Genomic DNA, 60,948 nt, shown 5'->3' on the forward strand with positions numbered 1-60,948 from the left:
GAACATACAGATTCAATACTGGTTTCTACGGACTCACAGATATGCCGGCAGAATTCCAAAAGGCGATAGACAAAACATTATTTAACTTGAAAAACACATTTAGCTTCCTAGACGACATCATCATCGTTACAGGCGGAGTTTTAGAGAACCACAAGAAACACCTATTTAACTGCCTCGACAGATTGAACAACAAAAACTTGGCAATAAACTTAGACAAATGTCACTTTGCCAAAAGCAAAATAACATGATTGGAACACGAGATAACAGAAAAAGGAATAAAACCCGTCATTTCCAAGACACAGGCAATAATAAGCCTAAAGCCACCAACAACTCACAAACAAATTAAGTCATGTCTCGGCAGCGTACACCACCTCACTAAATTCATACCCAACCTAGCAACACTATGCCGCGGCTTCAGAGACCTACTACAGAAAAATACAAAATCCGTATGGACGGAAAACCGCCAATCAGATTTCGAAACAATAAAAAACAATATCAAAAACTTAACAGAAAAGAATCACTATTACGTCAAAAGAAATACAAGAGTCAAAACCGATGCCTCACGATCATTTCTAGAAGCAGTACTAGAGCAAGAAACATGCAACGGATGGGAGACAATATCATACGCATCACGATTCCTAAACAAAGCAGAAAAAAAATACAGTATCAACGAGCTAGAATTACTAGGTGTCGTGTGGGCACTAGAACACTTCAAACACTGTTTACTGGGACACCACTTCTTAGTACAAACCGACCACCGAGCACTATTATCCATACTTAAAGAACGAACTAGTAAAATACATCAGAGCCGCCTAACACGATGGTACGATAGACTAATACCATTCAACTTTAACATCGAACACATACCGGGCACAAAAATGGGTCTAGCTGATTACATGTCACGAAACCCATCAGAACCCGCAAAACCACCGAACGAATACGACGAAAATTTCATAATAGCACCAATAGATATTATACGCGAAACGTTAAACATATTGAGAAAAAGGGGTAGACCCAGAAAACAACAAATTCAACACGCAATGAACAACCAAACGGAAACGTCCAACGATTCCACACTAAACAAAAACAATAGAATGAAAACGCCCAACGATTCCATATTAAATAAAAACAACAACACGGAATCACTCAACGATTCCACGCAAACTAACATAAACAATAAACACACACGACAAAGAGGCAGGCCAAGAAAAGCCAGAAAGGAATTACAGAACAGCCACAAGAAATCACAAGACCCAAGTCAAAATACGTCACAAAGACAATTAAACCGTATACGGTAAGTAGTTACAACTTACGCTGTGCACAAAACTTAAATAACACGGATTTCAACACAGCAAATCATGACGTCAGAACAAACCAACAATTCGCTCACAACACAATATCACAAGCGCATTTGCCATTTATCTCGCCTAACACACAGCAGCCCCATTTAAAAACACTCAAAAACTCTGTTCAACAAATGGACAACCCAGCCAACGAACAAACAAATCAAACCACGGGATCACACTCTCCTAAAAAGGCCTTCTCAATGACTAGTTTCCTAAGCCCACCCCGTAAACAACCAACAATAGGCACAACATCAGAAAAAAAGGAGCAGCTACCAAAACCCCCCGACGACATCTTCAACACCAAACTTATAGCCGCCATGACCAAACGTGATACCGTACTTCGTGAAGTACGCGACTGCATCCAAACTGGGGACGAACAACGATGCAAGAAGCTCAGCAAACAAATCCACGCCAAGTGGAGGAGTCTAAGCGTACACAACGGCTGCGTACTATTACACAACAAACTCGCTATCCCCAACAGCCTCAAAGAATCGGTCATAGATGTATTACACTCCACACATCCGGGAGCCTGGGCATGACCGAGTTAGGACAACGTATATGGCGGCCCTTCATTAACAGAGATTTGATAAATAAATCCAAAACATATCGACCCTGCACAGAATTCGGTAAGAATTTAAAATACATAAACCCCAAAAGCCACTGGGCACCTTAACCACAATGCTCAGAACCAAACGAAGAAATTCAATTAGACTTCGGGGGACCAATATTTGACGGACAGGGGAGAGAAGTATACTTCCTCGCATGCATAGACCGCTTCTCAAAATTCCCCACTCTGAAACTAGTAACACATGCAAACGGCCCAAACATAGAAAAATTCTTAAAGAAATACATCGCACAACACGGTGTACCACGGAACATCAGACTCGACCAAGCCCGCTGCTAAAGGGTAATAAAGTAAAACTCCTTTGTGCAAAACACAATATTAACCTAATTTACGCACCGGCCAACGACCATCGCCCCATCGGTCTTGCAGAACGCCTTATACAAACCGTCAAACGACGACTAGGATGTATTAAATTTGACCCCAACCAACGACCATTCCATATTAAAAACGCACTAAGAGACGTATCTTTCGAACTTCGAATTTGTAGGAAGAAATATTCTAAACTATCACCCTTCGAAGCTTACTACGGTAGAAAACCAAATACAACCTTATCGAACATAACAACAAAACCAAGCAAAAATAATCTAAGTTGGACAAACACATTTAAATATTTAGACGACAACATCATAGGCGACGAGGAGCTGATATCAGAGGAAAGATGGTACGACGAAGATCTAGACAGCGAGGCAGAAGTACAAGAGGCCAAGAGGCAGAAACTCGAAGACGCTAAGAGCGACAACAGTGAGATACCACGAATCTTCACGCTACCATCTACTAACATCCAACAACCACTCGCCCGACAAAGTCCTCGCCTCCAACTCGCCCGTCGAACACTAGTTGCCCAGAGAAACAAAAAACAACTGCAAGGCATATATGAAGCCATACCGGAAGGAGCCGCCCTAGTAAAGACGACCGATACAACTCTCACCATAAAAGTACCAGGACAACAGGACACTGTACTCAACAAAAAATCAGACGTTGCCAGATTCGGGACAGCAGACCAACGAAAGATACCCCTCATTAATTTTGCCGCACGCAAAACAGTCTGCAACCCCCACAAAAAACTCATCGACAACATGGAACAACACGCAAAGGAACAAAGACAAAAGATACTGGCACAACGTAACATCAGAAAGAGAGACACTCAAGCTACTAAAGCAGACAGATATATTAAGTCAAACCTATCAAAAGTCAATAGAATCAAGATCCCGAAAAAGAAGTCATACCCACCTTCACCACGAAAAAGCTCCCCAAGAAACGAAAAGATTCAACAGCCTCCTCACAAGACTCCAACCAGGAGGACAACATGTACCAAGAAACGGACGACAGCCAAGACATGTACATGGCCAAAAACATAGGTCAACCCCCATCACCCTCGGACCCCAACGTCAACATCGTTGCTGATCAGCAAACACGCGACTCTAAATCAGGCAAGGACAAGACCCGCAGAAGCACTAGACCAAAGGTAGAAACAAAACGCTACGGAGACACTACAAATCTCGAATTCCTTGACTCGTCCGACGAAGAGCAGCCACCGCATAAGAGGCACGCGGCAAGCGTCGCATCATACTCACCACCGAAAACAACAATGGGGGACCCGCCAACATCACCAGCCAATAGCACAGTTCCAGTAACCTCAACCAGCCGCAACAACATAACAACCGGATCAGCCCTCCAATCGCAGGACGAAATAAACATGGTGTACACCGGCGATAACGAGGCCGAACAAAGTAGTGACGTCAACGAACGACACCTCCAACCCCACGAGTTCTAATTCATTATGATTATCTAAGAAAGTACATCTCAGAAAACTCAACACAAACTTAAAGAACTTTGCATTCACAAAAAACTTTAGTATAAACTTGATGATCCATATATATATATATATATTATACTGCCATTTATTCACTTCCATTGTTAACATATGTGCCCTAATTAACCAACCTTTCTGTTAATCTTTCGAAATTTTCTCTCTACAGGGGGAAATGTGGTACCCGTATCACACCCCATCATTTATCGGTGCAGTGAATTAATACTACTTATATCGCAGTAAATATTTAGGATCATTGTTACCCATACTCTCAATCGTCCGACGATTGACTATTACTTCAGTGACAGGTAGTTTGTGACCTTGGTCACAACTAATACACTAACTGCGAATTGGCTAAGCGCAGTTCTGCCTTAACGTTTGAATTGAATAGTTGTCACTGACTCTCTTTCATTTAACGACTTTCTTGAAAATAGCTATAGGCTTTGTCGATACGTCTATCATCATTATCATCGTACTAACGCTACGCCCCTTAATAGTACGACAAGACAATAAGTCATCGTCAGGGGACAACAATCTCAGCAATGTTTCAATCAAAACTTCTGTTTCGGTAACAGCAGAATACTAAGAATACCTAATTAATCTTTCATTCAGTACAGGCGTTTTCCCGATGCACTATCGAACGCTAAGTTTTTCCCTCTTCATGATGAAGGCTCCAAATTTGATGAAATTTAATTTACGCCATTCTCCCTTTTAAATGTATGGAGCAAAATTTTTGAAAGCGTCATGTACAGACGACTACTTTCATTCATTTAATGTTTTAATCTATTGCATATTAACCAGTTTGGTAATAGAACAAAAAACAGCACTATTGATGCATTGGTTCAATTAACAGAAGCAATACTCCGAAATCAGAACTAAAACATTATCAGTTTTTTCCTAGATCTCAAAAAAGCTTTTGATACAATAAAACAAGACATCTTGATATTTATATTGGAATTGTCTGGGATACGAGGAACGTATCTGTTTTGTTTCAGATGGTATCTTGGGAACAGAAAGCAAAGCGTAGAGTTAAATTTAAAAAACTCATCTTGAAAAAGAGTAAAATGTGGTGTTTCACAAGGCACAACATTATGGCCTCTACTCGTCATAATTTACATAAATGACGTTGCAAATATTTTATTTGCAGAATGTACTAATGTTGAAGCAATTGGTTGTTCACTTAACGATATAGCATTTGTTCTTAAAAACATAAATGATTGCTTAATTGAAAACTTGCTTGTTTTAAAACCATTCAATTGAACATTAAAACCGATAATTTGAACACCCGCATTGATTTAAAAAACTAATATGTAATATATGACAATACAAGTAACTATCCTGTCATACGTTTGGATTCAAAACTAACAATTAAAACTCACATCTCCCATGTAGTACAAAAGATTAGCAAGCAGTGTGGAATTTTTTCGAATCTCAGTCAGTATGTTCCCAGAAGTAAATTACTAAATTATTGTAATACAAAAGTAAATTGGGTAATCAATATGGCATACTTGCCTACGGATGTTGCAGCAATTCTTCACTCTTTCCCGTTTTTCGATTATAAAAGACAATTTTGAAATTAATATATTTCCGAAAAAAGCGAGACAGTTGCAATGACATGTTTATAAACAGTACCATACTTTCTTTTTATGAAATACATCAAAATGAATTGCTCAAGTTTGTTCTCGAAGCTCTAAATGGACATCATTGTATTATTTTTTGTAACGATATGGTTCGAAAACAAAAAGAAGGTTTTAGTACACAAAATAGCACACTGTTTTTGCTTAATATTCCGTTCAGCAAAAGTAAAGTTGTGAGAAACTCAGTTCAATTTAGAGGTTTTATCCTTAAGATTCAGCTTAGATTAATTGAAGTGTTACCTGATGATATAGAAAAAGTCACCAGCAACAATGTTTTTGAACTTTGTAACAAATTGAAATATTCTTATATCTCTAAAAATTCTGAACTTGTTGAGTAGTTTCATGGCAACCGCTGCTAATAATCACTCTTCCATAATTTTTCCTTTTGTTCTGTCATGTGTATTACTGTCTTGTGTTCTGCAAAGTATATTATTGTGCTGTGCTACCATCAATAGAGGGTGATCTGAAAAGAGGAAATTGATGTCCCCGGTGATCATCCTTAGTTTATTGTATTCATACAAAAAAACTAAATAAATCTCTTTTTACTCATAAGTGCATTGGTTGAACCAAGTCAAGCCCGTGGAAGCGTTGAATGAATAGGAGTGTCAAAACATTTCGCGCAAATTTGTGATGTATTCTAAAACAGCAGCTTGTTAAAGTCCGACGAAAATTGTTGACGATGGTCGAACAAAATCGAGTCTTCTTTTACTCAGACAGTAGCCTCTTCCATTCAAATATTTATTAAGCAAAATCTGTCAAACATAATTTCCAAAAGTTTAAAAACCAAGATTTCCGCAAATGTTCAACTCTTTTTAGACGCAATTACTGCCAACGGTAGTGCTGATAGTGACGTTGTGTCCTCTTGCAATTCAAAAAAAAAGATTATTTACAAATAATTAAAATTGGAGTTCAAGAGACTGGCGGATCTATTCTGTTTGCTGAAAAAGATGATATTTCAATTGCTCATAGGCTGTCATCTAATAACGGAACACCTAAACCAGTAATTCCTAAGTTTACCCGTAGAGTAACCGGAACTGAACTAATTTATAAAGGTGCCACAAAACCTCTCGTAAACTCCATGAGTTGGCTAAGAAACGATGAACGGATAAACAAGGCTTGAATAAGAGGGGACAGTACTGTTTGAGTCCAAAGATAATGAGAGCATATAAACTAAACGTCGTTTTTATGAAGGAGCTGAATCGATAAAATACAGTTATGAAACGGTTATACAGCGCTTTGAAACAAAACTGACCCACAGAACAAACCAGGCATATGAAAGTAAAAATGGAAGTAAAAAATTGCAAAACAAAAGGCGTGACCGACAAAACTCAAATTTTGAAAAAAAAACAATTTCAAAAAAAAACATCAAAGATACAAAAACAAGTTACCAACCACCGATGCAATTTCACCCAGACTTTCAATATCCTTACTATCCAACAAATATCGTTGGCTTCTAATATCCTCGATTTCAGCAATATTTTAAATATTCTTCAAGTGAGCGTACGGTCTCTCAAAAAGCATTTCTCAGACCTAGAGGCTTTAATTTTTAGGTCTTGAATTGAAACCAGATATTCAACAATATCTCCGCGATACAACAAAATAACCTTCATGGAAAACCTTGATAACATTTTATAAAATGAAAACAACCCGGATACCCCAAAATTAATTTTTGGTGACTTCAGTATATATGTTGAGAGCAAAAACTTAATGTGGAGACCTATTAACATAGCATCGCTGCTAACGGTTTTGAATTATTTTGCGATTATCGAACAGGGATAACAAAAATGTCAATAAATTCATTAGATCATTTTCTATTCCAAAACATTAAAAGAGAACAACAAGTCCTTCAACGCCAATTTTCAAGTTTAAAATTCACAAAAAAAGCACAAATAATGAAAAAGTGTAGAGAAATACCAAAATTTTTAATTCGCCAGAACGAGTGAAAATACTGTCAATGACTTGAATCAACATCTGAAAAAACGAACAATTTAAATTTATTCGAAGCAATGGAAAGTTAGCCTTTGAATTTTTTATTAGTCTTTTTTCAGAGGTGACAAATGTCTATGCACCAAGGACAATCAGTAAAACAAAAAAATAAATGTCCACAATGGATTTGTAACAAACTGAAAAAATTTAAAAACAAAACCGAAACAAAGCTCACAGAAAATTGACAGAGAATCAGTGTAAACCAATGCTTGCTGCGTTCAGGAAAGCGGGGGATAATCTGAAAAAGAAATCATAGCAACCAAAAAAACAACTTATCATAATAAATTTGACATATGTATTGGCAATTCAAGACAAACACACAAAATTACTAATGAACCTCAAAGGGAAAACAAGTGCATTCGAAACTTTTTCTATTCTAGCCAGTTGTCAAAAAAATATCGAGCCCAATCAGATATATAATGCAAACTCTTTTAATGACTTCTTTATCAAAATTGATTCAAACTTAACAAAACACTTGAAAAAGAATTTAAGACCCAGATTAAAGAGCAATGCGCATTCTCTGTTTTTATATAAGACAATTTTGTCTGAAATTCAGAAAATCTTTCAAGGTTTAGACAACAAGTCATCGTCAGGGGACGACAATCTCATCAATGTTTTATTCAAAACCTCAGTTTCCGTAACAGCTGTATACTTAGAATACATAATTAACTTTTCATTCAGTACAATCGTTTTCCCCAATGCACTATCGAACGCTAATGTTGTCCCTCTTCATGAAGAATGCTCCAAACTTGACGAAAATAACCTTAGGCAATTATCCCCTTTAAATGTATGGAGCAAAATTTTCGAAAGCGTCATATAGAGCCGACTAGATTCATTCATTGAATAATTTAATCTATTGCATATTAACCAGTTTGGTTTTAGAACAAAAAACAGCACTAATGATGCATTGGTTCAATTAACAGAAGCAATACTCATAAACCAGAACCAAAACATCATCACTTTTTTCCTAGATCTCAAAAAAGCGTTTGATGCAATAAATCATGACATCTGAATATTTATATTGGAACCGTCTTGGATACGGGGAACGTGTCTGTCTTGGTTCACATCGTATCTTGGGAACAGAATCCAAAGAGTAGAATTGAATGTAATAAGCTCCTCTTGGAAAAGAGTAAAATGTGGTGTTTCACAGGGCACAATATTAGGGCCTCTACTCTTCATGAATTACAGAAGTGACCTGCCAAACGTCCTCAAAGACGTTTCAATTTTTTTAACTTGGAGATGATACTACTATTGAGGCAATTGGATTTTCCATTAACGATGAAGCATCATTTCTTGAAAACACGATTGATTGGTTAAATGAAAACTTGCTTGTTTTAAACCTTGAAAAAACCATTCAATTGAACATTATTACGGATAATCTGAACACACGCTTCGATTTAAAAAACTAATAAGTAAAAGTTGACAATACATGTAATTATCTTGGCATACATCTGAACTCAAAACTAACATTTAAAACTCACTTTTCCCATGTAGTAAAAAAGATTAGCAAGCAGTGTGGAATTTTTTCGAATATCAGATAGCATGTTCCCCGAAGTAAATTACTAAGCTATTGTAATACAAAAGTAAATTAGGTAATCAATATGGCATACTTGCCTACGGATGTTGCAGCAATTCTGCACTCTTTCCCATGTTTTGATTATAAAAGACAATTTTGAAATTAATACAGTTCCAAAAAAAGCGAGACAGTTGCAATGACCTGTTTATAAACAGTACAATACTTTCTTTTTTCGAAATGCATCAATATGAATTGCTCAAGTATCTTCTCGGAGCTCTAAATGGACTTCCTTGTATTAATTTTTGTAACGATCGATATGTTTCAAAAACAAAAATAGGATATTAATACACGAAATAGTGAGAAACTCTGTACAATTTAGAGGTTTTGTTCCTAAAAATCAGCTTAGATTAATTGAAGTGTTACCTGATGATATAGAAAAAGTCACCAGCAACAATGTTTTTGAACTTTGTAACAAATTGAAATATTCTTATATCTCTAAAAATTCTGAACTTGTTGAGTAGTTTCATGGCAACCGCTGCTAATAATCACTCTTCCATAATTTTTCCTTTTGTTCTGTCATGTGTATTACTGTCTTGTGTTCTGCAAAGTATATTATTGTGCTGTGCTACCATCAATAGAGGGTGATCTGAAAAGAAGAAATTGATGTCCCCGGTGATCATCCTTAGTTTATTGTATTCATACAAAAAAACTAAATAAATCTCTTTTTACTCATAAGTGCATTGGTTGAACCAAGTCAAGCCCGTGGAAGCGTTGAATGAATAGGAGTGTCAAAACATTTCGCGCAAATTTGTGATGTATTCTAAAACAGCAGCTTGTTAAAGTCCGACGAAAATTGTTGACGATGGTCGAACAAAATCGAGTCTTCTTTTACTCAGACAGTAGCCTCTTCCATTCAAATATTTATTAAGCAAAATCTGTCAAACATAATTTCCAAAAGTTTAAAAACCAAGATTTCCGCAAATGTTCAACTCTTTTTAGACGCAATTACTGCCAACGGTAGTGCTGATAGTGACGTTGTGTCCTCTTGCAATTCAAAAAAAAAGATTATTTACAAATAAATAAAATTGGAGTTCATGAGACTGGCGGATCTATTCTGTTTGCTCCCCCCCCCCAGCTTAGTAACCATAAATCTCTGCGCATGAGCTATTTTCTTACAAAGCAACGTGATATATAACAACATATAATTTGTAACTGGGGGTCAAAAAAACACGCGAGTAGCCTGAAACAGAGTAGAACCAGAATGCCAACTCGTTTTATACCATTGTTGGGGAGGGGTGTCTCACTGGAGTGGACAAAAATCATAGATCTTAGGGATCTGAAATCTGAAATCAGAGGGACAGATTATCAATGTCGAAAACCTAAGAAAACATTTGCAGAGACAACAAAGAGCATCATAAATCTTGCTTTCTGCTCATTACCAGCAGCAGTTTGCAATTGATGATTTGTGAGGAATAATTATTTGCTAAGTTAGATTTTTCCTGTCTGAATTGAAAAATGTCTTTTTAACGCGGAACGCAAAACTTTGAAAAAAATTTAGCAAAGAGTTAACAAATGCTTCAGGACGCAGAAACACAAAAGAAGAGTGCTATATAAAAAATCTTTTTTCCGGTTACGCCCCAAGCTTAGTGGGTGCATATTATTTGCATCCCTCAGAGGCATGTTCCATAATTTTGCATAAAGAATTACTGTGTACTGGCCAGTGTTCTCTAACTTAGGATTCAAAATTTACTGGTGGGAACAAGCGGAAAAGATCAAAAATCCTTAAGTTTTTCTATGAAGGTCAACCCGTACCACTCATGGATGTAACTACATTACTAAAAACTGTGAGCTGCCTCCTACTGAAGTTTGATTCTACTCATAATCTTGGCAGCCGACAAGTGCTATTCAAAGATTATTAAACGTATTTGACTGCTCCTTGAACTTCGTGATTGAATTTAGGCACATGAGCGAAATAGGTGAATTAGCGTGTGCATAAAATTTGGCGTTGTCAAGAGGTGACTGACGATATGACAAGCATTATAGCTTTTTAATAGGTAAGGTTGAAGTTTGTTCTTTTAATAGGCTCCCCGAACTCTAAGGGAAGTTCCATTTTCTTCCCGTTTTCTTGAGCTACTTGCAAAATTTAGTCCTAGTGTCAGGAAGTATGTTTGTCTTTCTTTCAACTTGCATATGCATATTGAAGCTGACTATAGTGCACTGAGTCAATTTGAATTGATTAGTATGAATTAATTCAGGCCTCGTAGACAATAATGAGCGAGATAGTTTCATCAGATGCCATAGAAAATATCACCGAGAAGCTTAAAGATGAAACACAGGAAATAAACAATCAATTTGAGACCATGTAAAAAAGTATAACCAATTTTGTGAACAAAAAATTGAAACAGAGCCTAAAACCACATGAGAAACAAGGGACAAAATACACGCTGCAGCAATGGTCTCAACGTTTCAACACGACAAGCACAGAAGATAACGAGGAATCTGCGATGATTCAGATCAAAGCAGTTCTGAAAACCTAGTCCTAACAACGGAAGCTGTGAAAAACACGCTGGGTGATATTGGCGTTAATATGGAAATCCAAGAACTGAAACGACTGGGCAAATTCACCACACTTAGAATGAAACCCAGGGAGCAACTGTTGAAACCTTCTACGGAGTACCAAGCAAGGCTAATTATTGCAAGAGCACAAGAAAATGGAAAAGGTTGCTATGAATATAAGGTGCTTATACTCCTCATTCACAAGAGAATACCTCAAGAAATATTAAACTCTACAATGAAGGAGTTAGTGTAAGCCCAATTAATTCTGGGTTGTGACTAGTATTCATCCCTATTATACAGTTGAACACCATAAACTTAAAAAATTGGGAAATAAGATCAAAATTAGCTGAAGCATGAACCTCTCAGGTTATAATGTAATCTGTGTCTGCAAGAAATAATTAAATGCAAAAATCGAATCCGAAGAACTTCTTCTGAATAATATTTCTATCTTCAGATCTGATAGGTGTAGAGAAAATATAACGAATTCCTATGGAGAAGTTCTAATTGCTGTGAGTAGAAAAGTATTCCATCTGATTAAATCGAAACTCCAGAGCCTAATTGCTGCGCAACATGCGTAGCGCTCGCATTCAATCAAAAAACGGCTGAAAATATTTTTAAAAGCGGCCAAAGCAGGCTGTCAAAACTACCAGGAAAATGCGATGTTGAGTCAAAATAAAAACGAAACTTTCAAACAACTCAAAACTGAGCCAGTCCTCCCATGATGCTCATTATGGACGAAAAACTTTGTCAAATATACACAAAACATTTTGAATGGTTTCGTTTTTTCAGTGTACACACAAAAACCAAAGTTTACTATAGATGATATGAAATGTGAAAACCCTTTGTTGACAAACTTCTCCGTGAGTTGAAGCGATGTCTACGATTTTCTCGTTAATTTAATCGTTAATTGATCGAGGGTACCAAATGGTTACCCTTCGATATTCTTTAAGAAACTGCCAGTCATGAGAAAAATTATCCGCAAGCACGTTCAGAATATTAAATGCGTTCTAAGATTTCCAAAAATATGAGAAATTACCGTCAATACACCTATCTACGAAAAAGGAGACGCCGTTTTGTAGAAAACTACAGAACAGTGTCACTTGTGAATATAGAAAGCAATGTTCTCAAAAAAATTGTTTGCGAACACCTATTTTTCTTCTTCATGAACTAATTAAACAAATAAAGAACTGTTCGTCATATTGTTAAAAACGGTTCGTCATAGCGAATGTGGCAGGGTTTTTGAAAAAGAAATATGATTTTTTGATCATAAATTTTCTTTACGGTCGATTGAATCGTTTTTGTCATCTTGTTCTACAACGACTTCTCACAAGCATTTTACCGGGTATAACACAAAGAGTTACACGAGATGATTGGCAAAATGAGGATGGCTGGGTGTTTCCAGAAAATTTTGCTCATTATATCTACAAAAGACAAAAGTATGTCAGATTTGACAATAAAAGCTTAGAAGTGAAATCACTAGCTGCGTACCCCTAAAACTCAATGCTAGCGCTTCTGTTGTTCTGCATGTACATAGACGATCTACACAAAGTCGTGACGCTAAGCAGCCATTTCCTTTTTGCAAATCACGTTAAAATGCTGGCAACGGGTAAAAGTAATAACTAAATCCAATAAGATATTGCTGCAATCGAAAGAGAATTAAACGAATACAAAATAAGCCTGGTAATTGACAAGGGCGCGCAGGTCATTTGAGAGGGGCAAAAGCGAATTTCAATTTGCCTGGAGAATTTCTTAGTAGTCCGAATTAAAAGAAAGGCCTCGGAATAACTGTCTGAACCAATCTCTCATGGTCAGCGCACGTTGATCATCCATCGCCTGAGCAACAGAAACAGGGTACTGTAAGGTGTAACGAGAAAAAAAGCTCACTCCGCGGAGGTCCCGATCAAACTTCGGCTATCCAAGTCACTATTTTTTCCCATTCTACTGTAGGGGAAGATTTTCAAGCTTGTCGAGGGGAGAACTATTAAAAGATGAGCATTTTTGTGGAAAGCATTGAGTTGGATAACCGGAAACAAAAGAGGAAGCTATCTCAGCAGCCTGAGACTGTTAAATCTGTTGCTTCTTCAGCAGTACCTGCAAATGAATGACATACTGGTACTGTCAAAACTGTTGCACGACAAAAACGAGCACTTTGAAATATTAAAACTGGTTGACCAAGAAGGCCGGAAGATTGAAATCTTTGGTCTGAGGTAAAAGCAAAAAAATGTGCGAAGTGAATTTGTTTATCGAATCTGTGCAATCGCGAACAGAATGAAGTGAAAAATTGACGTTGGTAATGGAAAAAGACTGAGAAGAGAATTCTCTCAATCATGTGGATCTATATCAGCAGAAAACTTTGCGACGGTAACATCAGAACATGGCAAATTTGCTGCGACCTCCAGAACTGTAGAACTGTGTGGAGGATATTTTAAATAGACTCAAGAGAACTGGTCTCCTCAGCATCCTGCTGAATTGCCAACACAACATCAACAATGGCATCTGGCAAGTAAGGTAACCGCAAACTAAAATTTTACGACCTTTTCTAGAAGCAACCTATGTATTCTTGTTATTATATCATTGTCAATCCTTTTAACCTACTGTTTTGAAAACTAATTTGACTCTTTGAAAGGAAAACTAAAGACTGAAACCTCATGCCTTACAATGATTTTAGAGGATAATAAAATGCTTGGCATTGACCGAAAAAACCTTCTTTACAACAATTTGAAATCAATTTGCCTGATTCAAATTATATTTATGGACTCAATAAATTTATTGATCATGCGACGAACAACAGAAATTTTTTGATTAGAATCAGAATACCGAACGTTGAAAGGCCATCTTTTGAAATTTTTGCTTGATTCTTAGACCATAAAGTTAAAATGTCTCAATTTTGATTCTCAAAATCAGCCAAACGTAGAGTCTATTATTCACTTATTCTCCCCAATACTTTAACTTGTAATCCGAACTGTGAATCCAACAGAACGAACTGAGTGAACATATGTCTTCTAGTTGAAAGTTCTCACTTTGTAAATAGTCAACATGCCTTTGAAATCTGCCAACCTTTCAAAAATCAAACAGCTACCCGCAAATCGGTGCACTGTAGTGAATGATCAATGGACAACATCCAAAATGCCCCACGTTTAAGAAACAGCTCATTAAAGATGACAAATCCGACGTTGTTTGTGATAAATGACACGCATGTACTCTATGAGGCCCATGTTAAATGGTCGGAGAGTCAATGAAGTGCGTTTGATTTTGTGATGTATGCTTAGACAACAGCAGCTTGTTAAAGTCCGCAATGAATTAGATGTCGACGGTTAACAAATTAGATATCCTCAATTGCTCAGACAGTTGCTACTACCCTTCCAAAATCTGTCCAAACTTATTTCCAAAAGTTTTGAGAACAAGAGAAAATGTTCAAAAACTATAGAGACGCAATTACAGCGAACAGTAGCGCTGGCAGTGAGGATATGTCTTCTCGTAGTTTCAACAAAGATATATTCAAATTCATTATAACTGGAGTTCATTAGAATCGCTACTCGTTTAATAATCGTGGTGAGGCGGCTCTCCCTTACGTAGACAAAATGGTAGAGCACAAGGGTGTTAAATCTGAAGAACATTGTCAAAGTCAGGCGCCTAGTGGCGTAATTGCTGAGAGGCGCCAACGGGCGCACTAAATCACAAAATCACAAAATTACTGAATGATGAATGGACGACAGGGCGATATCCGAAAAAGCCCCAGGCGCATAAAAATGTTGAAATGATCACATAATTGCCATTGGTTCTCATAAATTCAATACTTGGACCATCTCACGCGCTTTTTACATTATTGGGAGCGTCTATAAGTACGCGCATATTTTTTATAAAAGTAGCTTAAAATCCAAAAAGAAAATTTGTTGTCAATTTTTTCCAATTTCGTGTCCTCTATTACTGAAACAGTTGCTACTTCATTCCAATCATCCCAAAAATGGAGCGAGGCGCCAATCTTTAAACTGAAAAACTGAGACATTATTTTTGAATAATTTCATAGTGACAACAAAAGAAAGAGAAATTGTATTGATGAGCTTCAAATTTAACTGAAAATTGTCGTGCCCTTAATATAATGTCAAAATTGTCTCTAGTATTTGAGAAGATACTGTGAACTTTTATTAAATCAGGGTTAAAAGATCAAATCCAAAGAGAACAAAATACTTTGATGAGACGCAGAAGAACCGTAAATTAGATGTTGCACTATTATAAGAAACTTTACGACGCATACGAGAGCAAAAATGACTTCATGGCAGTTTATTTTGATGAGAATAGGGAGTTCAATTCTGATCCCCATTTGTTATCGCCCAGGAAATAGGAATCCTTCAAAAAGGAATGGTATATGTAAATAATGTTATTTCTACTCAGTCAAGCGTTACCTCTGGTGTGTCAAAAAGAATATCATCGAATTTTTGGTTTTCATTCAGTTTCTAAACGATATACCAGAATCTAACAATTATAGCGACTTCTATCTTTATTCTTAAAGTTTGAAAATAGCAATAACGAACGGTGTCTCAATTGCTCAGAATGATATTGATAATCTGCTATTCTCGGCTAAAAAAGACACTTGATTTTCACTCCTGAAAATCCTTCTCAATTCTATGTTTTTGAACTGCCCTGAGTCAACTGATTTCTTCTTAATTAGCTATAATTGAATACCATTACAAATATTTGTGACTTAGATGTTGAAGGTGCTGGCAAAAATACAAACGTTTAAAACGTATAAAGTCAAATATACTAGTTAGCGTTTTTGCGGCCGTAAGAATGAATTTTTTTCTCTGTTGTTATCAGCGCTCTACTAAGAATCTATTTTGTGGTGTCCCTTGCTAGTACTGGAAAACATCTGACAACGGGCTGTCTGCCGGATTCTAAACTACTAAAAAGAACTTATGTTGACTCTGAAAAGTTGCTGAGAATGTTGCCCATAGCGTACCAGAGAATAATTTCAGACCTCTTTTACTTTTCAAAATAGATCTTAAATTTACACTGGAAATTGGCAAAAATTCAACCTACTCGAGAGAGATGACATTTTTTTATCAGAAGAAACATGCAAGTCAAATCCTTCAAACAGTTTCTTGTAGGATTTCAAAATAGCTGCATTTTTTTGCCTACGGAACATGAAAGTGTTTTGAATTGAAACTGATCAAGTTTGTATATGTCCCCGACCGTTACCTTTTAGAAAAATTTGAGTTTAAATACTTTAATTTGAGCAATCGATACATAATTCTGTTTTTATTTTTTCATCAATTTTTTATTGTGACTATTTTTTTTCTTTAAACCAGGAAATGTTACTGCTAGTACTATTACTACTTTACTACAATAAAACTGCTACTACTGTTGCTACTACTACTACTACTACTACTACTACTACTACTACTACTACTACTACTACTACTACTACTACTACTACTACTACTACTACTACTACTACCACCACCACTACTACTACTACTACTACTACTACTACTACTACTACTTCTACTACTACTACTACTACTACCGCCGCTACTGCTGCTGCTGCTACCATTACCGCTACTTCTGAAACATACTGTGCTTGCATGCTCCTCCTGAGAATTTCTTTCAATTGATCTTTTTTTTTGTATAAAAATAGGGAATAGCAAGGAAATATTCTAGTTTCTGGAAGATTGCTTTTTGATTCTCAGTGTGCGAGGTTGAAAACTCTATCTGAGGCAAACAGCATGCTCTGATGAGACGCAGAAGTACCGTAACCCAGTTGATGAAGTTTTTAAGAAGTTTTACAAAACATATGTAATATATGGACTTCCTGTCAGTTTGTTTTGATGACAAGAAGGCGTTCAATTCTGTTTTCAATTTGTTACTGCCCAGATATAAGAACTTTTTCCCTTTTGGACGACTATTTGTCAGTGTTATTGCGTTTTTCCACAAGTAATCGAACGTAGATGATCAACGAAATTAATGTTTTTGTCTCAATCAAGCCTAACTTCTTGTGTGTCAAAAAAGCGTCTTCGGAACTTTGATTTCCGCTCACTGAGAATCAAAAAGCAATCTTCCAGAAACTAGAATATTTCCCTGCTATTCCCTATTTTAATACAAAAAAAATGATCAATTGAAAGAAATTCTCAGGAGAATCATGCAAGAACAGTATGTCTAAGAAGTAGTGGTTTTCTTTCACCGACAGTTGCGCTTTTCTTTCACAGACAGTTGAGCTTTTCTATTGAACAGTTGATCTCTTCAAAAATAAAATGACTTTCTAATTTCATTGTTTTTCTGCATTCATACTCTGACTTAAACATAGCTTCTCTTTGGTTTATTCTCAGTTTGATTTATTCTTTATGATTTATTCTCAAATTCTACCATCGTTTGTTCTGTCCATAATCAAATTCAAATCCCATCAAGAATGAAACTCCCTCAGGAAGCCTTCATGAAGCTTAATCGAGAGCAAATGTATGGTTTATAAACGCAAGTCTATGAAAAATTAGAACAGAAAGAAAAGTTTATAGAAGATTACATTACTGCTGTCCACCAAAAATTATCCAGCCTCGGGAGTAACGAGGCAAGCTCTAATAGCACCAAGCAAGTATCAAAAGAGGAACAAATGGTTAGAACGTTCCCAATAATAGAAACCCCCCACCCCGGAGGCAAAAAAATATTATTTTGGGGAGTAGCAGTATCGGAAAATTAGAAACTGACAAAATTATGCCAACCGATATAACAGTTCATGCATACAGGGGCTCGACGACAATAGAAAAATTGGAATTACTGAAAAAATACCCAGACACAAAAATGAAAACAATAATTTTGCAAGATGGTACAAACAGCTTTCTCAAATTCGAACGCAAACCCAAAGATGTATTTGAACAATACAAACAGCTGGTCAAATTATGTTTGGAAAAATTCAATCCAGACAAATTTTACCTGATGACAGTAATCCGGATGAAAATTACAAGCTCGAGTATGGCAAAAAATAGGATGTATGATGAATTCAATGGCTTAATCAAAACTTACTACGAAAATGATCCTGATATCAATATTTTGGATTTCAGAAAATTGATTAAAGAGATCGGGGCAAAAACAGATAACATTGGTCGTGAAATTGATTTAACGGACTACTTGAACAGCGAGTACAATAAAATGTATCACGACAATGTTTACCTAAATTATCGAACTGGGATTCCTTTTCTATAAAACCATCTAATGCGAATTCTAATTGACAGTTTGGATGGTTAATCTCGAAAACCCGTGAGACACATCCTACTTATGCCAATACGACAAACACATTCATCTCTCACACTTCAAGTTATAAAAAAATGTCGTCGAGAAAACCTCTTGCAAACAGACAGAACTCTAACACCTCATATGCATCTCCATACAACAACAATGCTTTCTATAGATATTCACCTTACTAACGTGAGCTATGTTGAGGTCGGAAATGAGTAAAAAGACGTGAAACCCTCCTTATTATCAACAATAAACAATATTTGTTCATTCTGGTTTCTTTGCTGCTGTTTGAGGCCTTTCTTCGTCCCGCGTCTCTGACAGCAGTGGGGTGGTCACTATGGGTATATCTGACTTCTAAAAAGTTTTTCTATTCATTAAAAACTAAATGCCTTGCTCTACGACGTAGCGCTTTGATTATGTTTAAGAAACTTTTAAGTAGTTATGTTCTATTTGGATTCCTCATTTACCTGTTAAATTGTGGTGATGTTGAACTTAATCTTGGGCCACCACTAACCTATGGAATTTTCCATTCCAAAAATAAAAAAACTTAAGGATCTATTATGCTTCTTTCAATCAAATTGCCGGAGTTTAGTCAATAAAAGGGAACAACTGAAAAAGATGTTAAAAGAATGCTCAAACAATACTGTATTTGCTTTTACGAAAACGTAGTTGACAAGTGAAGATGATATCAACCTATGTTGCATAGACAGCAATTACTATTCTTGCTTCAGATGTGACCGAATATCTGAAAAGTCAAAAGGGGTGGCGTAATGCTGCTAATCCCCAAAATTTTCAATCAAAAAAACCGTAATGATTTTCCAAAAACGAGCAAAGACTTCAAAACACTTTGGGTTGAGCTCACTCTACCCTACAAAAAAAATTTCGTCACTGGTTTGAATGTTGCATATAATCCTGAAAAATCTCAAACTGATATTTTTCTCAAAGAATTAGCATTGCAAATAGATTATGGAATAACAAAAAAGCAAAAATACCTTCACCCCAATATAAATTATCTTCACCCCAACAAAAGAAACAAAATGGACACAATTCTTGTACCTTATGGTCTATCAGTGGTCAACAAAACACCAACAAGAGGAAAAATCCTGATTGATTTTGTAATCAAAGATGATGAGCTGCCACATTCCAATGTGTTTACTTTTGAATCGCCCATTACATCGTATCACAAAGCTATTGCAACGATAACGATTGTAACTATGAAAAACAGCAGCCTCCAAGAAGAAAAACAATCTTCGACAAACTAAAATATTGAAAAAATCATACCTACAAGACCTGAAACAAATTGATTGGGATGTTCTTTACACGGCATCTCACGCTGAAGACATGTATCGTATCTTTAACAAAATTTTGACTAAGGTAATCCGCTATCACGCCCCTCTAAAAACGGAATTCATACGGACTGAAAGGCCAAAATTAAACTAGAGAGCAATGATTTCATAAAGAGCAACTTTAAAAAAGCAGATTCGGAAAAGACAAAATGGAATATTATGAACGACTCAAGAAACTCTACTAAGTTCTCCCAAAATTTATTCCAGCTCAAAAACTGTTTTGAAGATGTTATTACAGATAACTACAAAATGGCCCCATTGCTCAATTATAAATTTTCTAAATTAGGTGATTACATTGGAAACGCTTGCAACTTTTTTCCCGCCAACCACAGAACATCTAAAAACAGTTTCGATTTTAGATTCGTAACCACAAAAGAAGTCTTACTGACTCTAAAAAATTAAAACTCAAACAAGCCATAAGGTCCTTCAGATATCCCATCATGGGCTCTTAAAGATGGGCTTCTCTTTTTAGCTGATCCAATTAAATTGCTTTTTAACCAATTTTTAGCTGAAGAAAAATTTCCTGTGGAGCTTAAAAAGGCTATTGTTACTCCAATTTTTAAAAAAGGAGAAAACTGTGGTTTCCGTAAAAAGTCTCAACGATTGACGCCCTCGTTTACTGTACTGAAACTATAAGATACCATATAAATAATAATAATTTTATCACTGCAGCTCTACTAGATCTGTCTAAAGCTTTCGATTCGATAAATCACAAGATTTTTCTTCATAAACTGCACGAATTAGGATTTTCCGAAAATGCCTTAAACCTAATAGAAAGTTATCTATCACACAGGCTACAAAAAACCATAGTGAATCATGTGGAATCCGATTGGGTTGGGTTATATCAAGGCGTCCCACAGGGAACAATTATAGGTCCCCTTCTCTTTAACCTGTACATTAATGACTTGAACAAACAAATACCTGCTAATACAGAAATAATTCAATACGCCGATGGTGCTATCATTCTTAAATACAATGCGGACCTAATATTAGCAATATATAATCTTGAATGATCCTTAAGAAATATATCTGAATTTTACGAAAAACACCGTCTAATGCTCAATCACTCAAAAACTGAATTTATTACATTCTCAAAAAAATCAAAACTAGAAGAAACGAAAAGAAACAATCTGTTAATTGGTATTTACAAAATACCAGATGTCAATCGCGTAAAATACCTCGGAATATATCTTGATTGCACATTAAATTTTCAAGAAGAACTAAAACACCTATTACGCAAAATGGCTACAGTAATAAAAACAATAAAATGTATATCACGCCCGTTCTCTGAGCAGACAAGACTAGTACTTCTGAACACCTTAGTGATAAGTCATTTACATTACTCGGGCCTTTTACTGGCCAGCTCGAAAAACAATTGCTTTATTACTTTGGAGAATCAATTAAGCTGGGCTGTAAAAACGTGCTTCAGTCGCAAAAAATACGACAGTTCTTCTGATCTGAAACTAAAACATCAAATTCTACCAATAAAATTACTCTCGAGTATGCTAACACATACAAAAGAAATGGTTTTTATTTATCGAAAAAAAACTGGAAAATCTGACAAACAGTTTTTTGTAAGATTACAAATGCTTGGAGTTTTCAGCGGATCAAAATTCAGCTTTGAAAATTGACCCACTTTCATATCCTTCAAACTGACCAAATTTTTAAAAAAGGCTTGGTCGTTAATGGCTGACAAGAAAAATTTGTTTACATTATTTTAAGTAGTTCCTGAAATCGCTCGCCTAAAGAAACCTGTAAACATTGCCGTTCGTAAATAAATTTGCTTTCGCTTTTTCAATGTGACCATTTATTTCTTCATTAAGCCCGGAAACGAGTCAGAATGTAAAGCAAAAGTACGTTTATTCAGAGTCAAGTAACGGAAAAGTGTGCTTTGCCCGCTAAAAAATTATTTTTAAGCGCAGTTTGCTTTTCTCAATTGTTGTTCCGACCCACTGTATTATGGGAGGGACTATACACTCAACTGGATTTTTTTGTAGTCAATTTTCGCCCATTGATATATTCCTTGTACAAGATTGTGTGTAGTATAATTAGAAATCTTGTCCAGCGTAAAAACTCAATCTAAAAAGATCATTTTGAATTTCATTTCTTCAAAGGAAAGAAAGAGGTGTAAAGATTTTTGAACCTTAGGTTAACTTCCATTTTTTGTTCATATTTTTCAAAATTTTTCCTTAATTTTTGATCCTTCGGCTTGATCGGTCAGTTTTGTCAAAGTTGTCCAGTGGTGCAGACATGAAATCAGCTGACAGAAAACAAAATTACTCACACATTGGCTAATTGTACCTCAAGCTCCTACGAAAGTTTTCTGGAAACAATATTTATGCGATCTTTTAATAATTTAAACCGACATTTAAAAAACGCAGAGACTATTTTTTGATATGCTGCAATTTTCTTTGCCAGAAATCTATTAGGGGTTATATTAGACCAAGTGCATTTTCATCAGCCATGCGCAGCAAAAGCAAGGCTAGTTTGGATCTCATCGCTGAATTTTCAAACGCAAAATTATTCCGAGTAAATTTTGGGTCTGTTTTTGAAATGTTTTTTGCATTTGCTCCATCCCAATTACAAAAAAAATTTTTTGCACAAAATATCCAGATTATAAGAAGTCTTCTTATTTTCCAATAAGGGCCAATGAAACAGTATTGTGTTTTGGGAGTAAAGCTCATGGTTTTTTATGGCTCCAACAACTTGTTTTCGTAATTTTTTAGGGAATTTTTTAGATTTGCCAGAAATTGGTGTTTTTGTATTCTTACGATTGAGAATAATTACTCAAATTCCTGACTCAATATCTGGGCAGCTATTAAAAGGAATGCCTAACGCTTTCATTTGATACATAATGCTTTACTTGTAATATAACTCGGTGACTACCCAAACTTAATCTTTTATTTTTGATATCAGGACTTTTGGTCCAATTAGCTGTTTCTGTAACATTTGCTACATGTTTTGGTTTCCAAGGAGAATCAACAGGAGCAACACCAGTATTGGGCTTTTTGTGGAGTTTTGAAGTTCGAAAGTTATTCGGATTGTGATGGGGTGCTCTGTATTTTATATTTTGAAATGCTTTTGCCTATCTTTTTCCAAATTTTTATGAGTTGCAGAACAGAGTGAATTCAATCACCTCATTTATTTTAAAGTGAAATTGTATTGCAAAGGCAGGTCAAGTGACTTACATAAAAATTTCACCAAAAAACATATGGTATTTTGGCTTCAACGCCCTTTGCATAAAATTGTTGGTGAAATTTTGAATTTTGTCTGTCTTTATTGCTAATGTGTGGTCTTTCGACTAAGTCACTCTAATCATATGTGCAACTTTCTCATATGTAGTCCCAATTTAAACTCTTTGCCATTTCTAACTTTGCGGTTGAAATGTCTTACGTTTTTCAGAAATTTGTTCTAGAAAAATATTGTTTTTTTTTGGATTATCCACTGCACTCTTTTTTGCAGTCCCATTAAAGAGCGAGAAGGGAATTTTTTCAATGACTTATGATCTAGTTTGAACCGCTTTTTTATTATTTAATTAAAGGTTTTAGGGTTGACACCAGGCATATTTTAGTAAATTTTTTTTTAAAGAATTTAATTTTTCCAATTCTGGAATTTCTCTTTTGCAGACTTTTCCGATCATCATATTAATGACATATTAATTGATCATTGGAGATCACATTACTGGCGTTGAAATATGGTACAATTGATCCACTTCAATTTTTTTTATAGAATAGATTTTGATCTTATAGTCTTCAACACAGTTTCCTCGCAAAATTGAAATGACCTTTTATTTTTTCATCATTATTGTTCTTTTTGTAGTCAAATGAAAATCTTGATTTTTCGTTTTAGGGTATAAATCAAGCCAATAAATGATTTCTGTTTATATGACCTATTGATTTCTGATGATATGAAAAATGAAATGACCTTTTAATTTTTGTTTGTAATTGCTCTTTTTGTAGTCATATGTTATTCTTGATATGGCAGGTCTCAATGATTTTTTGAAGGCAGAAAAGAGGCTACTGAATGACTCTTGATGAACTAATTGCTTCCATGGCATTGAATTCAATTGTTTTTAAAAGAAGTGAAATCGTACTTTCTAACTTTGCACTTTTTGTTTTCTGTGTACTTGTTAATTTTTCGCAATAAAGTCCCATATGTTTTCTGGAGAATTTCAAGAAATTTGTTTTATTCAAATATTTATTTGATGTCATGCTGACTCTTTCAATAAATTGTTTCAAAAATGGATTCACATCGAGTTTTGGTCGTAAGTAGTGCTTGTTGTTTTTTATTTAATTTTGTTGTTTGTCTTGTCTCCTACGCTCTTTATTGGCAGTTATCATCGGCCCTTATTGTCATCAAAGTGATTGTTCCATTTGTATAGTGGTCAGAGCCAAAATGATTTTTTAAATGGATAAATCATTTATTTTCGAGCAACACGTTTTTTTTAATGTACTATCTCCTCCTCTTTTGGTAGACAATTAAGTCAAAAACGTGGTTGAGCGGGGTCGGAACATTGTATGCGAACGCCCATCGCCAAGCCTCCTTGTTTTTGTTTAGCATCGTTGCATGAGAATTTCTGACCTAAAACGTCCAAAAAAAGTTCTATAAACACAGTAACGCTGCATTCAGTCTATATTGTTTCATTTTGAAAAAAAAAGCATCGATTTAGCCAAACAAATGTGCTACTTTGAATACATGCAACTATTTTTTAAGAAGTTTGGTTTTTATTTCCTGGCCAGCCTCAAATTTAATACTTTCAATAAAAAAATATACTAACAATAACGTATAATATATTAACAATAACGAAATAATAAAAACTTTTATATCGCGAGTAACTGTACAAAACTTTTTAGAACAGCAGTGCAATGTGCTTGTTTATGCATAATAAATGATGCATACTAAACAAATTAAAGGCATTAACATTTAATAAGAAATTCAACAGCTACCTCAAATGGAAAATAATGCGGAACACAAAATTGAACTGAGCAGCCAATCACCTTCTTCGATAGTTAAGCCCGAAAATCTTGGAAAAGAGATCGAAAACGTGCAGCGACCTCTTGTTGGGAAATTGATGGCTTTCCTGTCTTGTTTAATTTTTGCGGCAATGAACGCCATTGTCAAGGTAAGAGTGATCATAATTCTCGAGAGCTGCCCAAAAAATGCTGTTAAGGACTGTTTGTTTCATAATTGGGAGACAAATCACCGATAGTGCACAGATAGATACAGCACTCAATCGTAAAAATTTCTGTCATGGTTTTTTTAGTTAATATTTAGTTAATTAGTATTAGTTAATGATAACAGGGACCCCAAACACTACCCTAGGCGAGGAATTGATTTTATGAAAAGGCTTAAAGTCTGGGGTTTGTTAATATTGACTTTAATTAGAATGTCAAGAACCCTATTAAAATCTTAAGCGTCCGTCTGGAGTCACCTGCTTTACTAAGTATGCGTGGACATCGTAGTGTCTATTTTGCGAGATTTTTCGTTGATGACACTGTTTTTACTCAGTATTGCTACCATAGAGCGTTACTATGATGGTTGCTAACATGCATTGTGAACCCCACTTCTCTGTTGTCAAATTGTTATTTTAAGGTATCCACGATTTCTCCACAGACGTTTCTTATCTTCCGAGGATTCTGTCACATTTTTATATTCAATGCAACACAGCTGGTGTCAGTTCCAAACCTAAAGGAGATCATGCTTGACAACTGGATTCTCTTGATTGCGCGCAGTTCCATCAGCTCCTTTGCAATTGCGGTTTCATTTTTCTGTTTGAAACATGTTCCCTTATCAATATACGCCGTCATTTACGAATTGGCACCACTCTTTGCTGTGATTATGAGCGCTGTTATCCTTAAGGAATGTGTTCCACCCATTGAAATCTTTGTCTGTGTTACAGCTTTGCTTGGAACAATTTTAGTAATTCAACCGCCCTCAATATTTGTTAATATATCGCAAACTTCCGCAAATTTGAATTCCTATGATTTTACATGGATGCTTATAGCAACATCCGTTCCTATGTTCATCAGTACAAACTTTGTTTTGTTGCGTAAAATGGGAACACAAACAAAACCAGTACCAGTTTCAGTTTCTACGTTCTGCCTAGCGATTGGCTGCTTAGTTGCGGGTTTGCTTCTACAATTACTAATTGGCGAAAGTGACGTCTGTTTCGATTATGTAAATTTGCTTTATCTTTTGTTGATGACTTTAGCGAGCATTTTGAACCAGGTTTTTAGTTATTATGCGAACAAATTTGAGAAGTCTCCTATTGTTGCTTTGGTTTTGACCGCAAAGGTTCCAATTTTATTGACTTTAGATTTCACTTTGTTTCCAAATGAAGCGAAAAGTTATAACTGGATGCATTACCTGGGCGGTGGCTTAGTGGTTGCCTCGGTTTTAGCCCTCCTGGTGTGCAATTATTTCAAGATGTCAGAGAAATTTAAACTTTTTTGTCAACACTCTGCTGAGAATAACGCAGAAAGTGAACTCTAACTGAAAAACGCGACCTCAGAAAGTTTAAAGAGAATATTAAACTTGCTATTGATTCAATGATATCTTATAACCAGTAGGCGAATTCAAAATGGGAAACTAGCAAAAGATCGTTGGAAAATTGTATGGCGGGATTAAATAGTGAGAACTTGTAACCAATAGTATGAACCAATAGTATGACAAAGCACAGGATCATCTTATTGTTCCCAACCAGTTAGTGGATGAAAGAACTGTGTGGTCAACTTAATTGTTTCCTTCTTCAGTCAATTTTGGTCGATCGATAGAGTCGTTGTAGAGAGTTGTCAGTGGTATCATTAAAAAAACGGTGAAGCGTAGAGTATGTAATTAACACGTTTAATTTTGTGAACGTAGTCTTTTTCGAAGAGTTACAGTGGTTTACTAAGTGAACATTGGCCGATTCTTGCTATTTTTTATCGCCTTTTTCAAACATTTTGGTCAATATAATTTTTTTTTTTGCGAAATGAAATGAAAAAGTACTCAATTATACCAATGAGTTCGTATTTCACGATAAAACAGGGTTGCTCAATCTTTTGTTTTGATATTTTTTATATCAAGTCTTAGATAATTTTTCTGATAATGTACCATTTTTTCGTCATAAAAACAAACAAGAAATCAGATCTGCTCACTAAAATTTCCAATTTTAGGAGAATTAATCAGACTGCAAACCGCTCAGATCAAGTTCAGGACTACCCAGTGAAACGACACTTGATACACCTTACCAAGACATGCAAGATCTTGACAGTCTTGACAAAACATGGGTTATCTTATCAAGATCTTGATAGGAGAAAAATTCTTGGTACATCTTGGTAAGATCTTGCCATGATCTTATCAAGAAAATTTCTTGATTAAACTTGCCAAGATCATTGTTAAACATTGCACTTTAAATTTCACTGTAATTGAGAGGCGTGAAAAGTAATCAAAATGTTGTGAATGCTCTTTTCTTGGGCATCATATTTTTAAGTTGCTCTTTTCAAGACTTTTTGCATTTAAGCGAACGTTTTTATCCTCGGATTCTCGAATCCGTTTCTGTTGGGTCAAATAACAATAAAAAGAGAACTCAACTCCCCAAAAATGATGTTTTGTAAATCACTTCAAACCAATTTTTTACGGATTCCGGCACAAAACATCAAAAAATTATGAAAGGTCTTTAAACAAAAGAGGGTAAAATGGATCAAAGACGCTTTTGGGTATAAAATCGACTAATACATTTTCTCGGATCTACAATTAGTTTGTTTGTCGTTTTGTTTGTTTTGGAGAACTGTGTAAGTGCGGCTTTCTTACCGCACTGTATCAGTACTCCTATAGTTCATTTCAGTAACTCCGCCACTGCCGTTCCCCAGCCCGGAATGAAAAAGGAGGAGGGCAGAAACACACAGATCATACTGGAAAGTCTCAATGTCGATTTTTTTATCGACTAGAGAAAAATTTTTGACAGTTCTTGCATAATCTTATTAACTCTTGTTTTCAAATCCCTAAAACTTTACAGATCTTGCTAAGATCTTTAAGATTCTCTCTTGTTTATCTTATCAAGATCATATTTCTTGAGTTTCTTGCAAAGATCTTGCATGTCCGTACATATCTTGACGTTTTCTTACCATGAATCTTACCAAGATCTTATCAAAATTTGTCAAGTTTTAATATGCTTCTTATCAAGATGTTTCAAGTTTCATTTCACTGGGTAATAGCACGGACATTTGAACTCCTTCCATTTAGCCAAATTGATTGAAAGAGCAGTTTTGATTTTTTTTCGCCTGTTACTAAGTAAAAAAATTATCCAAAGGAGTATCGAGTATTATAAATACAGATTTAAATGACTAAATTGCGTTCTAATATACATAGAAAGTTCCAAAAAAGTTCGTTTAACTACTACTACTACTACTACTACTACTACTACTACTACTACTACTACTACTACTACTACTACTACTACTACTACTACTACTACTACTACTACTACTACTACTACTACTACTACTACTACTACTACTACTACTACTACTACTACTGTTTCAACACTTTAATTCCAAATATGAAATAAAGGCACGGTTGGCAACAAATACAAACAAAACAAGAAGAGTTATTTGTTTGGTTATTCTGTGAAGTGCTGTACGACGAAATTGTTGAAGGCATTCTTTGACCCGGTTGCTGCTTTCTCCTGCAATCTGGTGAACGATACTTTGTTTCGTACACAGTCTCCTTCGATTTGACTCATCCACGTTTTCCGTTGCCCCCCAGGAGCGCGTCTAGCATGGACGTATTGATCGGGCGGGTCCCAATCGAAGGCACTGCGGGCTAATCTTCCTGGTTCCATTCTCTGGATGTGTCCGTACCATTTTATCCGTTTGAGCATGATCATCGTGGATAGTTGGGGCATTCGTGATCTTGACATAATTTCTTCGTTCGTTGCTTTCTCCAGATATGACACACGTAGAATTCTCCGAAGACAACCACAGTGGAAACTCTCAAGTTTTCTCTCCATTAATTTCGAAAGAGTCCAAGTCTCTGAGCTGTACAGCACGGCTGAAAAAACGAGTGCTTTGTACAAATTGCACTTGGGGTGCACGTTGAGCTGCTTGCTCTTCCAGAGATTTTGGAAGTTATTAAACCTTTGTCTACCTTCTGCAAGTTTGCAATTGACTTCCTGCAGGTCTCCATGCTTGAGGCTGAAATATGATCCGAGATACTTGAACGCTTCTATGTTTTCAAACTCGTTTCCGAGAACATCTTGTACTTTGCAGGAAAACACGCGTGTGGCAACTGCTTTAGGTTTACCACAGTATCTCGATTGGTGAACTTTTCGGCCATTGACTGTTTTGAACTTTCTTTCACACTTGTCACAGGTAAGGCTCGCCTCTAGTTGCTCGAACTTTGACTTGTCGACGACATTCTTTGACAAACCGGCTTTGCAGAATCTTGTTTGGAGCACTTTGCATCCGGTAACTGTACTGAATTGCCGCTGACAATTCTGACATCTTAAAGACTCTTGGTCAGCCACCACTGACCGACTCTCATTTTCTAGCGACTCTGAATCTGCTACCGCAGATTGTTGTTGTGAAGCTACCAACGCTGGCTTAGCCACCGCTAAGCTTTTCAATCTTAGCTTCCGGCCATCTTGTGTTTCGAACCAGCCCGCTTTCTTTTTCGTTCCCAGCAGCACCTCCGTGCTGATGGTTAGTCGTGACTGGCTAGATGTCTCTGCCAGGAGTCCTAGTTTGCCTTTATGTGTTCCAGTGAGTACTTCCACGTTCTGTTGGATACTAGGCACTGCAACAACATTTGAGCTGTCGCATTTTACGCCCATATTCTTTGTTTTGGCCACATTAATCTTCAGACCAGCGGTTTCCGCAAGGGCCTCGATTCGATGTAGGTTTTCTTGCACCTCACTGTCTGAGACCCCCACGAGAGCAACATCATCAGCAAAATCTAAGTCAGCCACCAATCTCCCAATGTCTAATCCTCCATGCACCGAGTTAGCCAAAATGTAGTTGATGACAAGGCCGAATAGGATTGGGGACCACACATCACCCTGCCTAACGCCCGTTCTGACATCAAATAAGCGTCCTTTCTCACCTTCAGCTTTGACTCGACATTTGAATCCATCATAGCTGTTTCTTATGATCTTTATCACTTTTTGCGGAAGACCATAGTGTTTCATTATCTGGTACATCTGCTCACGATCGACAGAATCGAATGCCGCTCGAAAGTCTATGAAACAAAAGCTAATATCCAATTGAAACGCCATTGATTTCTCTATTATTTGACGCAGGGCAAAGAGTTGATCGGCGCATCCTCTGCTTTTTCTGAAGCCGCACTGCTCTTCCCTTAAGACGCGATCCACTGATTCTTTGCATCGATTGAGAATAACGGAAGCGAACACTTTGCCTGGTACTGACAATAGAGAGATCCCTCGGTGGTTCGAACACTCTGACCTCTTTCCTTTACTCTTGTATAATGGGACAATTTCTGCTACCTTCCAGTCATCGGGCAGAACTTCTGTCGACCAACACTTATCTATGATGTCCCAGAGCCACTCGACAATACCCTTGTGTGCTTTCAACATCTCACAGGAAATGTTATCGGGTCCACTTGCCTTGCCATTCTTCAACCTGCGGACAGCTTCAAGCACTTCTTCAAATCGAATTGGGCTCAGGTCAATCGACAAGCTTTCAGCTGCTTCTTCGGGATCCAATCTCGTACTGCAACTGGATGTTGAGGGATTCAGGAGTTGACTAAAATGTTCCGTCCAGCGTTCAAGTCGTTCCTCTTTCGTCCGTAAGTTGACGCCAGTGCTTGAAACTAATTTGATCAACTGGGGACTCCAGTTTCGGCAAATCTGCTGTGATGCCCCAAAAACCTCCTTCAAGTTGCCTCTGTCCGCAAAGCTCTGCACTTCTTGGCCTTTGCGTTCAAGCCATGCCCGTTTATCTGCACGTAGAGCTTTTCTGACTTCCTTACAGCAGTTTTTGAACTCTAACAACCCCACCGCGCTGCTGTGTTTCTTCAACTGTAGATCAGCTCGTTTCCGGATAAGTTCCAGAGAATCTGGAGAAATCCAAGGTTTGTTCACTCGCTTGTCCGGAAGGAGGCATTTCACTGCTGCTTGGTTCAGGGCTTTTCGAAAATTGTCCCAAGACTGCTCTGTATTCTCGAAATCGCCGCTCTTATCAAGATGTAACTTGACTTCCTGCGTGAATAAGTCACGCGTTGTTTCATCTTGCAGCTTTGCAGAACTGTTTCTGGGCGTGAAACATGGCTTTTTAGAGAACAGTTTCATAGATACTTCCGCAATGACCAGTTCATGATCGGTAATTGTGGTTTTCCCTCTTCTGGTCCTCACATCCGTCAGACATCCTCTGTATCTCTCTGCAAACAGAATGTGATCCAGCATCTTTTTTCGACAACTCGGATCGGGAGGGTTGTAGGTGTACCGATGCACTTGTCGATGTTGGAACCAAGTACCACCTACGAGCAATTTGTGTGAAGTGCAAAATGATAACAACTTTTACTACTACCACTACTACTACTACTACTACTACTACTAGTACTACTACTACTACTACTACTACTACTACTACTACTACTACTACTACTACTACTACTACAACTACTACTACTTATACTACTCTTACTACTACTACTTCTACTACTACTACTACTACTACTACTACTACTACTACTACTACTACTACTACTACCACTACTACTACTACTACTACTACTACTACTACTACTACTACTACTACTACTACTACTAATACTACTACTACTACTACTACTACTACTACTACTACTACTACTACTACTACTACTACTACTATTACTACTACTACTACTACTACTACTACTACTACTACTACTACTACTACTACTACTACTACTACTACTACTACTACTGCTGCTGCTACTACTACTACTACTACTACCACTACTACTACTACTACTACTACTACTACTACTACTACTACTACTACTACTACTACTACTACTACTACTACTACTACCGCTGCTACTGCTGCTGCTGCTACCATTACCACTACTTCTGAGACATACTGTGCTTGCATGCTCCTCCTGAGAATTTCTTTCAATTGATATTTTTTTTGTATAAAAATAGGGAATAGCAAGGAAATATTCTAGTTTCTGGAAGATTGGTTTTTGATTCTCAGTGTGCGAGGTTGAAAAATCTATCTGACGCAAACAGCATGCTCTGATGAGACGCAGAAGTACCGTAACCCAGTTGATGAAGTTTTTTAAGAATTTTACCAAACATATGAAATATATGGACTTCCTGTCAGTTTGTTTTGATGACAAGATGGCGTTCGATTCTGTTTTCAATTTGTTACTGCCCAGATATAAGATCTTTTTTCTTTTGGACGACTATTTGTCAGTGTTATTGCGTTTTTCCTCAAGTAATCAAACGTAGATGGTCAAAGAAATTAATGTTTTTGTCTCAATCAAGCCTAACTTCTTGTGTGTCAAAAAAGCGTCTTCGGAACTTTGATTTCCGCTCACTGAGAATCAAAAAGCAATCTTCCAGAAACTAGAATATTTCCCTGCTCTTCCCTATTTTAATACAAAAAAAATGACCAATTGAAAGAATTTCTCAGGAGAATCATGCAAGAACAGTATGTCTAAGAAGTAGTGGTTTTCTTTCACCGACAGTTGCGCTTTTCTTTCACAGACAGTTGAGCTTTTCTATTGAACAGTTGATCTCTTCAAAAATAAAATGACTTTCTAATTTCATTGTTTTTCTGCATTCATACTCTGACTTAAACATAGCTTCTCTTTGGTTTATTCTCAGTTTGATTTATTCTTTCTGATTTATTCCCAAATTCTACCATCGTTTGTTCTGTCCATAATCAAAATCAAATCCCATCAAGAATGAAACTCCCTCAGGAAGCCTTCATGAAGCTTAATCGAGAGCAAATGTATGGTTTATAAACGCAAGTCTATGAAAAATTAGAGCAGAAAGAAAAGTTTATAGAAGATTACATTACTGTTGTCCACCAAAAATTATCCAGCTTCGGGAGTAACGAGGCAAGCTCTAGTAGCACCAAGCAAGTATCAAAAGAGGAACAAATGGTTAGAACGTTACCAATAATAGAAACCCCCCACCCCGGAGGCAAAAAATATTATTTTGGGGAGTAGCAGTATCGGAAAATTAGAAACTGACAAAATTATGCCAACCGATATAACAGTTTATGCATACAAGGGCTCGATGACAATAGAAAAATTGGAATTACTGAAAAAATACCTAGAGACAAAAATTAAAACAATAATATTGCAAGATGGTACAAACAGCTTTCTCAAATTCGAACGCAAACCCAAAGATGTATTTGACCAATACAAACAGCTGGTCAAATTATGTCGGGAAAAATTCAATCCAGACAAATTTTACCTGATGACAGTAATCCCGATGAAAATTACAAGCTCGAGTATGGCAAAAAATAGGATGTATGATGAATTCAATGGCTTAATCAAAACTTACTACGAAAATGATCCTGATATTAATATTTTGGATTTCAGCAAATTGATTAAAAAGATAGGGGCAAAAACAGATAACATTGGTCGTGAAATTGATTTAACGGACTACTTGAACAGCGAGTACAATAAAATGTATCACGACAATGTTTACCTAAATTATCGAACTGGGATTCCTTTTCTATAAAACCATCTAATGCGAATTCTAATTGACACTTTGAATGGTTAATCTCGAAAACCCGAGAGACACATCCTACTTATGCCAATACGACAAACACATTCATCTCTCACACTTCAAGTTATAAAAAAATGTCGTCGAGAAAACCTCTTGCAAACAGACAGAACTCTAACACCTCATATGCATCTCCATACAACAACAATGCTTTCTATAGATATTCACCTTACTAACGTGAGCTATGTTGAGGTCGGAAATGAGTAAAAAGACGTGAAACCCTCCTTATTATCAACAATAAACAATATTTGTTCATTCTGGTTTCCTTGCTGCTGTTTGAGGCCTTTCTTCGTCCCGCGTCTCTGACAGCAGTGGGTTGGTCACTATGGGTATATCTGAATTCTAAAAAGTTTTTCTATTCATTAAAAATTAATTGCCTTGCTCTACAACGTAGCGCTTTGATTATGTTTAAGAAACTTTTAAGTAGTTTTGTTTTATTTGGATTTCTCATTTACCTGTTAAATTGTGGTGATGTTGAACGTAATCCTGGGCCACCGATAACCTATGGAATTTTCATTCGGAAAGAAAAAAAACTTAAGGATCCCTTATGCTTCTTTCAATCAAATTGCCGGAGTTTAGTCAATAAAAGGGAACAACTGAAAAAGATGTTAAAAGTATGCTCAAACAATACTGTATTTGCTTTTACGGAAACGTAGTTGACTAGTGAAGATGATATCAATCTATGTTGCATAGACAGCAATTACTATTCTTGCTTCAGATGTGACCGAAAATCTGAAAAGTCAAAGAAGGGTGGCGTAATGCTGCTAATCCCCAAAATTTTCAATCAAAAAAACCGTAATGATTTTCCAAAAACGAGCAAAGACTTTAAAACACTTTGGGTTGAGCTCAATCTACCCTACAAAAAATTTTCGTCACTGGTTTGAATGTTGCATATAATCCTGAAAAATCTCAAACTGATATCTTTCTCAAAGAATTAGCATTGCAAATAGATTATGGAATAACAAAAAACAAAAATACCTTCACCCCAATATAAATTATCTTCACCCCAACAAAAGAAACAAAATGGACACAATTCTTGTACCTTATGGTCTATCAGTGGTCAACAAAACACCTACAAGGGGAAAAAATCTGATTGATTTTGTAATCAAAGATGATGAGCTGCCACATTCCAATGTGTTTGCTTTTGAATCGCCCATTACATCGGATCACAAAGCTATTGCAACGATAACGAATGTAACTATGAAAAAAAGCAGCCTCCAAGAAGAAAAACAATCTTCGACAAACTAAAATATTGTAAAAATCATACCTACACGACCTGAAACAAATTGATTGGGATGTTCTTTACACGGCATCTCACGCTGAAGACATGTATCGTATCTTTAACAACCTTTTGACTAAGGTAATCCGCTATCACGCCCCTCTAAAAACGGAATTCATACGGATTGAAAATCTAAAATTAAACTAGAGAGCAATGATTTCATAAAGAGCAACTTTAAAAAAGCAGATTCGGAAAAGACAAAATGGAATATTATGAACGACTCAAGAAACTCTACTAAGTTCTCCCAAAATATATTCCAGCTCAAAAACAGTTTTGAAGATGTTATTACAGATAACTACAAAATGGCCCCACTGCTCAATTATAAATTTTCTAAATTAGGTGATTACATTGGAAGCGCTTGCATCTTTTTTCCCGCCAACCACAGAACATCTAAAAACAGTTTCGATTTTAGATTCGTAACCATAAAAGAAGTCTTACTGACTCTGAAAAATTAAAACTCAAACAAGCCATAAGGTCCTTAAGATATCCCATCATGGGCTCTTAAAGATGGGCTTCTCTTTTTAGCTGATCCAATTAAATTGCTTTTTAACCAATTTTTAGCTGAAGAAAAATTTCCTGAGGAGCTTAAAAAGGCTATTGTTACTCCAATTTTTAAAAAAGGAGAAAACTTTGGTTTCCGTAAAAAAGTCTCAACGATTGACGCCCTCGTTTACTGTACTGAAACTATAAGGTACCATATAAATAATAATAATTTTATCACTGCAGCTCTACTAGATCTGTCTAAAGCTTTCGATTCGATAAATTACAAGATCTTTCTTCATAAACTGCATGAATTAGGATTTTCCGAAAATGCCTTAAACCTGATAGAAAGTTATCTATCACACAGGCTACAAAAAATCATGGTGAGTCATGTGGAATCCGATTAGATTGGGTTATATCAAGGTGTCCCACAGGGAACAATTATAGGTCCCCTTCTCTTTAACCTGTACATTAATGACTTGAACAAACAAATACCTGCTAATACAGAAATAATTCAATACGCCGATGGTACTATCATTCTTAAATACAATGCGGACCTAATATTAGTAACATATAATTTTGAATGATCCTTAAAAAATATATCTGAATTTTACGAAAAACACCGTCTAATGCTCAATCACTCAAAAACTGAATTTCTTACATTCTCAAAAAAACTCAAAACTAGAAGAAACGAAAAGAAACAATCTGTTAATTGGTATTTACAAAATACCAGACGTCAATTGCGTAAAATACCTCAGAATATATCTTGATTGCACATTAAATTTTCAAGAAGAACTAAAACACGTATTACGCCAAATGGCTACAGTAATAAAAACAATAAAACGTATATCAAGCCCGTTCCCTGAGCAGACAAGACTAGTACTTCTGAACGCCTTAGTGATAAGTCATTTACACTACTCGGGCCTTTTACTGGCCAGCTCAAAAAACAATTGTTTTATTACTTTGGAGAATCAATTAAGCTGGGCTGTAAAAACGTGCCTCAGTCGCAAAAAATACGACAGTTCTTCTGATCTGAAACTAAAACATCAAATTCTACCAATAAAATTTTTGTTGGAATACAAAATACTAAATTATTTTATGAAATTTACCAGTATCCAACTTCCGATTTTCAAAAAACTGCACTTACAAACATCAAATCTACGCTACAGCCAGCGAACCAAAAAACACTGCTTCAATTACAAAATAAACTCATCTGCACTAGAAAACTATATCCTGAATATCGGCTCAACCCTTCATAATAAACTTCTTAACGTGAGTTTTTTTAAAATATAATCGACATGGATGCAAGACCAATAGCTCTAAAGAAGGACCTGAAAATGTTTTTCTTTCATTTATATAAGCAAAACTCGAATAATGCGTCGTACGGCAAGGCATCATGGAAAAGTTTTAAGTTTTCATAGTACCACTGTCTCAATTTAAACCGTAATATATTTAGTTTGTTTCATTTATACTTTGACCTACACTTCACATTTAGTTGTTTGCTGTTAATAACATAATGGGAATTCAATGTGTTTTTTATTTTTGCTCGTTTTCGAAACGATATGCCACAATCTAAGAATTATAGCGACTTCTATTTTACTGTTGATATCGATATAGTTTTTACTCTCGAGTATGCTAACACATACAAAAGAAATGGTTTTTATTTATCAAAAAAAAAACTGGAAAATCTGACAAACAGTTTTTTGTAAGATTACAAATGCTTGGAGTTTTCAGCGGATCAAAATTCAGCTTTGAAAATTGACCCACTTTCATACCTTTCAAACTGACGAAATTTTTAAAAAATGCTTGGTCGTTAATGGCTGACAAGAAAAATTTGTTTACATTATTTTAAGTAGTTCCTGAAGTCGCTCGCCTAAAGAAACCTGTAAACATTGCCGTTCGTAAATAAATTTGCTTTCGGTTTTTCAATGTGACCATTTATTTTTTCCTTAAGCCCGGAAACGAGTCAGAATGTAAAGCAAAAGTACGTTTATTCAGAGTCAAGTAACGGAAAAGTGTGCTTTGCCCGCTAAAAAATTATTTTTAAGAGCAGTTTGCTTTTCTCAATTGTTGTTCCGACCCACTGTATTATGGGAGGGACTATATACTCAACTGGATTTTTTTGTAGTCAATTTTCGCCCATTGATATATTGCTTGTACAAGATTGTGTGTAGTATAATTAGAAATCTTGTCCAGCGTAAAAACTCAATCTAAAAAGATCATTTTGAATTTCATTTCTTCAAAGGAAAGAAAGAGGTGTAAAGATTTTTGAACCTTAAGTTAACTTCCATTTTTTGTTCATATTTTTCAAAATTTTTCCTTAATTTTTGATCCTTCGGCTTGTTCGGTCAGTTTTGTCAAGTTTTTCCAGTGATACAGACATGAAATCGGCTGACAGAAAACAAAATTACTCACACATTGGCTAATTGTACCTCAAGCTCCTACGAAAGTTTTCTGGAAACAATATTTATGCGGTCTTTTAATAATTTAAACCGACATTTAAAAAACACAGAGACTATTTTTTGATATGCTGCAATTTTCTTTGCCAGAAATCTATTAGGGGTTATATTAGACCAAGTGCATTTTCATCAGCCATGCGCAGCAAAAGCAAGGCTAGTTTGGATCTCATCGCTGAATTTTCAAACGCAAAATTATTCCGAGTAAATTTTGGGTCTGTTTTTGAAATGTTTTTTGCATTTGCTCCATCCCAATTACAAAAAAAATTTTTTGCACAAAATATCCAGATTATAAGAAGTCTTCTTATTTTCCAATAAGGGCCAATGAAACAGTATTGTGTTTTGGGAGTAAAGCTCATGGTTTTTTATGGCTCCAACAACTTGTTTTCGTAATTTTTTAGGGAATTTTTTAGATTTGCCAGAAATTGGTGTTTTTGTATTCTTACGATTGAGAATAATTACTCAAATTCCTGACTCAATATCTGGGCAGCTATTAAAAGGAATGCCTAACCCTTTCATTTGATACATAATGCTTTATTCGTAATAAAACTCGGTGACTACCCAAACTTAATCTTTTATTTTTGATATAAGGACTTTTGGTCCAATTAGCTGTTTCTGTAACATTTGCTACATGTTTTGGTTTCCAAGGAGAATCAACAGGAGCAACACCAGTGTTGGGCTTTTTGTGGAGTTTTGAAGTTCGAAAGTTATTCGGATTGTGATGGGCTGCTCTGTATTTTATATTTTGAAATGCTTTTGCCTTTCTTTTTCCAAATTTTCATGAGTTGCAGAACAGAGTGAATTCAATCACACCTCATTTATTTAAAAGTGAAATTGTAGTGCAAAGGCAGGTCAAGTGACTTCCATAAAAATTTCACCAAAAAACATATGGTATTTTGGCTTCAACGCCCTTTGCATAAAATTGTTGGTGAAATTTTGAATTTTGTCTGTCTTTAGTGCTAATGTGTGGTCTTTCGACTATGTCACTCTAATCATATGTGCAACTTTCTCATATGTAGTCCCAATTTAAACTCTTTGCCATTTCTAACTTTGCGGTTGAAATGTCTTACATTTTTCAAAAATTTGTTCTAGAAAAATATTGTTTTCTTTGGATTAGCCACTGCACTCTTTTTTGCAGTCCCATTAAAGAGCGAGAAGGGAATTTTTTCAATGACTTATGATCTAGTTTGAACCGCTTTTTTATTATTTAATTAAAGGTATTAGGGCTGACACCAGGCATATTTTAGTAAATTTTTTTAAAGAATTTAATTTTTCCAATTCTGGAATTTCCTTTTTGCAGACTTTTCCGATCATCATATTAATGACATATTAATTGATCATTGGAGATCACATTACTCGCGTTGAAATATGGTACAATTGATCCACTTCAATTTTTTTTATAGAATAGATTTTGATCTTATAGACTTCAACACAGTTTCCTCGCAAAATTGAAATGACTTTTTAATTTTTCATCATTATTGTTCTTTTTGTAGTCAAATGAAATTCCTGATTTTTCGTTTTAGGGTATAAATCAAGCCAATAAATGATTTCTGTTTATGTGACCTATTGATTTCTGATGATATGAAAAATGAAATGACCTTTTAATTTTTGTTTGTAATTGCTATTTTTGTAGTCATATTTTATTCTTGATATGGCAGGTCTCAATGATTTTTTGAAGGCAGAAAAGAGGCTACTGAATGACTCTTGATGAACTAATTGCTTCCATGGCATTGAAGTCAATTGTTTTTAAAAGAAGTGAAATCGTACTTTCTAACTTTGCACTTTTTGTTTTCTGTGTACTTGTTAATTTTTCGCAATAAAGTCCCATATGTTCTCTGGAGAATTTCAAGAAATTTGTTTTATTTAAATATTTATCTGATGTCATGCTGACTCTTTCAATAAATTGTTTCAAAAAATGGATTGACATCGAGTTTTGGTCGTAAGTAGTGCTTGTTGTTTTTTAATTAATTTTGTTGTTTGTCTTGTCTCCTACGCTCTTTATTGGCAGTTATCATCGGCCCTTATTGTCATCAAAGTGATTGTTCCATTTGTATAGTGGTCAGAGCCAAAGCGATTTTTTAAATGGATAAAGCACTTATTTTCGAGCAACACGTTTTTTTTAATGTACTATCTCCTCCTCTTTTGGTAGACAATTAAGTCAAAAACGTGGTTGAGCGGGGTCGGAACATTGTATGCGAACGCCCATCGCCAAGCCTCCTTGTTTTTGTTTAGCATCGTTTCATGAGAATTTCTGACCTAAAACGTCCAAAAAAAGTTCCATAAACACAGTAACGCTGCATTCAGTCTATATTGTTTCATTTTGAAAAAAAAAGCATCGATTTAGCCAAACAAATGTGCTACTTTGAATACATGCAACTATTTTTTAAGAAGTTTGGTTTTTATTTCCTGGCCAGCCTCAAATTTAATACTTTCAATAATAAAATATTAACGAATAATATATTAACAATAACGAAATAATAAAAACTTTTATATCGCGAATAACTGTACAAAACTTTTTAGAACAGCAGTGCAATGTGCTTGTTTATGCATGATAAATGATGCATATACTAAACAAATTAAAGGCATTAAAATTTAATAAGAAATTCAACAGCTACCTCAAAATGGAAAATAATGCGGAACACAAAATTGAACTGAGCAGCCATCAATCACCTTCTTCGATTGTTAAGCCCGAAAATCTTGGAAAAGAGATAGAAAACGTGCAGCGACCTCTTCTTGGGAAATTGATGGCTTTCCTGTCTTGTTTGATTTTTGCGGCAATGAATGCTATTGTCAAGGTAAGAGTTATCAAATTTCTCGAGAGCTGCCCAAAAGATGCTGTGCAGAACTGTTGGTTTCATAATTGGGAGACAAATCCCCGATAGTGCACAGATAGATACAGCACTCATTAGTGAAAAATTCATGTGTCATAGTTTTTTATAGTTATTGTTTAGTTAATAAGTATTAGTTAATGATAACAGTACTCCAAACACTACCGAGGAATTGATATTATGAAAAGACATAAAGTCAGGCGGTTTGTTGATATTGGGGGGTTTCAGGGGGAATAATGATTTTAATTAGACTGTCAAGAACCTTAGTAAAATCTTACAGCGTCCGTCTGGGCTCACTTGTTTTACTAACTAAGCGTGGCCATTGTAGTGCCTATTTTGCAAGATATTTGGTTCCCTTTACACTCATTATCGCTGCCACAGAGCGTTAATATGATGGCTGTGAACATGTACTGTGAACCCAACTTCTTGTCAAAATGTTATTTTAAGGTATCCACGATTTCTCCACAGACGTTTCTTATCTTCCGAGGATTCTGTCACATTTTTATATTCAATGCAACACAGCTGGTGTCAGTTCCAAACCTAAAGGAGATCATGCTTGACAACTGGATTCTCTTGATTGCGCGCAGTTCCATCAGCTCCTTTGCAATTGCGGTTTCATTTTTCTGTTTGAAACATGTTCCCTTATCAATATACGCCGTCATTTACGAATTGGCACCACTCTTTGCTGTGATTATGAGCGCTGTTATCCTTAAGGAATGTGTTCCACCCATTGAAATCTTTGTCTGTGTTACAGCTTTGCTTGGAACAATTTTAGTAATTCAACCGCCCTCAATATTTGTTAATATATCGCAAACTTCCACAAATTTGAATTCCTATGATTTTACATGGATGCTTATAGCAACATCCGTTCCTATGTTCATCAGTACAAACTTTGTTTTGTTGCGTAAAATGGGAACACAAACAAAACCAGTACCAGTTTCAGTTTCTACGTTCTGCCTAGCGATTGGCTGCTTAGTTGCGGGTTTGCTTCTACAATTACTAATTGGCGAAAGTGACGTCTGTTTCGATTATGTAAATTTGCTTTATCTTTTGTTGATGACTTTAGCGAGCATTTTGAACCAGGTTTTTAGTTATTATGCGAACAAATTTGAGAAGTCTCCTATTGTTGCTTTGGTTTTGACCGCAAAGGTTCCAATTTTATTGACTTTAGATTTCACTTTGTTTCCAAATGAAGCGAAAAGTTATAACTGGATGCATTACCTGGGCGGTGGCTTAGTGGTTGCCTCGGTTTTAGCCCTCCTGGTGTGCAATTATTTCAAGATGTCAGAGAAATTTAAACTTTTTTGTCAACACTCTGCTGAGAATAACGCAGAAAGTGAACTCTAACTGAAAAACGCGACCTCAGAAAGTTTAAAGAGAATATTAAACTTGCTATTGATTCAATGATATCTTATAACCAGTAGGCGAATTCAAAATGGGAAACTAGCAAAAGATCGTTGGAAAATTGTATGGCGGGATTAAATAGTGAGAACTTGAAAAGGAACCCTTTTAATAGTATGACAAAGCACAGGATCATCTTATTGTTCCCAACCAGTTAGTGGATGAAAGAACTGTGTGGTCAACTTAATTGTTTCCTTCTTCAGTCAATTTTGGTCGATCGATAGAGTCGTTGTAGAGAGTTGTCAGTGGTATCATTAAAAAAACCGTGAAGCGTAGAGTATGTAATTAACAAGTTTAATTTTGTGAACGTAGTCTTTTTCGAAGAGTTAGAGTGGTTTAAAACTAAGTGAACATTGTCCGATTCTTGCTATTTTTTTCGCCTTTTTCAAACATTTTGCTCAATCAATTTTTTTTGCGAAATCAAATGAAAATGTACTCAATTATACCAATGCGTTCGTATTATACGATAAAAGAGGGTTGTTCAATCTTTTGTTTTGATATTTTTTAACTTGGATAATTTTTCTGAGAATGTACCATTTTTCGTCATAAAAACAAACAACAAATCAGATCTGCTAACTCAAATTTCCAATATTTTTAGGAGAATTAATCAGACTGCAAATTGCTCAGACCATGTTCAAAAACTAATAAGACGGACATTTGAACTCCTTCCATTTAGCAAAACTGATTGAAACAGCAGTTTTGATATTTTTTGCCTGTTACTAAGTAAATAGATGTAAGCGACGGATTATCCAATCAAAATCGAGTATTTTAAATACTGATTTAAATGACTAAAATGCGTTCTAATATACATAGAAAGCTCCGAAAAACTTCGTTAACATAATTTCAAGTTCGAAACATAATTTCAAGTACATCTAATCATAAGACCTATCAAATAAGAGAAGATTGGGCTCCATAAATTTGGTTTTCTTCATCTGTGTAGAATGGTGACCGGCTTTGATCTCAAGTAGCAAAAGTAGACTAAAACCAGTCAAATGAGCGAAACGACTTTGCAGTTTAAGTTCTCACTTGTTGCTATGAAAGTTACAGTGCTAATACGTCGTTATACATAGAGTTATGTGCAATATGAAAGAGATTTTTCACTAAAAGTTGCTTTTTAAAATCCTGACTTATAATCGGCTTTTTTCGTTTAGTCTCTACGCTTTGAAACTTGTTTCAATTTCTTATCTTCTTCGTTCTGCTAAGCAATAGTCCTCAATCTTAAAGCACCAAAATCCCCATTCTTAAAGTTTTACGTGCCTAGTACTACCAAACTTAGCACTTTTAATCAACCCTTTAAACGGAAAAAAAACATTTGGCCAAATTAAGTCTTATTAGAGAATTTTTCGAGAAGTCAGAGCCTCTTTGAGTTTGAGTTTTAAAATGAGCCAAATTGAAAGGCTTTTATCTGAAACCAGAATGACAGCCGACGAAACAACACAAGATGAAAGCGATTTTAATGAAGTGTGAAGTAAAAGAAAAAGGTTCAGAAAACAAGCACAAATTCCAGTCACCAACGTTAGACCTATTAGTAGTAAGAGAACCTGCCATATGCTTGTAGGGGGGGGGGGGGGGTTTCGGACCCCCCCCCCTACAAGACTTTTTACCACCAAAAAATTGATTTTCCACCGAAATTTTTTATTCCTACCTAGTAACAGATTCTCTTACTGGTATTTTGAGGAAATTTTCATGTGGGTTTTCATATTTTGGGAAAGTTAAGTAACATTTCTTTTTCCGCGCGCATGAGGGGAATTCATTTCATAACTTGAACTTTTATTGCGTTTTGGAAAGTGGGAATTGTTTAAACTTGTCAAGTTTTGTTTACAGCGGGGAATTTCGGGGGAATTAAATCAAAGCGGAGCTGCCTCTTGGAAATTAAATTTCAAAACAAAATTATTTGATCAAGCGGTGTTTTTATGGATTTTGAAATTAATTTGCTTCGGTGCTGCAAGAGTGGTTCAATTAAGATAAAAGTAAATGTGTACTGGTAAATTGTGTTTTGAAATTCACTTTTGAAGTGGGAAATGAATCTGGGCTCTCTGTTAAGGAACTGTGTAGTTAATTGAGAAAAGTTTGGAATAGCGCCATTTCTAACTGGTGATCCACGATAGGCGCTCTAAGTTGTGCCCCTAATAGTACGCTAAATCTTTATATCTCCTCATCCAAACGGCACCAGAATTTCAGCAAACTTTTGAATGGAATAAGAAGGTTTAATTGTCAGGTTTATGTGACAAGAAATGACACTCAAAAAATTATCAGACATTATTTGAAAACGGTTATATAAAATATTATGAAGGATGTAAAAATTGATCAAAAACTTCATTTCAAAACCTATAATGGAGGAATTTTGGTAAGTAAGACAAAGAATTATGCATTGTGGGTTTTGATGGGGGATAATAGGAATGGTGTTAGCATGGCTTCTATTGGTTATAAAGAGTGTGTTGTTGTTGAAAGCATTGAGAAAGAAATAAGGTCTTCTCTTGGTATTTGAAGCTCATTTTATAGAAATTTCTCTGCTGTTAACATGGGAACCAACCTCAATGTTATTGTGTACAATTCCGTTACATTCCAGTGGAAGGGGTTCGCTGTCGATTCCATCGAAGTAACTTCGTTTACTGAGGTGGAAGTCGACAACCCCGACAGCATAGACATTCGCCTTCGCAATGTGAATGGCGATGTCTATGTTGTTCCCAGGTGGGAGGATGAGCACCTGGAGCTCATCGACTTCTTGTCAGAGATGGAATCTGTCCTGACAGAGGAAGATGAGCTTCTGGAGGATCTCATCCTCTGTTTGATTGCTCCAGTCCATTCCAAATACACTGGAGCATCCCCCTGATTTTTTTAATTATTTTTATTTTTGTATTCTTTTTTATTTTTGTATTCCCCGTTTATTTTGTTTTCCCTCTTTTGTATTCCTTTTTTATTTTTGTATTCCCTTTTTGTATGGTTGTGTTCCCGTTTGTATTCCCTTTTGTATTTTTGTATTTCCCCTTTTCTATTTTTGTATTCCCATTTTGTATTTTTGTATTCCCTTTTTGTATTTTATATTCCCTTTTTGTACTTTATGTATTCCCTTTTTTAATTTTGTTGTTCCCCTTTATTATTTTTGTATTATATTTTTTTATTTTTGTACTATTCGATTCCATCTTTCATTCCATCTTTCATTCCATAATACATTCCATAATACATTCCACTTTACATAATCATATTACGAGGTGCTCAAATGTCATTCAGGTATGTTGTTCTCTTATATCTCTTTGTTCTACAAAAAAAATCAGATCAACTTTTTATTCTTTGTATATTTTTAAACTTTCCTTTCCGAAATAGATGTACTAATCAAAAATTAACAAAGAAAAATTGTTTCAATTGTCATCAGAATCATCAATGTGTACACGAGTACGTTTGATTGAAATAATTGGTGATCCAGTGTCACTTCTTGGTTATTCTGCTCACCCTCCGACAAATCTGAATTTGACTGATCACCACTGAAATCTCTTTCAGTAGACAGAATACTTTTTTCTTTTCTTTTCATTTTCGATTTTCGGTAGTTTGCCAAAGTTAGGTTATCACTGCTAGTAGATGTGTCAAAACTTTCTTCAGCTTCTGCTAGAATAAATGGGTTTGGAGTCTCCTGGTCACTTTCATCACTAACATCAGATAAGGCACTGAAGTCAATGACGTCGTTTAATTCTTCGTCTGTTTGTAAGGGCTGATGGAAACCAGGATCAGGGGTGTCCCAACCCGAAGCTTCCCCTCCCTCTGGTAGGTCAAACACGCTTACTGATTCTTCACTATCATTTGATTCAATACCCCACTCTGTTTCGTTACACATCTGTTTTGAAACGAACTCATCCGTCAGTGAATAATGTCCGAATGGTAGTGTCGTCTTTTTGTCTTCCATTATATACCTTTTGTCATCGTATGCGCTGAGTGCTATTTTGTTTACACAAACCGTTTGTATTTGAGGTGATATTCACATTTTCTAGCCGAACTAGTTTGCCTGTTTGAAGAGTTTGTTTGAACATTTCATGGTTGAGCTTCAACTGGGCAAATTTTTTTGTTCCTTTGGCAGACATCTTGTTCTGCTCACTGGCAACTATTGAATACAACTTTGGTTTTAATGCACAAAACTCTTGGATGGGTGTGCCGGCTAGCTCATCCTTGAATTTTAGCACCTGCTTTTCGTTCAATCGATCAAACAACTTGTGATCCCTGGGAAAATAGGAAAAATCAAAGTGTGCTCTCAGGGTTGAATTGAATTCCAGATCATGATAAAAATCACCCGTTTTTATTTTGTACACAAAAGAATCAGTGTCAGAGTAAAGAATCAGTTTCATATGTTACCATCTGAGGTAGTCTTCAAGAGTTCTTCCTCTGTTCTAACAAAAGTTACTGTCACTCCGTTTCTTAAACTTTCACATAGCTTTCCAAATGTTGAGTTGGACATCAATTTATAAAATTCCTGATCAAATTTAGAGGATGCCTCCTGTCGCTTCTGGGTGTTCAACTGAATGTATTTGGAAAGCCACTTTGATTGATGAAATGTGACAACTTGATGTATTTTTGTAACTTTTATGCCATTGTGAACAAAAAACTTCAGATTGCGGTAATGCACAACATAGTTTTGTTTCGGGTGGAAAGTCTGTCGCAGTTTGCTACTCTGTGGTGCTGGTAGTTTTAGAGTCTTCCGTATTTCAGTCTGAAAGGAACCAAGTTCGAGGGGGTCTATGCTTTCTTTATTTGATATGAGGGGAAAATCAGCATGCTTATCATGAAGGTCTTCAGGGTACTCTAAGTCAACTTCCAGAATGTACCCGATTTCCCCCCTCGTCATTTGCTTCCATTACATCGGCTAAGGTGACATTTTCAACTTGCTCAAAGTTCTTGAGCGGTAGGGGGTATTGAGGCATAATACCTCCGTATAGATTGTTTGCGTCGATGTATATGATCGACGAAACATCTTCTGACGCTTTGAAATGTGACACTTGAGGGTTGTTTGCCACTTCAAGCCGAGAACTGAATACTGAGGCTAATCCACCGCGAATCATGCGTTCTGTCATATCTAGTATGTTTCTGTCATTTAAAAGCTCCAATTCGGGATTGCACACTTTCAAGCAAGCGCTTCCTGATAGGTTCGATGCAGTGTAAAACTGTGCACAATCGAGACCATATGTGTTGTAGCATACTGAACGTAGCTCTTCAAACCAGCAGGCTAGTTGAAGAACATCTCCGGTAAGGTACAGTTCAAGGAATCCCTTCAAGTTTTCGCAGTTGAACTCACTAAACACTTTTTTCAACTGGTCAAGATCATGTTGTGTTATTTCAACTTTGTTTTCTTTAAGACTGTTTTTCCATTTTTCTAAACTTGGGAGCGTTGCATCGTTGAGCTTGTTAAAAGAGTCAACATAAGAATATGGGAAATTTCCCTTTTTTTCATTAGCGCTCTCTGATCTTCTGTATATCCACGAAAGAAACTGTCGAGGAATGAGAATTTGTTTTCGGGAAGTGTTTCAACAAGTTTTTCAAGACTACACGGCATAAATTTGAAGCTGTCAATGAAACGTAAATATTCATGGACACTGACTTCACATCTTTTCCGCTTTCTCTTTTCCATGAATATACCGAAGTTCAACGCAATGAACTTCTCATCGTTTGTGGCTATGACATCAAATTTTGTAGTTTGTGACGCTGTGTGGATTGCCTTGACAATGTGATGCAGGTCGTAGTTCATCATATTGTGTGCAATGATTGGAGTGTAACTGATGGTTCTACGTTTTAGGTTACACTCGTTATGAGCATATCCAAAGAACTTTCCTGTAGAATGACAGTGGTCCAAGACTTTTTCAGTGTCACTTTCAAAAGCAACATTGCAAATCCAGCAGCACGAAAAGTCTTTTTTGGGCGGAGCTGAACCAATGAAATCTGGAAACTTCCTTTTCTGATAATAAAAAAAACGTGCTAGTTTTTCCAGTTTCGTTAATAACCGTGTCATACAATCCGGACCAGTGTAAATATCAAAGTGAACTGGTTCAGGGTTTTCCCGTTCAATAACTATCAGGCAATAGCTACAAGGTTCATGTTTTTCTATGGCGACAGTTCCGGATATGCTTGGATTATTTTTTGCTGTAGAGATTGGAATTATTAACGACTCCAGATCTAAGTATATCACGAAAGGTGAAAACTATCTGGCTGTGTAGTTTTCAAATTTAAGATTGTTCTTTGATGGCTCAGGCATAGTTATTTGAACGGACTCTTTTTCGAGGCAGGTTGTTTGATGAGTTCTAAATAACTCTGCTGATGAACAGATATGAAGACAATTCCGGCATAAATGATTTCGATCGCGGTGCTCTTTTCCATTTATTTTGGCGACGAGTTTAAGCAAGTTTAGGATGAGAACGTAGTGGTATGTTTGCCCATCGCTAAGCAGTAGTAAGTCCAACACAAATGGAAACGTTTTACCGCTCGAAATCCGTAATGGTAGCAGTTGATTTGAGTTGTACCTGAAATAAAAAACAAACCCTTTTATTTTTTCAGAACTTACATGACCAACTTTTTTTGTTAAGTTTGCTGGTCTTTTTATATTCAAACTTTGGTGATGTCATGGTAATATGGGTTGTTTTCTCTTTTTCTTTTTGTAAAAAGTTTTTAGTAGATAAATAAATGACCTTTACCTGAATACGTTGACTTGCACTTCGTTCATGTCTTCGAATCTGGGTATGTCCAATAGACTCATTGGCATGTCGAAATCACCTAAAGGTTGTTTAGCATTTGGGTTATCACTGCTATAAGTCAGAACATTCGTCCGTTGTCTGAAACATGGCCCAGGAGGTTCGAGAGTTTCTTTCTTGTAGACAAGGTGGTATCCAGCGGTATAGCAGTAAAGAAAGCATTTGTCATCATTTGCGTTGTGTATATTTAGCAAGTTCGAGTCACGTCTTAAAGGATGCCCTTCAGGAAAAGGAATGAAACTTCTACCTCGAACTGGTGCATAGCGAACAAGTTTCAAAGTGACTTTGTCAATTTGCAACAACTGCCAGCCACTTCCATAACTGGAGAAAGTAACCAGTTTTGAGACTAGGTTGTCAACCAATTCTTCATAGGTTTCATCCGAAATTCCCTCGTAGTAAACAACCGCCGTACTAGTGTTGAAATAAACACTGACTCTTTCCGGTTCATTATCTGATGGCTTTTGAAGTGTCATCTCAACAGTAAGTTGTAACTTTTGTGGATAGTGATTAGTATGTTTTCTCACTATATCACTAATTTCGTCCCGTTTCTTGTACAAGTACTCCATAATGTCTATGTCATTTGATTGAGGCTCGAACTCGTAGTAGTTGACTCCCCCATTGATTGAGGAGAGAGTAGGTGTAGAATTGTGTATTTCATTAAGATCCATGTCGTAAATGGGAAGCCCATGCTGATTACTTACATGGTTTGCATATTCCAATTTCGATTGAAATCCAATTCGACAAGTATAACAAATTTTCAAAATGGGCTGTTGGTGCGTTAGAAGAGAATGTTTACGCAAGGATGGTAAACTTTTCTCCTCTTGTGAGCATTGGAAGCAACCAAAAGTAGGTACTTTGGGATAAATATTGTGCTTTCTCTGAAGATGTTTATTCAGCGCTCGTCTATCGCTAAGTTGCGAAGAACACTCTGTGCATTGCACAACCATTGTGGCGATTTTTACAAATTGAATTATATGAGTAACAAAAGTACAAAATACTGATACAAAAGTATAAAATTCGAGTTGAAGATTTAAAAAATCAGGAAGCTGAAGAAAAAACTGTAGGTAAAGTTTCTGTAACGTTGGAAAAAAGCGTAAGCACTTTGTAACACAGAATTGAGAAATCTGAATTTAAGGAAGAATTATAACAACTTTTGCATAAAGTTGGTTAAAGCTTTATAAATGGAAAATTTGTTTAAGTCTGAACAAAACTTTATTGTCAGCGGTGGGGTGTAAGTTGGTATATGTCTGCTTTAACTCACTATGTACGAAATGTTTTGGGGAAATAACTATTAACTTTGTGGTATTCTGAATATAGGCACTTACAATTCAAAAGGGTTAAATTATTTCCCTCTCAATACTATTTGCTTGGGAATGTCAAACACACCTAGTGACCCCACTGATAGCAAGGGTTTAGATCTGCAAAACTGAATTCCAAAGTTTATCAGAGTTTCAGTTTGATCCTTTCCATTTATATTTCGTTTCCTATAGTATCTGAGCAAACTTTTGCTATACTGTTCAAAATTTTAAGTATTGGTAGTAACTGGAAAATGTCCAAATTGAAAGAGCTACACACCACAAATGGTTTGCCTAGTTATGGCGACTATGTTTAGAGAAAATTCGTCAACAGAATAAGCTGGAAATTAATTCTATTACTCCTCTACTTCTCACGGTAGTGATAAACAAGAGTGGCTTACACTTTTTCTCCGCTCACCATGTCAACATAGTTTCACACCCCCTTTCAGTTAGAGACAAAGCTAAAGAAGAAAAACAAACCAATTTTCAGATTTAAATGAAAGAAGCAATTTTTAATTGAAATATTGACAAAATCAAGATTACATGTAAAAACTTTAAAATCAAAAATTTATTAAGAAAAAATTTTTGCTTTGGAATTCAAAAAATATTTTTTTGCAGTTGGTACACAATCTGCTTTTGATATAGGGTACAAAATCAAAAATCGTATATCCAGTTTTTGAGTAAACAGCAAAAATATCATGAAATTTTGGTTTTTTTCTAAATTTTGCAGAAAAAAATTGAGAATTCTTGAAAAATATTAAAAGAATACTTCTTTTTTCTGGGTGAATCTTACCATTCAGTTCAACGGCTTTCAAATTACGCTTGAAAAAGTTTAGAAAAATTTATTAAAATTTCTGAAATCAAAAAATTTTGTAAAAATAGGAATACATGTAAAAATTTTGAAAGTGAAAACTTTGTTAAGAAAAACAATTCTGTTGAATCCTAAAAGAAGCTTACTTGCGCTTGCGGCACATTCTTCTTTCAGTTCAGTCTAAAGAATCAAAAATTGCTAATCAAGTTTTAGAATTTACGACAAAAATCTGTTAATTTTTTTTTTTGGAATTTTTGTTCAAAAATTTTTGATTTTTTAAAAACGTTTTAGCGATGGCTTCCTGTTTTCTGGTTGAAGGCTTATATTTGGTTCAACTGCTTCCATAGTATGCTTAACAATTTGAGATGGTTCAAGAAAATTTTTTATAAAAATTGGTTTTTTTCAGTTCTAAACACAATTTTTCTGTTCAAAAATATTCCTTGAAATTTAGCTTTATTAGACATAGAGAAAAATGTAATGTGATTTTTTGTTTTAACTTTTAAGCAGGGCTCCCCCCCATATATTTCTCACCTCTAAAAAGTGGTACAAAATTTGTCTGTGCTTCTCAAGAAAAAATTGTTTTTTGTTTCTTTTAATGTCTTCTTAGTCGAAAAGGCTATCTAAAAAAAGTGTAAATTAAAAATAAATGAAATCAATTTTAGAAGTTCAAATGTTAGAAACATGCAGCGGAAGAGAAAGAGCACTGTTAAAAGGACTGCTTTTATAACAGTTTAATATGTACTTCAATAAAAAGTTATTCAGATTTGTCAAAGAGTTCTCGCATTGCTGAAATTTTTCTCTTTTTCGGAGCATTGACAACAGAGGGGGTTTCTGTGTTCTCAGGCGTTTTTGAGAAATTTTTGGTTGGAGTATCTTCCTGCTCTTGGTTTCCGCCGCCCTGTAGAGGAGTTTCAAAATTGTCGCCAGATAGGTTGCGCAGTAGATTATCGCTCACAGTTTGTGAGCTGTCATCAAAGTTGATCCACAAATTGTTGTTTTTTTCAAATTTGAGAAAAGAGATGGGCTTGGCTGTGTGCTGTCTGGGTTCAACGTGGGGCTAGGGTCTGCAGTAGGAGTGCATAGTGGAGATGGATTGATGGTTGATTCTGGAGATTTTGGAAGCCCCCAAAGGTCTGCTAGGTTGTCACACTCTTGCAAAACACCGAGCTGGTTTTCATAGAAAGGAACACAGTCGCAATCGTATTTATAAATAATTTTCTTTGTTTCCAGTGGTAAATTTGATATATCGTATGTATGCAGAGGGTCATAGAGTGTTGAAGGTGGTACAATACCCCCTGACGTAATAAAACCCCCACTGGTTGATTGAGGTTTGTCTGGCAACTGAGCAATGTAATTCACGAATAGTTTTGGAAGCATACAATGATCCTTCGTTGTCCAGTCCTCTTGTTCGTTTAAACGTTTTTGTTGTACGATCACAACAAAGTTTTCATGCATTGTTTGGTAAATGATTGTGCGTTCAAATGAGTTTTCTGTTTCTGATAAAATATGGTAAGACATTGAGAGACGCTAAGGAAAAAAGAAGATAGACTGTGAATGTGTTCAAGTTAAAAGAAAATAAATAGAAATTTTGTATAAAAAGACGAAGTTGATATTTTGGATTTTGTTTTTTTTTGGAAACGTAAATATTTTGAAGTAAAACTTGACACAGTCAGTGAATGTACATTTATTTTGCAAAAAGCAATTATTTAAAATATTTTGAACAAGATCTTGAATATACGACTATTTTTCAACAAGTAAGTACGTTGTTCAGAATATTAAACTGTAAAGGGTTTGGCTCACAGTGTAGCGCACTTTTTGTGGGTAAAAGTCTATCGACACACCCAGGGTCACACATGTAGTCTTCTAGTTGGTGTTATGGTCTAAACCAACCGTATAAGTTATATTGTTTACACACAAATCCCCTCAGGTAAAGCCTACACAGGAATTTAATTGAATACATACTACAAAAGTGTCTGCCTACAAAACTTATGTACAACTACTGTTCCCTCAACCAACTCACTTGTTTCTATGCTAAACAAAACACACTGTTTTTCTTATCAGTAAACTAGTTCTATTTTTAGTGTCTATGTTTCTCATTTCTATGTGCTGAATGCATAAAATCATTGACACACATATTCTCAAAGCAAAACAGTTGGTTGAACTTTGTATTGAATCAGAAAAGTAAAATGCCTTTTACTGCAGATAAAGACGCAGAGTTCGGAGACGCTCATTTCGACGTTTCCAGAAATGAAAAACGCTTGATCAGAGCGACTGTCAAAACTTATGAAAAGACAGGTACCTATATTCTTCTGAAACTTTTCAAAAAAACCGAAAATTAATTTGAGTTTCAACAGCGATTAACGCTGACATTAGAAAAATTTGAAAAACTGACAAAAAAAATCTCCAAAAATTCGATCGGCTGCCGCCAACAATAATTCAAACGATTCAACAAGTAACCCACCCTCTGCGAAGAAACTTAGATTGAAACAAAAAGAAGACAAACACGAAGTTTCAGATCAACTGAGCGCTGTATTGCAGAATGGTTGAAGCTATGTATGAGCAGTCCCCCGCTTACTTTAAACAATTTCAAAAGAATTTCAGGTTTTTTGTCTCAGACGAGAAACCATCTTCAATGTTTGCCAGGAATTACGCTGTATGCATGCATTTTGAAAATGGCTTTTGTGAAGTGTTACCTTCTAACCATTATCAAGTGTTTGATGTGTCTGACGTTTCTACGGAAATATTAAAACGAAATAAGCTTTATTCAGTTCCTTGTTTGTACACAACCTTCAAAACTTTTTTCTCAAACGGGGCCACAGTGGCGCTTACACAATTTGAGCAATGCCCTGAGCAAAAATCACCGCCAAAATGGAATTGTTGCTAACAAATCTCTGGATAACGCTGAGAAAACATTGAATCAGCAATTGCAAACTGACGGGTTATCAACTGAAACTCTAAAGAGATTTGAAAACATTTTGTATGGTCCTCATGCTGGTGCTTTTTGCCAAATAATGGATATATTTGTGAGTGGCTATGGGAAATTAGATATTGACAATGATGTTTTGTGTGTACGCTTAATTTTTGAAGAAAAAAAAATTTTGAAAAAAAAATTTATTTCACAAAATCATGTTAGTAGTGTTAGAGCATCATATGAAGCGCAAAACGTATCAAATCAACATCACTCATCTTTACAATTTCTTTTTCACCAAAGAGATAGTGAGCAATATAAATACAAAATAAGCCACACAATATAAAGTTTGGTTTTTGAATAGGCTGGTATCTTAGCATTTCATACACAGTTTGAATTTTATCAGCAGAGGAAGCAAGTCTATTATGTAAATGTTTGTATGAAGCTAAGTTTTGTCCAAGTAGATCAACAAAAATATACTTTTCCTTTCTCCGACAAAAAAGTGTCCAATGTGTTCCAATTGACTGAGAGGTTGAAACATTCACTATGATGAAACTGTTGTGAGATAGATTAACAGGGAAGTTGTCAGCTGCAAACACACCTCGGAACTTGTATTTGAAAAGTTTACATGCTTGAACAAGGTTGTTTATTTCATCTTCATCCATCAGTTTGTAAGAATATGATTTTTTGAAACTCTTCGGGCAGAATCGATGAAGATAGTGCTTGCTTAATAAAAATTTCTATATTGTTGGGTAATGCCGCTGAAAATTTAACTTCAATTGAAATTGAACAATTTGTAAGTTCAGGGTGAATAAAATCATGTGAAGCCTGCTGAGTGCTGGTGAGATCAAACACCATAATAAAATGGTTGGAGTATTCAGACAAGCTAATTCCATGCCCATTATCGATATAGGCTAAATCTGACATTGTGTTGAAGTATAAGCGTTTTACGTCAGCTGTATTTATGGGGCTGTCTGCAACGGGGAGTCCATTTCGGTAAATACAAATTTGCTCCAGATTAAATTTACGAAAGTGAAAAGGATTGAGTTGTTTGCTTCCTAAGAAGGCTTCATTTGTGTTAAGACAAATGGCAACACGTCGAATAGGCTCCTTGCTAAAAACATCTTCTTGTTTCCAACTTTGCAAACCAGTGGAAGCCAAAAATGTTTTTGTTATAGTTTCCAAGTAAGGATATGACGCTGGGCTTGATAGTAAAGTTTTTTCAATTGCAGAAACCATGTCACCGTTCAGCGTCATTTTTCTCACATACAAATTAGCTTCAATAATTTTCACTTTGTATGATTTTCCAGCATCGTCAGAAATTATAACAAAATCATCTATTGATTGTCGAAACGAAATTCGCAGAGTGACTCCACTCAAAAGATGACGATCACATGTAAAAAAATCTACTGCCACTTTCCCATAAAATGTACATTCAGCAGATTGTCTAAATAAGCTTTTCGTCTGTTAACTTCAGCTGTTGCTATCGCGCCAGGATTATCCTCATACGAATAACCTTGGCAAGCCAACCAAGTAGCTTTTGCGTCATTGTTGTGAGAAAATTCGGTTTCAATGAAACTTTTGTGAGCATAATTTCCATTCGCATTTGAAATTTTTAATCCGTTGGCTGATAATGTACAGTCAGAAAAGAGTGAATGTAAAACATTATTACAAAAGTAAGGAGCGTCTGTTTTGGTTACATCTGCTGCAGCTCCAGCATCATATTTTAAATCAGCTTCAGATGCCTGAACTATCTTGCATTTGATTTCAAGGAAAATTTTTTGCAGATCAATAAAATTATTTTTGTCTCCAGCAACCTCAAACTCAAGCATGTGTCCGTTAGGACTGTAAACTGGTACAACTTTTTGACAAAAGCTGCCATCAAAAGTTACAAGAAGCGCTGGTTTTTCGAATAACTCCAAGGAACTATGTGTTGCCTCTGTTGGTAACATATTACCGATCATCTTTAACTTTAGCAAAGAAATCCGACCGACTTCTCTTTGGCTGTTTGTGTTTTGAAATGACTACCTTATTTTTTTGCTACCTTTTCTCGCTTTTGAACCTGAACGTTTAGATCGTCTACGATTCATTCGTTTTTGTCTCATTCGCAGTGCCAATGAGCCTCCTGTTTGCTTTTTGACTGTATTTGATATCGTGTTTTTCAGCGCTTGTTTTGGAGATTTTTTTTATTGACAACGTCCATTAACTCTGGTACGCTCTGTAACAGAAGTTCTTTTCCAACTCATTTTGCTGCTGGTAAAATAAATTTTCTGGCAATAGGTAGAGCGATTCTTCCGATACCACTTGCTAAAGCTCCAAAGCCGCTACCTCTTTGCCTATAGTGCCCAGAGAAATAAGGCAATGCAGATGCTTGATTGGTGTAGTATGAATCCATTGCTTTTACTCACCAAATTTTTTAAACTGTAACGTCAAAATGACTTTTCCGGTCCCTGAAAAAGGGACTAATTGACCTGTTTCGGTGCGTAGTTCTATAGAAATTGACTGAATTGTATTTGAAAGAAGTTTTTTGTAGTCCAATTTCGAAAAAAATATTCTGTGTGCTGGTTCAAGCTCGCAGACGCTACCGTTTTTCAACCGTTGTTTTGAATCAATGACTCGTAATAAAGGTGCTTTTGCATCGCCCACGTATTGATACTCAATAATGTTTGTATAAATGAATATCAAATGTTTTCCGGCGCCCAGATCAGCTGGAAAGTCACCCATAAAAGCCTTAGTATCATCTTTTTTCATCAGTTTATTTGCAATTGTGTCCATGTTGTACCCAATGTGTGTTCCTCGTCCATCAGGGACACCCTTGAAACCAATAATGCTAGGAATTTCATCGCTTGGAAACGTAATTCCCTCGTATTTTCCAAAGACAATTTCAAATTTACCGGAACTTTTAATTTCTCTGAAAGAAAAATTTGGTAAACCAACAGTTCTTTTAATGGTAGCTAGCAACTGTGGCACAGTATCAAAAGTTCCTGGCATGAAAGCTAATCGCTCACCGTTGTATGGACGTGATATGACATTGGCTCCAGAGCTATTCCGTTGATGATCTTCTAAACCACTTAAACTGTAAGAAATTAGGACTCCGTTTGTGATGTGATCTATTTTTGTCGGAAAAATAATTTCACTCAAAGCTACTCTCCAGTCTCCCGACAGTTGTATTTCATCATTGAAAAAATTCCTGAATGAAGACAATGTGTTTTGATCGAAGATCTCCATCGAAGCGGAGGAGATTACATGTACCGTGAATTCATCTTCAAAACGTTTACTTGCCATTTTGCACAGGCGACTCTCGCACTAATTGGAGTTCGGGTTGATAGAATTTACCCTGAATAATTTCCTTATCGGTATCGATAAGAGAATACGTTGGAGAGTTCAATGTTGGGATAGAGGAAATTTCAAAAATCTCGTCTGTAAAAGACTGTTTGTAACCTTTTCCAAACGTCTCCTCTTTTTTCAGTATTCGTACAAGATCACCGACAAAGAATTTTGGTTTTTGAGAATATGTTGTATTCGCAATCAACGATACCAGTCGCGGAACGTCTTTTTTCGTGACCTTGTTTGTAGCAAGATTGATTGTTCGATTAACTCTAGAATTGATAGTTTTAACAAATGAATCCAGTTTATCTAGAAGTTTATGAATAGGTCCACTTTTCTTCTAAGTATCTGTATATTATATTTTTGAGGGAACGTATATTTCTTTCAGCAAAAGCAGACTTTTTCTCACTGAACGTACTTTATAAATGAATTCCGCGTTTATTGCAGAGGGCTTTGAAAGCACCGAGGAACTCTGTACCATCATCGACCCAAACTTTTTTAGGTTGCTTATGTTTGATCATCTGTTTGAAAGCCTCTGCAGTTTCTGTAGCATATTTTGTTTTTAGTGGTTCAACTCTGAGATATCTTGACAGACAGTCAACTGCAACAAGAAGGTATTTTACACCACTGTTGTACTTTGCAAGTTTATCAACAAATGCTAGATCTACGGACCAGATCTCATTTAGGTCGTTAACAATTACTTTAAGCCTTGGAAATCTGAGGCGACATGAACGATATTTGGTTAAGGATGGTTTCGTTTCCAGATACATTTTTACTTTTTTCATTGATAATTTACTCAAAATTTGGAGTCGTTTTGCGTTTCCAAATGACGCATGTCCTTTTAGATAGAGGTTATAAAGTTTCTTCACATCATCTATAGAAAGCCCAGTCTTTTCTACTCGTGTCTTTGTCTGCCTTCTTTTTGCTCTCATCGACTTTTGGCTTTGCACTTTTTTCTTTTGTCTCAGATCTTCCTCTTGGTTGTTTTTGTTGCTCTTTCGTTTGTTTTCGAGTCGGTTGTTCTTCCTCTTCTTCGCTGTAAAACTCATCGAGAACTTTTTTTGCATGAGTATTGTAAACCAAGTGGGCTGCTATATCAAGTTCACTCAATATTTTGGAATACTTTTGCACGTCAATTTTTTTGGTAGGTTGTTGTAGATTGTACAAGAAATTTGTCACCTTCACTCCTTGAGGTTCATCTTCAATATGGAGAACATTATTCTCTTCACTAATAGAAACAGTTTCGGAATCAAAAATTTTTTTTCAGGATTATTGCAGCTCTTTTTGTTTTATATTCATTAATAAGTTTTAGCTCCAGCATTATTGAGTCAAAGGCTGAATCTTTCCGTTTTTTCACTACGGGTTCGATTTCACTGTCATCAAAAACAAATAAATCTGATTTTGCGTCATCTGGATCACTTTTTTCATCACCGATACTCCTTGTTCTTGTGATACCTCTATCAGTGCTTGTTTCAGCATCTTTTTTTCCATTGCTCTGCTCAAAATTTGGATTAGATCTTTGTAGTAGCGATAACTGAGTGGCTTTTTGTTGATATATTGGATTATCAAAAATTTCTTCCTTGGATGGATTTTTTGATATGAACATCCTCGTGGGGATCAAAACAAATTCTTCTGCATGCATTATTTGACTTTTAAGTAATGATAGCACGAGAATGCTATTGCCTTGATCAGTTGTGATTTTTTCGTCAAAATAAATCGCTTTCTCTTCAGACTTGTTTCCTTTGATAATAACTGCTGAAATGAGTCCTCTTGATTTTTTAGTAACTCTTTGTTGACTGGAACATTGCCATTGATTACATTGAGCAAACACTCTCACAGAAAATTTATAAAACTATTTGGTGCTTCTTTGAGGAACTTTCTGAAATTACTATCAGACAGCTCGAGCATTTGCTTTAGCATACATAACTCTTTCTCTCTCATCTGTTAAATTAGTTATGACCGCTTTGGAGGAAGGTAGATAAAAAATGGTTGGACCTGGTTGTACAATATTTGAACAATAACGCAAGGAGTCTGAAATTTTTGGGTCCAAGTCGATGAGTAAGTGTCCAAAGGGTAATTTTGTTGCTAACTCGTAGCTTTCTTTTAAAACTACTTGTGTTGTTTAACTGTTTGCCAATATAGATGATCTGCTGTATGTCTCTAGGTGATTTGAACAAAATGATGTGGGTTGTGTTGAGATCAATTGTTCTTGACCATTTACTCTGTTGGAATAAGTTATGTTTAACGTAAATGACGCTAATAATTCTATGACGTCCAGCAGTTGCGAGTTTAGAAAACTCTTTGTCATTGAAAATTTCCTCGCAAGAATCGTCAAAAACAAGCACACAGTTTTCCAGCTGCGAAATGAACTCAAATCCAGAAAACTTTGTAAAAAAAAATGTTCAATTTACGCTCTATAGAGCTGAACTTTGGTTGCTCATGTTGATAAAAGTAGTAAATAGATTTAAATTTTGGATAAAAAGTGTTTCTCAGTAGCATTTGGAATATAAGCTCAATTTTACCACAGCATGATGGCCCACAAACAGCCATGAATAATCTATCGCTTGTTGAAATTATCTTGTTCATAGCTTCGGATTAGGAAGCGCGTAGCCAACTGTGCATGAAAGCAATGAAAACCAAAATGTTGACTCTTCACAATCAAGATGGAAAAACACAAGTTTGATCAAGGACACACCAATAAGAAACAGTATTATTACGATTTGAGTAAAATACACTACTTCTGATCGTGGTAGTCTAGAGTTACAAAATTTCCATGAGCGTCTCTCTTGATTTTCTTCATTGAAAACTAAATCATTCAAACCTATTTCAGCAGGGGAATCTATCTGATCTTCTTTATCACTCATTTTAAAAGACGTTTTGATCAAAAATGAATTAAAACATCACAGTTTTTTGTGTCAGCTCATTATTTTGTTAGTAACTCTCTCAACCATAAAAAGTTCATATGTAGTATATCTAGAGTCTTTGTCTTCTTTCTTGTAAGTCACTTTGAAGTTCGATTGCATGCCACAATCCTTTGCGTAGTAGACAATTGACTCCACGTTTCCTTTGCTGACTACCTGCATGATTTCATCAGGGAGACTTTCGTCGTCCAGGCTTACTTGAACTGGGGTTGGCGACTTGTGCATAGGTAAAAGGGGTTAGTTTCAGTTTTTTCATTTTCTCTTGTAAAGACATGGTACATTTGAAAGTATTCAAGCAGTGAAAGATTTTTCTTCGGTGTCTCAATCTCCGATAAGTTGCAAATAATTTGTTGTTTTCTCAGAATGGATTGCCCACGTGATTCTACTTTATCTTCTCTGACCAAAGATAGATTTATTTGATTATCATTCGTTATGCAACTGCATACTGTCAAACTTGGAGATAAATTCACTTGAAGAACTGAAGGAGCTACCTTCTCCACTCGACGGCTAATTGGCGGGGAATGTTAGCCAATAGAAATACAACTGTGCTTTTCTTTTAGCGCAATGTCTTTTCTTTTGTTTCTCAGGCAAGTAAAGAGAGTGTAGAGCACAAGTAAAATGTTTAATTGGGGTAACAATTTCCTCAACTTTAGGGCATGAAAGGGTATCCAAATCTATCACTTCTTTCTGTAAAAGTGTTCGCAGTGATTCAGTTTTCTCTTTCCCTTTAGCATAAAACTTTCCTGAAGGA

The 60,948-nt window shown here is 35.8% G+C and overlaps 1 protein-coding gene across 1 annotated transcript; it reads left to right on the forward strand.

The window, feature by feature from the left end:
- Positions 1 to 40,557: 40,557 nt before the first annotated feature.
- Positions 40,558 to 42,517, forward strand: LOC142349881 (solute carrier family 35 member G1-like). Its single transcript, XM_075401718.1, has 2 exons — positions 40,558 to 40,776; positions 41,257 to 42,517. The coding sequence occupies exons 1-2, from the start codon at positions 40,603 to 40,605 to the stop codon at positions 42,154 to 42,156; spliced, it is 1,074 nt and encodes a 357-aa protein (XP_075257833.1). The 5' UTR covers positions 40,558 to 40,602; the 3' UTR covers positions 42,157 to 42,517.
- The last annotated feature ends 18,431 nt before the right edge of the window (positions 42,518 to 60,948 follow it).

The sequence above is a fragment of the Convolutriloba macropyga genome, chromosome 1 (assembly GCF_964194025.1).
Source record: "Convolutriloba macropyga chromosome 1, txConMacr16.3, whole genome shotgun sequence".
Lineage (NCBI taxonomy): Eukaryota > Metazoa > Xenacoelomorpha > Acoela > Convolutidae > Convolutriloba > Convolutriloba macropyga.

Coding starts and splice junctions, on each gene's coding strand:
- LOC142349881 (XM_075401718.1), top strand. CDS start 40,603: ATGGAAAATAATGCGGAACACAAAATTGAACTGAGCAGCCATCAATCA. Junction 40,777..41,256: donor CAATGAATGCTATTGTCAAG/GTAAGAGTTATC, acceptor TGTTATTTTAAG/GTATCCACGATTTCTCCACA.